Source organism: Momordica charantia (genome assembly GCF_013281855.1).
Source record: "Momordica charantia cultivar OHB3-1 chromosome 6 unlocalized genomic scaffold, Mcharantia_2.0 BLBB01000006.1, whole genome shotgun sequence".
In the NCBI taxonomy this organism is placed as follows: Eukaryota; Viridiplantae; Streptophyta; class Magnoliopsida; order Cucurbitales; family Cucurbitaceae; genus Momordica; species Momordica charantia.
Window position 1 is genome coordinate 13,301,851 of NW_028275164.1, and position 72,089 is coordinate 13,373,939.

The window sequence follows — 72,089 nt, forward strand, 5'->3', positions numbered from 1 at the left end:
CTTTTCCGCAGAGTCTGGTCCCAAAAATAGAAAATGCATGTCTCAACCCGATCCCCCATTCCATTTTTAAATAATTAATATATATTTATTACGTTTTTTTAAATCTAAAAATAATTAAAACAATTAATAAAACTAATAATTTTTCTCAAGAACATCTCTCAGATTGAAAAACGAGGTAGAGACGGGGATTAAAAATTTTCATGGGCACGAGAATGGAGGATAGCATCCTCACTCGCACCCACACCATTGTTATCTCTACTCTACATAGATTTTTCTTTCTTATTTTCAATTTTCTAACCTTTTAAAAACAAAAAACTAAAAAGATTATCAAAAAATTTTGGTTTTCTATTTTTCAAAAACAAAAAACAAAAAATGGCTACCAAACATATATGTTGGCCTCACGTGTGGAGCAAATATTTTTCTTTTTTGACACAGTTTCATTATTGTACAACTTATTTACTACCATTCAATGAGAGAGAAAGATGAGAGGGAAAATAGGTAAATATGAAACTATAATTAAGGTTAAAATACTATTTTGGATCCTTGTACTTTTAGACTTGTTTTTGTTCATTTAACTCTTTATACTTTATCAAAATGTTCGTTTTATTACCTGTACTTTTAAAAGTGACTATTTTAATCCTTTAAAATTTATTTTTATTTCATTTTTCTATCACAATTTCAACATGACACTACACTCGATATATTTTTTGAAATGTAACGATGACTCTATATTGAAAGATTTCTATTATGTGTATAATTTGTGTTAAAATTTCGAAAACAAAGATCAAAATGGTCTATTTTTAAATGTACACGGATCAAATCGAATATATTAAAAGAACAAAAACTAATGTAAACTAAAGTTTGAAAATACAGATACTAAAATGAACATTACAAAAGTATAGAAACAAAAATAAGCCAAAGCTCAAAATGAAAACTACAATAATATTTTAACCTAGAGTTAACTTAATCTCACATAACCTTCGTATTTAGACCCCTCTTCACCTGTCGGTCGTCGGCATTTGACCAAGAAAAGTAAAAAAAATGCGGCTTTCTATTGTGGGACCCATCCATGAGTCAAAAAACTCGACCGAGATTTCACCAACCCATTGAGATCATGGGTCATTCATTCCAAATCTTTTGAATGAGTTGAATATCATTTATTAAAGTATTATGAACACTTGTTAGGTCCATTTTCTTATCAGCATTCTCCATTTTGACCTTGAACAACAAATCCTTCGCATACTTCTTTTGGGAAATATTAATCCCAGTATCACTTTGCTTTACTTCGATACCAAGAAAGTAATGAAGCAAGCCCATATCAGTCATCTCAAATTCTTTCTTCATGCTCACTTTGAACTCTTCAAGCATCATTGTTGAAGTTCCTAAAAATATCAAATCATCAACTTATAGACAAATGATCAAGAAATTACCATTCTTGTCCTCTTTGGTGTAGAGAACATGTTCATATGGACATCTTTTGAAATCATTCTTCAGGAAGAAACTATCAATACGATTGTATTAGGCTCTTGGTGCTTGCTTTAACCCGTACAATGCTTTCTTCAATCGACATACCTTGTCCTCGTCTCCATTCTGTACAAAACCAGGAGGTTGCTCAATATATATCTCTTTCTCCAAGTACCTATTTAGAAAAGCTGACTTGACATCCATTTGATGTACTTTCCAGTCATTTTGTGCTGCAAGAGCTAGAATCAATCAAACAGTCTCCAAACGGGTCACAGGTGCAAAAATTTCTTCATAATCCACACCATACTTTTGCTTGTACCCTTTAATGACAAGTCTTGCCTTATATTTCTCAACTTCGCCATTTTGCTTCAGCTTCGTCCGGTAGACCCATTTGACTCCAAGAGCTTATCTATTTTCCTGTAGATTGACTAACTCCCATGTCTCATTTCTTCTTATTGCATCGATCTCTTGATCCATTGCAACCTTCCATTTTTCATCTTGAATTGCCTCCTCAAAGTATATAGGATCAACATCTGCAAATAAAGCAAAATCAACATGTTCATCTTCAGGTATTCTTCTTGAAGCATTATAGATCTCTTGAATATTTCTCATCTTCCTTGGTGGAGTTGATTCATCACTTGTGGAAGGTAGAGATGAAGATGAAGCTGCTGGTCGAGTCTCTTCAAGCTCCAAGTCTTGAGCATCTCCTTTGTCATTCATGTCAACAAGTAATGGATTATGGTTTCCATTTGTTGCATCTCATCTCCAAAATTCTGCTTCACTAAATTTTACATCTCGGCTGATAATGATTTTCTTGCTTATAGGATTGAATAATCTATAAGCATTGAAGTTCTCACTATACTCAACAAAAATGCATTTTTCTGATTTATCATCGAGCTTACCTCTTTTCTCATTTGAAATATGAGAATAAGCAATGCAGCCAAATACTCTTAGGTGACTAACAGTTGGCTTTAATCCACTCCATGTTTCTTGAGGAGTAAGGCCTTGAACACTTTTGGTTGAAGCACGATTCAAGAGACAAATAGCACATGTCACTACATCTCCCCAAAATTCATTTGGAAGATTCTTGGCCTTCAACATACTTCTTGCAAGCTCCATTATTGTTCTGTTTTTTCTCTCTACAACACCATTTTGTTGAGGAGTTCTTCGAACAGTCTTTTGATACTTTATTCCATTTTCCTTCAAAAAAATCTTCAAAAGTAATATATTATCCATAAACAATCAGAACGCAACATCTTCAATTTTAAGTTGCTTTCATTTTCCACCATTGCCTTGAATGTTTTACTCGAAAGTATAACTTTTTTCTTTTAACAGGTAAATCCATGTCTTCTGACTATAGTCATCAATAAATGTGAGAAAATAACGATTACCTCCAAGCGTAGTAGTTCGCATGGGTCCACATAAGTCTGTATGGACTAGCTCGAGAGGTTTTGATGCTCTTCAAGAACTTCCTGTCGAAAATGGATTTCGATGATGCTTTCCCAAAATACATGCTTCACAAAGTTGATCTTCCCTTTTAATATTTGGCATTCCTCTCACCATATGTTGTTGACACATGTTAGACAAAGTGTCAAAACTCAGGTGCCCATATCGATAATGCCAAAGCCATGAAGAGTCTTTTACTAAAGTCTCAAAACAAAGAAGCTTCTCATAAAACATTTTGATTGGAAACATTTTGTTGTGAGTCATGTGTACCTTTGTTATGAGACTTTCATTCTTAGCTCTAATCTCGCATATGCTATCTTTGAAGACAACATCATGTCCCTTCAATAGAAGTTGACCAACACTTAAAAGATTGTGTTTGAGTCCTGGAACGTAATACACATCAACGATTCTTTTTGCTCCATTCTTTGTCTTCACGATAATATCTCCTTTTCCATTGACTGTGAGTTTCTTGTTGTCACCTGTCTTCACTTCATTTTGAAGAGATTCACCCATAGTTACGAAAAGGTCATGTGGTTATTGCAACCACTATCAAGGTACCATATATCTTCGGTACTTGTTTCTTGGACATTAAATGTGAGGAAAAAAAAGGCTTTGATCATCATTTTGTTGTTCATGCATCAGAGTGGTCTCTGCCTTATTAGAATTGGTCTTTTTAGACTAATAGTCTGCTTGAAAGTGCCCGTAGCGTCTACAATTGAAGCATTGTATGTGAGAAAAATCTCCATGACCTCCACCTCTACTTCTTCCTCTACTGGAATTTCTTCTCTTTCCTCTATTTGAAGAAGTTTGATTATCTCTTCTCTCTGACTCAAAACTTTTGAAGTCATTAGACCTTCCATTTCCTCGACCACTGCGACCACCTCTTCTTTCATTAAATCTCCCTCTAGAAGAAGTTTGCATATGAAAAGCTTCTTCTGAAAGAGTAAAATCAAATTGCTTCAATCTAAGCTCATGAGATTGGAGAGATCCCATCAAGCTATATATGGAGAGTGTTGACAAATCTTTAGACTCTTCAATTGCTACTACAATGTGCTCATATCTTCTGGTCATGCTTCGAAGGATCTTTTCTACCACTCTTTGATCTCAATTGATTAATAATAGAGAGAACATGATTGAAAAATTCTTCAACAGTTTCAACTTCTTTCAAGTGCTTGCAATCTTACCATTTTTACCTTTTCCTCTCCTTTATATAAACTTTGCAATTCATCCCATGCTGCTTTAGCAGTTGAGACTCCTGAAATTCTTTCAAAGATATTTTATCTACAGCTTGGTAGATAAAAAACAACGCTTTTTTGTCTTTCTTTCTAGCATCTCTCAACTCGTTGAGTTGTTCTTGTGAAAGACCATCTTCACCTTCTGGCTCCGAATATCCTCTATCAACAATATCCCAAAGCTCTTGAGATCTATAAAGAACCTTCATTTGTTGACTCCACCATCTATAGTTCTTTCCTTCAAAATGAGAAAGTTGAGGCTGCAACATGTTGTTGGATGACATCTTTTGAACTTGGCTCTGATACCACTTTGTTGGAAACGTTGATAAGCCCTCACTAGAATTCACTCTAAAACTCACCAACTTTAAAGAGAAGAAATTTGTTCTCTTATTAAACTCAATAACATACAAGAGAAGAATATTGTTCTCTTTTCTTTCTTGATTGAAATGCTTCGATTAGCTTCTTTCTTGCTTGATTACAAATGAAGGAAATGATCCCTTTATGTAACATCCAAGAGACACATCTAAAAGACACAAAATAAATAGATACATGTATACATACTATTCATGTATCTTAATACATTATCTTACATAAACCTAACAATTCATGTATCTAGGAATTCATGTATGTATATAGAAATGAATCTAGCTTAAATTCTAACATATGGGTTTTTAAAATTTTTTCCAACATTTTCAACCCTTCATATTTGAAATAAAATTTGACATCATCGTTAATGTTTCTCTAGTGTTGTCTGTTGACTTAGCAATCTAATATCCTTGACCAGACGTCCAAAATAAGCGTATGATGATCCACCTGCGCTCACACTTCGCATTGCAAAATTAGCAATCTCAGCAGCAGACCTCACGAACTCCTCTCTTTTATTCACCATTAAATCATTCACCATCTTCGCCACAGTTGCTCTGTCGCACACATCCTTCATATCCAGACCAACCTTCCACACATTGCTCACAAATCTACTGTTCACGTGCTGGTCGAACACATTCGCCCAGCAAATCATGAGCTTCCCACTCATAAAAGACAGAAACCATAATAAGAAGCATCAGAACATACCAGGTGTAAAAAGATAAAGAGAAAGACCGTAAAAGATAAATCTACTAAGCAACGAAATAAGCTAGTTACCTTAAATGTTGTTGGGGTACATGAATACTCTGACCCTATCACCCTGTAGAGAAGTTACCAAAATGTAAAGAACCAAGATAGAGGGGTCTCCATTTACAACACATTAAATAGCTTTATTTTTCACCATAACATGGACTTTGGCGGTAGATTAGACATGAACTTCGCTCTAACAATGCCACTGTTACCGTGAGGCCCAGCGACCTTACCCCAAATGCAACGATAATGTGTCCCATTCTTCTTCACTTTAGCCTTGTAGATATAAGCCAATCGCTTTCCTTGGTACCAGGAAACCTCATCCTTGGAATTAACACCCTTGATCTGGAGTAATGAAGTGTTCGGGTACTGGTTGGATTTAGACCTAGCCACCACATCAATCATCATTAGATTTCAAACAAATGACAACAACTAAGAAAACAATATAGCGCAGTCCATAAACACAACAAACTCAAATGTTATGGCAAGAAAATGTGAACGAGGGAGTCGAAAGACAGTAATTAGTTACCTCTTGTAGCCGGGAATTGTTCCTCGGATGTAGAGTCTAATTCCAACAAAAAAGTGAAGCGAAAGAACAATAAAAACAAATTAGGTGAAGAACGACACAATAATAACTTAAAAATTTGATATTCCATAGGCTTAGATTATAGACCCGACTCTCTCTCCTTCCCTTCCTTTCACCATCTTCGGTGGCGTCTAGCTTCTCCTACAACTATAGAGTTTCAACGGCCGACGAACTTCGTTTTACTCTTCTCAAAAACCTAATTCTCGGGATTTATAAACACCGCGTTTGTGGGCTCATAAATGGGCTGGTTTATATATTCTTAGGCTGAATGCTTCTGACTCGGCCCCATCCTTGGCGAGCTTAGAGGATTGGCCCAACCCAATGTTTCATCTCGCCATCTTTAGGGAGATCTCTAATGGGAAAATGGCTCAAATAGCCTGCTGAAGAAAACTTTTTGCTTAGATAATCCACCCCTCAAAAAATGTTTTCAATGGCCCACTAATGACTTTTCTAACGTGTCAGTGAAGTAAATGTACCCAACTAACCCTCGCAAACAAAGTTAATTCTCGAGTGAGATCATAATTTTCTGGAGCGAATCATGAGAAAAATAACAAGATAATGACATTATGGGCGAGACGTCCACGAGAAATGGGCTAACGTACATTAATTTCCCAGCTGTGAAGCACAACTATCCCACTCGAGAAATGAAGTTATGTGGTTGAACTACATTAATTTCACGTCCGTGAAATGCCTCTGTCTCTCCCGTGAATTGAAGTTTTTCAATAAAGGAAACACCTAACTGAAAATATTCGCACGAACGACTTTACTTTTCATCAGTGCATCTTGTACTCAGCTCTCAGATAACAAAAAAGAATTACGTAACTGCAAATTACCTCGGACTTTTCCATCTGAAAGTGATATTTTTCTACATGAACGAGGTAGATGTTATTTATTTTGAATAACAAGTTTTGTTTTCATCTATGAACTCGCACATTTGCATCTCTAGCTTTTGTATAATTTTATTTTTTTAGCTTTCAACTTCTGTTGAAACGTAGTGTGGATATGGGTGAAACAATTTCTTTGTTCTGATTTTTCTAACTGTTTCTAGGCCATTTTTGAACCATTCTTGGGTGAAAATAATAGCATTCACGCAGGAGATGTATAAGCTTCACGGTCGAGAAGTTACTTGTTTTCGCCCGTGAATTCAGTAATTTCACCCTCAATTAACTTGTTCGTTCATAATGCAGGATGCCTCGTCTCTTTGTTGGTTATGGTGGTACGTGGAATGAGTCTCAATCTGTATACGAAGGTGGGATTATTGAAGGTTTAGATGTGGACAATAGTATAACGTACGATGAGCTCATAAGTGCCATGTTCATGCTTACCAGAATTGACCGAGACCAGTTCAACATCTTGATACGTTGTGTATACCTATTCAAGCCCCAGTATCAAGTCCCACAGTTTTATATATTCGATGATCATAGCCTCAGATTTTTTTTAAGAGGTCCTCCACCTCCCTCTCAAGTCTCACTCTACGTATCTGCCGTACCGAAGGAAAGACACGGTAGTGGAAGCACTTCACAGAATCGTATCGTTCTAAGGACTGAAGATTCCATTCAGTTCCGGACCAGGTAGGGCATTATGTGCCATCAGTTCATTTGAATTACACACTCCCTAATGCTGGTCCATCATGTAACCTAGATGATGATGAAACAAACTATTGCGGTCAGTGGGACGACAATGATGACAATCACATGGAGTATGAAGGTAGGGATGATGAGAACCACGATAATGAGTTCAAGAACGATGCTGATGTTGAGAACGAGCAAGTAGAGCCCGAGGATGTAGCCACTCCGTCTTTGGACCCCTTGACCGAAGTGCACACGGATAGTACGAATGCACTGTGTGCAACTAGTCAAACTTCTTGATCAAGGGTACTCACTCGGATAGGTGAGGGCAATGAAGTTGGTCTGTCAACTGAGGACATTACGGTAGGGAGTACCTCTCGATCGAAAGAAGAATTCCAGTTCAAACTATCTGTGTTTAAGATGAGATTGAATTTTGAATATCGCGTGAAGAAATCTAATAAGAGCTTGTATACTGTCACATGCTCGGAGGATAGATGCAAATGGAACCTGCGTGCAAGGAAGATTAAAGGTTCCGATACTTTTTTTATCTCTATGTTTCATGAGTTACATAGTTGCATACGTAAGGTGATGAAACATGACCACCGACAAGCTCGAAGTCATGTCTTGGGTCAACTCATAAAATCCAACCTCGAGGATGTAAGTCGTTGTTATCATCCAAAGGATATTGTTAATGACATGCGGAAAAATTATGGTGTAAACATCCGATATAAAAAGGCTTGGTGTGCAAGAGAAAAAGCGTTGGACATACTAATGGGATCGCCTAAGAAGTCCTATACACTCTTGCGTAAATATGGCGAGGCGTTGAAATCGGTGAACTCGAGCACAATTTTTTCCATGAAACTAGAAGCTGATAAATACTTTCAGTATGCATTCATGGCTCTGGGTTGCTCAATAAGAGGCTTTAGAAGTTGCATTTGATCTATGCTTGTCATTGATGGTGCACATCTGAAGGGAAAGTATAAAGGTGTGATATTTATAGCCTCCTCTGTCGATGGGAATAATCAGATATATCCACTAGCGTTTGGAATTGTGGACAAGGAAACAGACAGCTTATGGACTTAGTTTTTGGAGCATGTGAAGATTTGTATTGGAGACATTAATGGATTGGTTTTCGTGTCCGACCGGCACCAAACCATTAATCACTCTGTAGCTGCTGTCTTCTCGACGAGAAACACGTTACATGCATGCATCATGTAAAGATAAACTTGAACGATAAGTTCAAGTGTAGGACCGAGGATGTGGAGAGGTTGTACATTCAAGCAGCTAAGGCGTTCAAGAAGTCTACGTTCAAGTATTATTGGAACCAACTTGCAGGATTCCCAAAAGTGCATAAGTATCTAGAGGACATCCGGTTCGACAAATGGGCACGTGCATATCAACCTAGACTGGGGTACAACCAAATGACGACTAACATTGCGGAGTCCATGAATGATGTACTTGTGCATGAACGGGCATTGCCAGTCACCGCACTGTTAGAACATTGTAGGGCTCTTCTACAACGATGGTTTTACGAGCGACGGACATACGCATCCACAAGATCGACCATTCTGACTGACTATGCTGGAAATATTCTTAAGGAAGCTGTGGAGCAGGCCCAACGACATCTCATTAAACTTATTGACAATTTTGAATACGAGATACACGGCGCTAGTTGTAAAGTGCGTGTCAACCTGAACAGTAAGACTTGTACGTGCAAGCAGTTTCACTACTACTAGAATCTATTCTCACATGTCGTTGCTGCGGCCATGCATCGTAATGTCAATATATACACATTATGTTCGTCGAAGTATAAATTGGAGACCTTTATTACTGCTTATTCCGAGCCAATATTTCCCTTCGGTGATGAGGAGGATTGGGTTTTACCGGATGACTTTGTTGAATTCACCATCGATCCTCCAAAGTTCGTTACAAGAGTAGGGCGGAGACAAATTGTACGAATATGTTGGGATTTTCTCTACCTTTAAAAAGATTAGAGACTCGTGCAAGCGCACATAGTCACAAGTAATACTCGGAAGTAATCTAAAGTCGAATCCTCAGGGACTTGTTGCTTTTCAAAATCAAGTAATGCAGTGAAATTGTTCAAATATGCAATTGTGATTTAGGAAGAAAATAATGGTGAAATGTTGTTGTTTGGGGTTTTAACTGTAACGCCCCGCGTTACTCAGGTTAGCTTGTCCCGAGTTCCGGAAAATTTTCTAACAAAATGGATTTTTATTTATTGATTTATTGATTTATTTCATTGTTATTTTTAATTGATTCATCAGTGATCTTATTTAATTTAAGTGTGACATCTCGACTAGTGTGTATTGTTACAGTTTTAGTGGTGAGTTAGTAGCGTGTAGTTATTTCAAGTTACATTTAGTACGGATTTCCATTATGCGACACTTGTTTTGGATCATTGGGCCAATTACGAAACTCTATTATTGGTTTGTTTTAACAAGGAAGGGTTGGGTAAGTGGGCCTTAAACATAAGGAAAAGAACCCAAGCCCAAAGGAGTTAAAAGTTTGAAACAAGAAAAGGGAACCCTAGCCACTTGTTCTCATTCCTCTTCTCCTTTTCCCCTTTTCCTCTCTTGTTGAAGCCGTCGGCCACCCCCCTCCACCCGGACTCTCCCTCTCCGACACAGCAGCACCGACGGCAGCCATCTCCGGCGGACACAGCGGCAGCAGCGGCGGCGGCAGCAGGTGCAGCGTCGAACAGCAGCAGCGCGTGACGGGCGGCGGCGGCGTGCGGTGGGGAGTGATAAAGGGGGGTGTTGAGGAAGGTTTAGTACTATGAAACAAGGGCTAGCGAATCATGGGTTGTGGTATTGGTAGTTTCGACTCTTAGTTGTTGTATGTAAATGTCAAGTTATTTGTTCGCTATCTCTCTCTGCTTATTTGGTTGCCTTGCTCTTGTTTTGTTCTAAATGTCAAGTTAATTGTTCGCTATCTCTCACTGCTTATTTGATTCCCTCGCTATTGTTTTGTTCTTTATGTTGTGACTGTGAGCATAATTTTTTTTGTGCTAGTTAGGAAGTGCTACCTACGGAGTACCTTATGTACTCACCCCCCCTTTGTACCTTTATATGTTTCAGGTGTGAACGGGATCGACCGCGGTGATGATGTGGAGAGGGCTTGACCGAGGAAGGATCACTAGTTTAGTTAGTGAGGATAGAGGGAAAGGTAGTTGGGTACGAGTAGCCTTGAGACATATGTTATTGCTAGGTGTGAACCGCGGAGGAAATTTTGTATTATTTAGAACTACTTTAATTGTTATGGATGTTGTTGGTAAACGCGTCGTTGTTGTCATTGGAGTTTAGGTGCACGGTTGTTTTTACTTATTTAATAATTTTAGCCACTGAGGCGAATTTGAGATGTTGTTTTCTTTTAAATTGCCCACGGAGGGTGGAGTTCTGACATTTTATGACATTTATATTTCTGATAGAACGTATGGAAGTCGAAGCTTTATTTCATCTAAATTATTTTCCAGGAGGTTGCTTATCTCGTGTTTAGAGTTAAGGTTAGCCAGAAGAATTATTTAGCGTTGCCTAGGATGTTTATATGAAATCTTGGGGCGTTACATTAACTAACAAGCAATTTAATGGAACTCAACCTCCTTGTCTCTTACCTTAGTTTTGATGCAAAACATGGAAAACACACTATGTTGGGAAAATGCACCAGGCGCAATTCCTGACTTTTCTTGGGATTTGAGTTCTACTCTTTCACTACCGTTTTTGGTTGCTGCAGAGGCTAGGGTAACCTACAATCATATTCCTATGTGTGATTACAATCCTCGAGAATATCTACCAACTTATTTGCATTATGGGTCAGAGGGCCTATTCCTAGGACCATATTTTATGCGTTTATTCCTAAGTCACATCCCATATTGCTTTCCTATTATTTTACCTAACTCACATTTCCCAATGTTGGGCTTTAGTGTATAAATCAAGTTCCCACTAGCCAAATGGAAAAAAGAGGTAAAGAGAAGTTTTTAGAAACCAACCAAAAGAAGTGTCAGACGCAATCTGGCCAAAATCCCGAGCGTGTTGAAAATCAAATCATTTGACTAAGGCATTCCACAAGGAGGTTGATAACTAATTTAGAACATAATTAAATGAAAGTAAATGCACGAAAACATAAAGAAAGTATTTTTTATTGAATTTAAATGAATAAATAAGCCATACAAGGAGTTCTAGCTTAACCCTCTTCTCTCTCGAGCGTGAGGGGAGTTGAAACTCGCTAAAGAACTTTAAAAGAACAGAATGAACAAAGAACGGAACTAAGAACTCGAATTAAAAGCGTGAAAAAGGAAGAAATGAACAACTAAAACATGAACATAAACCCTAAAAACGTGTTCTACAACTAGAGAGCATCGAAAAGAAGATGAAATGAAGCTTGGAATGGATGATTTGCTGAGGGATGGATGACTTCTTTTATAGCACCATAGGTTGGTTGAAACTCCCCTCCAATTTGGGTGGAAAATGGTTGAGATTCACCTAACCACCTCACTTGGACTTGGACTCACGGTTTTGAACATATGGGAAATGTTCTCTTTGCCCTTCATTAATCAAAACGTGCGTTTTGACAAATTGCCCTCCAAAAAAGCGCCAGGCGCAATTCTGCAAAAGACAGAATTCTGTTATTTTCTTCCAACTTTGACCGCATTTATCTCATATTTTTCCTAAAGTATCATAGTTTGACTTTTATGCATAAATAAACTATGTATGTTCTACTTTAAGAATATGTGGTCCTTTTTGGCAAATAATAATGGGAAATAGGTCAAAAACGTGGTCAAACAGGGCTACCGACATGTTTCTGCAGTAAAAAGTCAACCCTAACACACCCCCAAACTTAGTCATTTGCTTGTCCTCAAGCAAAAACAACAACAACAAATCTAAAACAATCAATATGCTAGAAATATGAATGATCAACAATCCAAATGTTCTAAGTAAATGAATCATATAAGTCTCAGGAAAGGCTCCACAAGCTAAACGTCCTAACTTTACTCTCAAGCCAACAACCATAAACCATCCTTTGTTTTGAAAATAAAAACGATTCTAAATCTTCTTTTTTTCTAAAACACAAAACTCTTTTACAAAACCATGGAATATGCACACTTCCGTTTTGCTTCAAAAATTTTAACATCAAGTGGACCGGCTACTAGCCCCTGAGGTTTTCAACAACTAACATCGGTTTCAAACCACAACCACTCATAGAAACTTGTTAGGTATCAACCCGGCATAAAATGATGTCGACAATGGTTTCACGAAGTCACCTTAATATGTAGGCTACCACCCTCCAAGATGCTATAGTGGGACTCGTGAAAAAGTAAGTGCATTTTCTTTTCCTCTCATGTTTCTTACCACTCGTTTCTTACTATCACTTCTATTTTTCTTTCCCTCAATCTTATTTTCACTCATGACACTTTTTTTTTACTTGCTTTTCTTCTTTTGGACTCTTTTTCATACTCATTTTAAGAAAATGAACGTCTATAGTGGGACTCGTGAAAAAGTAAGTGCATTTTCTTTCCTCTCATGTTTCTTACCACTCGTTTCTTACTATCACTTCTATTTTTCTTTCCCTCAATCTTATTTTCACTCACGACACTTTTTTTTTTACTTGCTTTTCTTCTTTTGGACTCTTTTTCATACTATTTCTTTCGAAAAAAATTTTCTTGCATATGACTCTTTTATTGCTTGCATTTTCTTTCTTGACTCATTTTCCAAAACATAAAATGCATTTTCTTTCTTAAAACAAAAAGACACACACCGTTCCCTCTCCCCCCCTCCAAACTTAAGGGAAACAGTGTCCTCACTGGGGAAAGAAATTTTGAGAGATGCAAAATTTTGGCACAAAAAGGACAAGGACTTCCAAAGCAATGAAAAAGTTAAGGTTTCAAAACAAAAAGAAGCAGAACACAGTTTTATAATCAAAACAAAAATAATGAAAAATGACTCATGCCTTGATCATAAAACTAGGAAATATAACCTATTCATGCCCTTAAGAATCCTCACGACATGATACAAAAACAAAGAACAAAGAAAAGCATTTCATTAAAAAGAGGAACATGTTGATAGCTTAGAAAAGATGCATTACTATGAATGATCCACGGAGCTTCCACGGTACCTTCGTCTTGCGAGATCCTCGTCGGGGCTTTGGCGAATCTATTGGATGCGATAGCACATGAACCTCGTTCGCGTCCCAGTGTGACGTACCAGACATATCCGCAGCCGTCTATGATTTAACATCTTTCCCTTCTTCTATGTTGGAGCTAGAGAAATCGTCCGCACAATGTTCCTTGATCGTTATTGTTAGAATAATAAATATTTACTACCTAGAATGACGGTGAAAACCAGCTCAATACCTTGTCTGGGGATGAATCTGTCTGCTGCGAGCCAATCATAATATGCTCTACCGGTGTTGCATCCACCCCTTTTTGAAAGTTCTCTTTGGCAGCTTCGTTTAACGGCAAGCCCCTTGCATGTTGCTGCAAAAAAAATGTGACACATGAACCTTAGTTATCACTAATGTTGCTGAATACATATAATGACGTAACCCATACGTACTGATCGTTCAGGCGTTTGAAGTTCTACTATGTCGGGTTCAATGATGGACTGACCGCGATCACCATGAACCACTTCGTTGACAAGCACAACGACCTCGTCACCATGTTCCTGCATTACCAAATTATGAGCATCCAACGATAGTTCGTTTAATGATCCCATCACGAAGTATATCAAACGTACCTTCACAGGATCGACGTCCATCCCATCCACGACGTCGCCAACATCTACCTTCACAACATCTACCAGCTCTGTAACATTTACTGGTTCGGTAACAGCTCCCGTCCCAGCACAATCTCCAGCTGGGGTATTGCATCCTAGCTCACGACCCACTCCGCGATCGGTACCATATGCACCATAAACCTGCTCAACACCATCTATAGCCTTGGCACCATCTCCCGACCCTGCTACATCCCCAGGTCGGGCGCCATCCCCCGACCCGGCTCCATCCCCCAACCCGGCACCATCCCCCGGCTCAGTACCTTTTCATAGCTCATGTTTCTCACGTCAACAAGTAAACCCTACATATTTAGTGACAAATTAACAAATAAAACAAATAAAACAAAACAAATAAAAATCATAATTAACAAAATAACTGGTGTACCTTAGCAATTCGTCGAAGAAACTTTCTAATCGCTTTCAAATCAGCCTCTATGCCATCCCTACGCTCATGCATACGATGATCATCGTCCTCAAGCACTTCTCAACCTTCTTCAAGTGCTCACTACTGCTGCGAACTTTTTTCTTACCCTTGGATTCCTCATTGTCCAAATCAGGGTCTTTCCCAACCATCTCAACGTCCACACCATCCAATGGTCCCTCACGTACAGTCGATGGTCCAGCATCATCAGCTCGGCCCACATCCGGACCCTGTGCGCCCTCCCGTACAGCCGATGAGCCTGCATCAACATCCATGACGTCATCATCCTCTGTTCAGGTGTTTCGACGGTTCGCCTCATGAAGTTTTTCTCTGCATCAGTTGCCTCTAATCTTCGCGTTCTTCCCTAAGTCAATAGTAAGGTAGAGTCGAGATAAATATAAGAAATAATTTACGATGCGACAAACATTCAAATCAAACTTAAAGTTGTAGACCGAAATATCTTCCGATCGAGCATGCAGTTGAATGGCCGCACCTCCACTGGAGGATACGTGGCACTGCATCCTCGAGAACTTTATTTGCAACCCGACCAGATAGGGAATATATCATCTTGTACGCCCACACCTGTACGAATAAGCAATTCACATTAGTAACCATAATTGATAAGAATGACCCAGAATATCAAAAAAAATATATTTATGTCCATACCTGGAACACCCATGGGAAACCGTACAAGCTATATGATTTCCTCAACCCTCCGTCTTTTCTCATCTTGGTCGTGCCACGATGAAGACTACTTATCATCTTCTCGAACGACAGAGATGCCCAGTCATGGTTGCAACAAACCTCCTAATCATCCACTACTCCTAATAGTGTTTGGTCAAACTTCACTTATTCTCTCTCTCCCCAGCAATATCAATTCTACCATGTAAACAATCGATACCTTGACCGCATCGAAGTCATCCTCAAACTGGGTGGCTATGTACAGTTTTTCTAACTCACTCAAGACAATGTTCGTCCTATCGTTAAAGTACAAGGCCCTCAGTCTATGAGGATGTGTAACTTTCCTAACTGGGTTCGTGTCATAGTATAGGCCACTAATAAGGTCAAACTCCCTCCGTCCAGATGACACCTTCCTCCCAAAAAGGTTGAAACTAATCGTATTCGATGTACTATCCTCAACCTCCCTAAGTAAGATATTGTGTATCAACGGTCCGTTAAAAACGAGGTCCACTTCGAGTAGATGATCGAAAATAGTTTTCCTAAACATCGCTAGCTAGCTGTCTAGGGGTGAGTTTTTCATTAATATTAGTGCCTGTCTTCGCTAGGTGCGATAGACAGGTCACATTTGCAGAGGCAAAGATTGTAGGGTCAATTTTCGGTCTCATTTCCATACTTCAAACCTGAATACGAGTAAAAACATAATTGAATATGATAGTCATACAAACATAAGCAAGAAATAAAAAACAAAAACAAAAAACAAAAAGAAACCAGTGGTCAAGCAATGTTCTGTCTTAATTCTCGGGGGCATCTCACTCGAGATCGGGTTAACTACAATTTCTCTTACCGAAAAAAATACCCATAAATGAATATTCAATTTCTCGGGCCAATCCAGGGCGAGATACCCCCGAGAAATAACATATAAAACTTAGCGTGCGAGATAAAACGAGAAAGCATGCGACAGAAATATGCTTCTGTTAAATTTCTCGGGTTACCTTTGCCCGAGAATACCCCGAGAAATTTACCAGAAATAGTACACCACATCTGAATTTCCCGGGGTACCTCGAACGAGATGCTTTGATGTAGTTTGAGAAATCTCCACGAGAAATAAAACCCAGAAACCCGAATTAGCCCGTAAACTTGTCAAAACCAAATCAATTCACCCTAAATAATTTGAAAAACCTAATCAATCCGCCCTAAATCGCCTGAAACCCACATAAATGTTCAAACTTAGACCCTACACCCACAACGTCAAACAAGAACCCCACAATGAAATTAAACAAGAACACCACAGTGATTAAGTGTAAGTTTAGTGAAATCCTAACCTTCATTTCGCGGGCGAGGCGCAGGCGAAGGCGTTAGACAATCTGTGAAGAAGGCGTTGAATATCACGCACAATAAGAGAAAAAGAGGGAAACGAAGAGGAAGAAGCGCATGAACGTAAGCTTGAAGCGGCACAGACGAGAAAGATGAAGAGAGGAAGAAGGTGAAGAAGTTGAAACGCACGAGAAAGACGAAGAGAGGGAAACAAAAAAGCACAACCGTTGTTTTTTAATTGAGGGCATAAACGTAATTTCATCATTTTTTAAATTCATTAAAATAATATGGTGGGTCATTCAAAACAATTTTTTAGGGAGGGGTTATTTGAGCAAAAAGTTTCTTTAGGAGGGTCATTTATGTCATTTTCTCATCTCTAATTACCGGAAAACAATTTTTAAATGAGATAATATCTTCGGAGGGCTGTTTTAGAAACATATTTACATAAATGTTTAAATTTTTTAAATTTTACACTTTTAAATTTCTGGTGGTATGATTTTATTTTAAGTTCGAAGGTATGATTTTATTTTAAGTTCGAATTTACCCCTATTCATTGCATTTACATTTACTATGGTTATTTGTTTTTTTTTAAATATAAAATATTTAATTTCATAAATTAATATCACAATCCTTTAATTATTGTGGGCCCCACATTAATTTTCAATTCAAATTCCTTAATTCACTCCTTCAACCCCTTAAAAAAGATTTGATTTTCTTTATTTACCAATATTATTAATTAAAAAAATATCCAAATCTTAATTATTGTTGGCACAACGTCTTCTCATGATCCTCATTTCTACTGATTTCTGCTACTGCTCATTCATACATGTTCGTTCATACACTCCTTACTGCTACGGTTCTTCTTTATACCCATTCTTTGGGTTTTAGTTTTTTTTATCGCTTCAATATTTCAGGTTGGTACGGTTGCTTCAATACCCATATTGTTTGAATTTTTTCTATTGTAATTCACATTCTTTTATTGTCTTTTTGTTTTAATGAAATCAATTTTATGATTACAGTTTAGCTATTTCTTTTGTGTTCGAGATCCAAATGTCTAACTATTTTTTTTGTGTTATTTATCCTTTAATAGAAGATAATTAACGGGAAGCACATATTGATTGACATCAATATTGAAAGGAGAAGAAAATCATAGTTTATCTATACACTGAAGGAAATATGGGTACGAATGTGATGGATAATATACATACATGCGTAGCGGAAGTGAGCAACAATCGAAATAACAATCTAGATGCATAATACAACCTAGGATTAAACATGCATGATCATACATTATGATGCTTAGAGATAAGTAGAGAAAAATACAAACCTTTGTAGCTTTTCAAAAATCTTCAAATAGCTCCAATCAAGGACCACCAAGAGATCTTCCTAGCTATTCTCAAGGCTTGGAATAAAGTGGTGGGACTCTTTTTAGAGAAGGAAAAATTTAGAGAAAAGTGGAGCTAAAAAGAGTTATATAAGCTTTTTTTGAAAAAAATAGCCAAAGGTTCCAAGACCTTTTAATGTTTGAACAAAGGCCTTCTTAAATAAGCAAATTACATGCAACTCTTGCATGTCTAAGTTCACCAAAAGCTTACAACACACATTCTACTTATGCATGCATGGCTAAGTGTCAAAAAGTGGATTTTTGAGATTATTTAAATGTTCCAGTCAACAAGTTAGTAGAATTTTCCACCAACTTGGTTAAAAACATTATTTTAATCTACTTTAGTCAACCTTTGACTTTCTCTGGTCAAAGTCAACTATTTGACTTTTTCCAAAATCCGATGTTTGATGAAATCCATGCCTCCGATTATGAATCCACATTCATAATTTTAATATTTAAATCCTATTTAAATATTTTGTCCAAATTTCTCAAATTGATATCATATATCAATTACTTAATCATATCTCATATGATTAACCTAATTCGTACGATTCGAATTATTCCTTCAAATTATTCCAAGTTTATTCTTATATGAGCTAGCCAGGGGACCTTATGGACCTACAAATTACGAGCTCCAACGATCCGAGATTAACCGGTTAAACTCTTTAACCTAGTTAACCAACATTCGTTAACTACCGGGTCATTCCACTAAAGCCCGTAGCTGCACTCTCTTCACTGTAGATATATTATGTGCATTTGATATAACCATGATCGGTAAGTCGACCCTTCACAAGTTGTTCGTAATTACAGCTAGGTCAAAATACCGCTTTACCCCTGTAATTACCTCTTGTTCCTTAAGTCCCACTGATCCTCTAATGAACAATGATTTGTAGTCCAACTATCAAATCAAAAATCCTCTCAAACCTTTTGATGAGGGTGGCGCCTATTGTTCAAGACCTGGATTCAGCCCTTAAGAGAACAACCTTTCTACTATCCTAAAATTGGGTAGAAGTGAATTTCTTCTAGCACCCTATGTCCCTAGCTATCTATCGGGCCTTACCCCAGAAATGGGAGGCTTATTGAGCCAGCGCTGTTGAGCTGTTCTCACCCATGCAGATCTAAGGGTAATCCCGAGTAAACAGAAGTTCATAATTAGCTCAGGATTAAGATCGAGTTACCTAGGCCATCAAAGTCGAGATAGTCAGTTTCAAACAGTAAACGGTGTTATAAAGTAAAAGTGACTATCTCATGGTCCGGTCTTATGCAAACTCTTTGCACGGGACACCCCCACTCGCATGTCTTCACTTGAACGAATTAGGATCACATCGTTTGTACTAGCTACAAAGTGGGCCGCATCCATAGTGTCCCCAGAATAAGGCGTCCAACTTTCTTCCTATACTATAGACCATTTAGACTGTTAACTCAAACTTGATCTATATTTATGTCTCTTACATAGAGTTTGAGTCTCAGGTAACAGTCTAGGATCCTTTATTTTATTGGATTTAGATCTAGTAAGAACATTTTATTGGATCAATAACTACTTATTGATTAAAACCTTCAATAACAACTTTATTGAAAGATAAAAGTATATCTGGCATTTTCAAACTATGAGTTTCAGGACATAAAACCCAACAAACTCCCACTTGGACTAAAACTCCAATGGTACATTTTATTGAGTTTAAGTAAGAAAATACAAGAACATTGGGCATACATCAGATACACGCCGAATTATTCTCCCACTTGTCCTAGTTTACAAAACTCGTAGTCCTAGATTCTCTAGGTGACCCTTAAACATTTTAGCCGGGAAGGCCTTAGTAAATGGGTCAGCAAGATTCTCTTTCGAGGTTATCTGAGTGACGACCACGTCTCCCCGGTTTACTATCTCCCTTATGAGATGGTATTTTCGCTCAATATGCTTTGCGCGTTTATGGCTTCTAGGTTCCTTGAAATTTGCAACTGCTCCACTGTTATCACAAAAGAGAGTGATGGGCAGATGTATGTCTGGAACGACTTCCAGATCAGTCAAGAATTTCCTTAGCCACACTGCTTCCTTTGCTGCTTCACAAGCAGCTACGTATTCAGCTTCCATTGTGGAGTCTGCAATGCAAGTTTGCTTTACACTTCTCCACACTACTGCTCTTCCATTCAAAGTGAACACTGATCCCGATGTAGATTTTCTAGCATCTTTATCGTTCTGAAAATCAGAGTCAGTGTATCCAGTAAGGATCAGATCCTTAGCACCATACACGAGCATATAGTTCCTCGTTCTCCTAAGATACTTGAGGATATTTTTAACGGCAGTCCAATGATCATATCCTGGGTTGGACTGATATCTGCTGACTATCCCTACTGCATAGCATATGTCAGGTCTAGTACATAACATAGCATACATTAAGCTTCCAACAGCTGAAGCGTAGGGAATATGTCTCATCCCCTCAATTTCTTGAGGTGTCTTAGGACACTGTTCCTGAGAAAGGTGAATTCCATGTCTAAAAGGTAATAAACCTCTTTTGGAATTTTGCATCTTATATCTAGACAACATTTTGTCGATATAAGTTGCTTGAGACATGGCTAATGTCTTGTTCTTTCGATTCCGAACTATTTGGATCCCAAGAACATGTTGTGCATCTCCTAAATCTTTCATTTGGAATTGCTTAGCTACCCATTCTTTAACGTCATACAGAAAACCTATATCATTCTCATTGAGTAGGATGTCGTCAATGTACAAAAGTAAAAACGCTACAGTGGAATTGACGAATTTCTTGTATACACAAGATTCGTCAACATTTTGCTCAAAGCCATAAGATTTGATCGCAGTATCAAATCTTATATTCCAGGATCGAGATGCTTGTTTCAATCCATAAATAGATCTCTGAAGCTTACAAACCTTTTGTTCTTGGCCCTGTTCAATGAACCCCTCTGGTTGGACCATATAGATACTCTCTTTAAGACTTCCATTTAGGAATGCTGTCTTGACATCCATCTGCCAAATTTCATAATCATAAAAAGTGGCGATGGACAAGAGTATCCTAATCGACTTTAGCATGGCAACAGGAGAGAAAGTTTCCTCATAGTCAACTCCCTATCTCTGGTTGAAACCCTTTGCCACAAGTCGAGCCTTGAAAGTCTGTACTTTCCCGGTATGGTCTCGTTTTCTCTTGTAGATCCATTTACAACCAATTGGCTTTACGTCATTTGGCTAATCTAATACGATTTACTAGTTGTTGAAACATGTTTAGTGGAGTATGATACTTCCACTTTGGTACTTGATTCAGGAGCCACTAATCATATTTGTTTCTCATTTCAGGAAACTAGTTCCTGGAAGAAGCTGGAAGAAGGCGAGATAATTCTCAAAGTTGGAACTGAAGATGTTGTCTCAGCCAAAGCAGTGGGAGATTTAAAGTTGTTTTTTGACGATAGATACATTTTACTAGAAAATGTTTTGTATTTCCTCTTATGAAAAGGAACTTAATATCTATCTCATGTTTATTAGAACAAATGTATAGAATATCCTTTGAAATTAATGAAGCGTTCTTATTCAGAAAAGGTATTCAAATTTGTTATGCTATACTCGAAAACAACTTATACAAGTTAAGACCAACCAGAGCAAATTTTATCTTTATGACTGAGATGTTTAGAACTGTCGAAACTCAGAATAAAAGACAAAAGGTTTCTTCTAACGCTTTATTATGGCACTTCTTGGACATATAAATCTCAATACGATTGGGAGGCTAGTTAAGAGTGGACTTTTAAATAAGTTAGAAGATAAATCCTTACCACCATGTGAGTCCTGTCTTGACGGAAAAATGACTAAAAGATCTTTTACTGTAAAGGGTTTTAGAGCCACGATACCCTTAGAGCTCGCTCACTCAGACCTCTGTGGACCGATGAACATAAGAGCTCGAGGTGGGTATGAATATTTCATCAGCTTCATTGATGATTATTCTAGGTATGGTCATATTTACCTAATGCATCACAAGTCTGAAACCCTTGAAAAGTTCAAGGAATATAAGGCAGAAGTTGAAAACCAAGTAGGTAAATCAATAAAGACACTTCGATCAGATCAAGGTGGAGAGTACATGGACTTGAAATTCCAAGACTATTTGATAGAACATGGAATTCAGTCACAACTCTCTGCACCTAGTACGCCTCAACAGAACGGTGTATCTGAAAGAAGAAACCGAACCTTATTAGACATGGTTCGCTCTATGATGAGCTATGCTCAATTACCTGATTCCTTTTGGGGACATGCGTTAGAGACCGCTATCTACATTTTGAACAATGTTCCCTCTAAGAGTGTTTCTGATACACCTTATGAGCTATGGAAAGGGCGTAAAAGTAGTTTACGTCACTTTAGGATTTGGGGCTGCCCAGCACACTTGTTGGTGCAAAACCCTAAGAAATTGGAACGACGTTCAAAATTATGCCTATTTGTAGGTTACCCAAAAGAATCAAAAAGTGGTTTGTTTTATAATACTCAACAGAATAAAGTATTTGTGTCGACAAATGCCACATTCTTAGAGGAAGACCACATTAGGAGTCATCAACCTCACAGTAGGCTAGTATTGAATAAGATGTCCAAAAACACTGCAGAAAGAGCTAGTTCATCAACTAAAGTAATTGATGGAACTAACATTTATGGTCAGTCACATCCTTCTCAAGAGTTGAGAATGCCTCGACGTAGTGGGAGGGTTGTTCTTCAGCCTGACCGTTACTTGGGTTTAACTGAAACTCAAATCATCATACCAGATGACGGCATAGATGATCCATCAACCTATAAACAGGCGATGAATGATGTGGACCGAGACCAATGGATAAAAGCCATGGACGTTTAAATGGAATCAATGTATTCCAATTCGGTCTGGGTTCTTATAGATCAGCCAAATGACGTAAAGCCAATTGGTTGTAAATAGATCTACAAGAGAAAACGAGACCATACCAAGAAAGTACAGACTTTCAAGGCTCGACTTGTGGCAAAGGGTTTCAACTAGAGAGAGGGAGTTGACTATGAGGAAACTTTCTCTCCTGTTGTCATGCTAAAGTCGATCAGGATACTCTTATCCATCGCCACTTTTTATGATTATGAAATTTGGCAGATGGATGTCAAAACAGCATTCCTAAATAGAAGTCTTGAAGAGAGTATCTATATGGTCCAACCAGAGGGGTTCATTGAACAGGGCCAAGAACAAAAGCTTTGTAAGCTTCAGAGATCCATTTATGGATTGAAGCAAGCATCTTGGTCTTGGAATATAAGATTTGATACTGCGATCAAATCTTATGGCTTTGAGCAAAATGTTGACGAACCTTGTGTATACAAGAAAGTCGTCAATTCCACTGTAGCGTTTTTACTTTTGTACATTGACGACATCCTACTCATTGGGAATGATATAGGTTTTCTGTCTGACGTTAAAGAATGGCTAGCTAAGCAATTCCAAATGAAAGATTTAGGAGATGCAAGACATGTTCTTGGGATCCAAATAGTTCGAAATCGAAAGAACAAGACATTAGTCATGTCTCAAGCAACTTATATCGACAAAATGTTGTCTAGATATAAGATGCAAAATTCCAAAAGAGGTTTATTACCTTTTAGACATGGAATTCACCTTTCTCAGGAACAGTGTCCTAAGACACCTCAAGAAATTGAGGGGATGAGACATATTCCCTACGCTTCAGCTGTTGGAAGCTTAATGTATGTTATGTTATGTACTAGACCTGACATATGCTATGCAGTAGGGATAGTCAGCAGATATCAGTCCAACCCAGGATATGATCATTGGACTGCCGTTAAAAATATCCTCAAGTATCTTAGGAGAACGAGGAACTATATGCTCGTGTATGGTGCTAAGGATATGATCCTTACTGGATACACTGACTCTGATTTTCAGAACGATAAAGATGCTAGAAAATCTACATCGGGATCAGTGTTCACTTTGAATGGAAGAGCAGTAGTGTGGAGAAGTGTAAAGCAAACTTGCATTGCAGACTCCACAATGGAAGTTGAATACGTAGCTGCTTGTGAAGCAGCAAAGGAAGTAGTGTGGCTAAGGAAATTCTTGACTGATCTGGAAGTCGTTCCAGACATACATCTGACCATCACTCTCTTTTGTGATAACAGTGGAGCAGTTGCAAATTCCAAGGAACCTGGAAGCCATAAGCGCGCAAAGCATATTGAGCGAAAATACCATCTCATAAGGGAGATAATAAACCGGGGAAACGTGGTCGTCACTCAGATAACCTCGAAAGAGAATCTTGCTGGCCCATTTACTAAGGCCCTCTCGGCTAAAGTGTTTGAGGGTCACCTAGAGAATCTAGGACTACGAGTTTTGTAAACTAGGACAAGTGGGAGAATAATTCGGCGTGTATCTGATGTATGCCCAATGTTCTTGTATTTTCTTACTTAAACTCAATAAAATGTACCATTGGAGTTTTAGTCCAAGTGGGTGTTTGTTGGGTTATATGTCCTGAAACTCATAGTTTGAAAATGCCAGATATACTTTTATCTTTCAATAAAGTTGTTATTGAAGGTTTTAATCAATAAGTAGTTATTGATCCAAGAAAATGTTCTTACTAGATCTAAATCCAATAAAATAAAGGATCCTAGACTGTTACCTGAGACTCAAACTCTATGTAAGAGACATAAATATGGATCAAGTTTGAGTTAACAGTCTAAATGGTCTATAGAATAGGAATAAGGTTGAACGCCTTATTCTGGGGACACTATGGATGCGGCCCACTTTGTAGCTAGTACAAACGATGTGATCCTAATTCGTTCATGTGAAGACATGCGAGTGGGGGTGTCCCGTGCAAAGAGTTTGCATAAGACCAGACCATGAGATAGTCAGTTTTACTTTATAACATTGTTTACTGTTTGAAACTGACTATCTCGACTTTGATGGCCTAGGTAACTCGATCTTAATCCTGAGCTAATTATGAACTTCTGTTTACTCGGGATTACCCTTAGATCTGCATGGGTGAGAACAGCTCAACAGCGCTGGCTCAATAAGCCTCCCATTTCAGGGGTAAGGCCCGGTAGATAGCTAGGGACATAGGGTGCTAGAAGAAATTCACTTCTACCCAATTTTAGGATAGTAGAAAGGTTGTTCTCTTAAGGGCTGAATCCAGGTCTTGAACAATAGGCGCCACCCTCATCAAAAGGTTTGAGAGGATTTTTGATTTGATACTTGGACTACAAATCATTATTCATTAGAGGATCAGTGGGACTTAAGGAAGAAGAGGTAATTACAGGGGTAAAGCGGTATTTTTACCTAGCTGTACTTACGAACAACTTGTGAAGGGTCGACTTACCGATCATGGTTATATCAAATGCACATAATATATCTACAGTGAAGAGAGTGCAGCTCGGGCTTTAGTGGAATGACCCGGTAGTTAACGAATGTTGGTTAACTAGGTTAAAGAGTTTAACCGGTTAATCTCGGATCGTTGGAGCTCATAATCTGTAGGTCCATAAGATCCCCTGGCTAGCTCATATAGGAATAAACTTGGAATATTTTGAAGGAATAATTCGAATCGTACGAATTAGGTTAATCATATGAGATATGATTAAGTAATTAATATATGATATCAATTTGAGAAATTTGGACAAAATATTTAAATAGGATTTAAATATTAAAATTATGAATGTGGATTCATATTCGGAGGCATGGATTTCATCAAACATCGGATTTTGGAAAAAGTCAAATAGTTGACTTTAACCAGAGAAAGTCAAAGGTTGACTAAAGTAGATTAAAATAATGTTTTTAACCAAGTTGGTGGAAAATTCCACTAACTTGTGAGTGGAACATTTAAATAATCTCAAAAATCCACTTTTTGACACTTAGCCATGCATGCATAAGTGGAATGTGTGTTGTAAGCTTTTGGTGAACTTAGACATGCATTTTGACACTTAGTCATGTCATGCATGAGTGGAATGTGTGTTGTAAGCTTTTGTTGAACTTAGACATGCATTTTGACACTTATCCATGCCATGCATAAGTGGAATATGTGTTGTAAGCTTTTGGTGAACTTTGACATGCAAGAGTTGCATGTAATTTGCTTATTTAAGAAGGCACTAGAGAAATGTTGTCTCGCCTTCTTCCAGCTTCTTCCAGGAACTAGTTTCCTGAAATGAGAAACAAATATAGTTAGTGGCTCCTGAATCAAGTACCCAGGTGGAAGTATCATACTCCACTAAACATGTTTCAACAACTAGTAAATCGTATTTACCTGTCGTTGTTTTCTCTGCCTTCTTCTCGGCAAGATACTTCGGGCAATTTCTCTTCCAATGCTCGTCTTGGTTGCAATGGAAACAGATTCCCTTTGCAACATTCTTTCCCTTGTCAACCACGGGAGCCTTCCCCTTTTCCTTCTTCTTCTTTATTTGAACATTTCTGTTTTTTGAAGGTCCAGCTTTTGCTTTAGAGGTCGAACCTCTTGGTATTTTCTTTCTGGTGGCAACGTTTGCCTCCACTTCCTTCCCCTTAGCCTTAGTAAGGTTCTGGAAACGCTAGAGCTCGTTTAGAAGGGTTGTCAAGTTGAATTCTATTTTATTCAGAGCAGCATTGGTCTGAAAGGGTATGAAGCTCTTCGGAAGAGACTCCATAATAAAACTTACTTGACTTGCCTCATCAATGGTGGCCCCGTTCACTTCAGCAGTATTGAAGTGGACCATCATGTCCAGGACATGTTCTGTAACAGAGGTCCCCTCCTTCATATGCTTGTTGTAAACGTATTTAAGTGCCTCTGTCTCAAAGTCGACGAAGGTTGCCCGAACATTGCCTTTAATGAATCCAAGATTTCCTTTGCAGTCGTCAAGGGTTCATGTTTCTTTGCCAATACATCAGTCATGCTGGCAAGAATGTAGACACGGGCCTTATCGTTGGCTTTGACCCATCGATCAAATGCTTCCCGAACATTTCAGTTGGAATGTACGGCAGGGGTTTGTGGACATTCCTCAGTTAAAACGAATTGTAGGTCATCGACAACTAGTATTGTATTCAGATTGTTTTTCCACGTTGAATAATTATCTCCGTTTAGTGTTTCCGAAGCTAAGAGTTGAACTATTGAGCTATTCATGCTGAAAAACAAACATACTTTATATAAGTTCTAAATCCAATTTTAATTTTAGCAAATTCTAATAAAGTACCCAATTTTTATTTATATTTGCAACGATACTTCAATGGTTTAGAACAGCCTCCACCGAGAGGCAGTCAACCATTCCTCCATTGAATTAAGACAATCTTGACTAAATGCTAATACCAATAACTGTTATTCCTATAGCCTTTAGTTATCATTTGGTTTGGTCAAGAATATACTAACTCTTAGTAATTCTTGTAAGTGTGACCTGCCACTTTCAGACTTCTAAGATTAGGATCAATATGCTCCCGAAATTGGAAAGTCAAGATTGAAAACGAATCTAAGAAATCCTATCCTTTTAGGAGTTCGCGGTGTTCCGAATCCTATAATACCACCCTCCGATTGGTAAGGTCGCTCCAGGGCAGACATGCAGGCGCATTATAGGACTCTCACGGTGCGACCTAATGGAAGAGACCGTAAGATTTTGTTGACACTAATCCTTCACCCACTTACTATGAACTACTTCCCCTATTCACCCTGTTCATAACCCATGCAAACACTCTCCGAAGGGAGGCCGCTCCCAGGGCGACACGAAGCCAAGCATGGATCTCACGTTGTGAACTCTTAGGGACGCTAGAGCTAATAGTATGTTACTAATCTCCAGCTGAAGTGTTCTTGACGGTTTAGGGTATACTTTCACTTAGACATATATTTAGGCTAAATAAACATATCCTAAGTTTAGATGATTGATCCAAATATAACTTTTATATTGGATTTAAACCTACGATGTCTAGGTGATAAACCAGTTTTATTACCGCACACCACTCACGCATGCTCATGAAATTGGTTAACACAACTCAAGAACCGACTCAATCTCCAGGTAGGGGGTGTTCCGTAAACCGTCAACTTAAATACCCCCAGCCTTAGACAAGATTTTATCGGGTGAGTGTTCGTGTTTTACCAATTTATGAGTTAACGACCTAGTTTTTGCCTATGAAAACTTTGCATTGGCCATTTAACCCTAAGTGAGCATGCATATTATCTTTGTTATGGATTTTAATGTCTATTTCTTTTATAACACTTATAAACTATAGGCATGCTCCATAACCATACATTCAAATCAAAATTTGAACTTATCATGCATACTATACATTATAACTACTTACAAGATACCTTATGCATGATACATGCTTAATCCTATGGTGGGATTTTAAATCTAAATGGCATACATTATGCACATTCAATATAAAACATTTAATTCATACATTCATAATGCATAATGCATAATTAAATCAACAATTAAATTGGACCGTTTTTGGCATCCTTACAACTAAATTAAACTAAATTATTACAAAACAGTTTTGCAAAAGCTTGAACCGGCCTTGAACCCCTTCAAACCGAACCTCCATGAACCCAAACCGGCTTGAAACAGCACGAACCAGACCACAAGGGAGGAAAATCGAACTGGGTCGAAATATTTGTTGCAGGCCAGTCTGAAGCTAAATTTCAGCCTTTTTCTCTTTGAATTTGACCAAATTACAACCTAATTTCAACTCTAATGACTCCGGAAGAAAAAACAAAATACAAATAAAAGGACATAAATACAGGCCAAAATTAAGAGGATTGCCAAAACCGTAATATATCCAACTTAATTCAACCACAACATTCATCAAATGAATTTGTACCCACCATATGCAAATGAATGTTATTCTAGATGCTCTGATACCACATGATGGATAATATACATACATGCGCAGCGGAAGTCAGCAAGAATCGAAATAACAATCTAGATGTATAATACAATCTAGGATTAAACATGCATGATCATACATTATGATGCTTAGAGATAAGTAGAAAAAAATACAAACCTTTGTAGCTTTTCAAAAATCTTCAAATAGCTCCAATGAAGGACCACCAAGAGATCTTCCTAGCTATTCTCAAGGTTTGGAATAGAGTAGTGGGACTCTTTTTAGAGAAGGAACAATTTAGAGCAAAGTGGAGCTAAAAAGAGTTATGTAAGCTTTTTTTGAAAAAAATAGCCAAAGGTTCCAAGACCTTTTAATGTTTGAACAAATGCCTTCTTAAATAAGCAAATTACATGCAACTCTTGCATGTCAAAGTTCACCAAAAGCTTACAACACACATTCCACTCATGCATGGCATGACTAAGTGTCAAAATGCATGTCTAAGTTCACCAAAAGCTTACAACACACATTCCACTTATGCATGCATGGCTAAGTGTCAAAAAGTGGATTTTTGAGATTATTTAAATGTTCCACTCACAAGTTAGTGGAATTTTTCACCAACTTGGTTAAAAACATTATTTTAATCTACTTTAGTCAACCTTTGACTTTCTCTGGTCAAAGTCAACTATTTGACTTTTTCCAAAATCCGATGTCTGATGAAATCCATGCCTCCGATTATGAATCCACATTCATAATTTTAATATTTAAGTCCTATTTAAATATTTTGTCCAAATTTCTCAAATTGATATCATATATCAATTACTTAATCATATCTCATATGATTAACCTAATTCGTACGATTCGAATTATTCCTTCAAAATATTCCAAGTTTATTCCTATATGAGCTAGCCAGGGGACCTTATGGAACTACAGATTAGGAGCTCCAACGATCCGAGATTAACCGGTTAAACTCTTTAACCTAATTAACCAACATTCGTTAACTACCGGGTCACTCCACTAAAGCCCGTAGCTGCACTCTCTTCACTGTAGATATATTATGTGCATTTGATATAACCATGATCGGTAAGTCGACCCTTCACAAGTTGTTCGTAAGTACAGCTAGGTCAAAATACCGCTTTACCCCTGTAATTACCTCTTGTTCCTTAAGTCTCACTGATCCTCTAATGAACAATGATTTGTAGTCCAACTATCAAATCAAAAATCCTCTCAAACCTTTTGATGAGGGTGGCGCCTATTGTTCAAGACCTGGATTCAGCCCTTAAGAGAACAACCTTTTCTACTATCCTAAAATTGGGTAGAAGTGAATTCCTTCTAGCACCCTATGTCCCTAGCTATCTACCGGGCCTTACCCCTAAAATGGGAGGCTTATTGAGCCAGCGCTGTTGAGCTGTTCTCATCCATGCAGATCTAAGGGTAATCCCGAGTAAACAGAAGTTCATAATTAGCTCAGGATTAAGATCGAGTTACCTAGGCCATCAAAGTCAAGATAGTCAGTTTCAAACAGTAAACGGTGTTATAAAGTAAAAGTGACTATCTCATGGTCCAGTCTTATGCAAACTCTTTGCACGGGACACCCTCACTCGCATGTCTTCACATGAACGAATTAGGATCACATCGTTTGTACTAGCTACAAAGTGGGCCGCATCCATAGTGTCCCCAGAATAAGGCGTCCAACTTTCTTCCTATACTATAGACCATTTAGACTGTTAACTCAAACTTGGTCTATATTTATGTCTCTTACATAGAGTTTGAGTCTCAGGTAACAGTCTAGGATCCTTTATTTTATTGGATTTAGATCTAGTAAGAACATTTTATTGGATCAATAACTACTTATTGATTAAAACCTTCAATAACAACTTTATTGAAAGATAGAAGTATATCTGGCATTTTCAAACTCTGAGTTTCAGGACATAAAACCCAACAGAATGAATGTTATTTTCTTGTTTTAAAGTACAGTTTAGCTATTTCTATATATGGGTATAAATTATGTTCATGTTTTTTCGTTATTATAAAATATAATCTACTTGTACATTGAAATCTACTATTAACATTATGTATAAATGCATTTTAAGTAAAATATAATTTATACCAAGATGGAATTATATTCATGAAATTCTATAAGACATGGTATTAAGTATAACATATTGAATATACATATTAGGTATAACATAGACTAAACTTTCTGAGGTATAAAATTTTTCCAGATGTATTGATTTACATCAGAAAACCAAGATGTATATCATTAACGGTATATATCCACCAGATTCTTAATTTTAAATCACCATCAGTATATATCCAGTTACATAAAACTTGAGATATAATATATATCCTACTCTAAACACTATACTATATATCCCCACATATACATTATTTAAAACAAACGAAATCAGAAATATATACTAGCCAACTAATCTTTGGCGGCAGCAAGAATAGATTCATATATTTTTTTTCAAAATAAACAAAAAATAAAAACTACCGGATAATCCAAAATGAAGGAATGAAATGCTCATGCAATCGGAGGTTTCAGAGGAAATTGGAGTCGTCGGAGTCGAAATGAAATGCTTGAGATGAAATGTTCTGCGACAAAGAAAATTGGAGCCGCCGGAGACAAAGGAAGACAGCGACGATGTCGGAGAAGATGAACGGAGGTTTCAGAGGAAGAAGAATCCCAAGAGTCGGAGGAATGAAAGAAAATCGAGGGAGAAGAACGGAGGTTACAGAAATTTGGGGGTTATGGGATTTTTCAGTTTTGGAAAGTGTAATTAGCACAATTTGAGGGATTTTCTCCCAATTTACCAAATTTATATTTTAATAATGATTTAATATTGAGAAGGATCTTATGGATATATTAGTAAATGGGTACCATCTAATTAGGGATTTTTTTTATGACAAAAGTGTAAATTATATACTTTTCCATCCTTTTACGTAATTAGGATTCCTAAATAGACTATCTATATACTAATCCTTTTTTAAATCAAAAAGTTCAATACTATAATCTTATATTATTTGGTTAATTATATATTTTTTATCTAAAATTTTTTAGGGTTATCCCTTTAGAGTGTATTTGGGAGTGATTTTGACATGACAAAATCTCTTTTGTCATTGCCAAAATCACTTCCATTTCAATTGATCATGTTTGGCAAATTAAAAAATTGATTTTTAAAAAACATAAAATCACTTAAAATTTATTTTTTAAGGTATCTATTAGATATCCAATATATGAATTAAATTTACCCAATCCATCTAAGCTTTTGGGTTGGGTGGTAGTTTATTCATCCATAACATGGTAAGATCTGTGTTCGAACCGCTACATTATTGTTTCCTCCCCATTTATTATAATTTCCACTTGCAACAGTATCACCAATAAATAAGAAATTTGGGTATTGATCGATAACAGTATCACAAATCTGCATTTCGAGCGTTTGAGACCCGACGATTTCATAATTATCTCTCAAGTCTAGCCGTTCAAATTGAAGATATCCTAAGGAGAGAAGGATTCATCTATAAAGAGGAAAAAAATGCTTCATAATAAAGGTACACAGAAAAATCCTACTTTTATTAGCAATTTTAACTTAAGCATTAGGGCATCTGATGCTAGTACCAGACCGGTGTACTATTCCTTCTTGTTTCACAGGTTATGTCGATTCCCTTTTATACGAATATGGTAATTCTTCCAAACCATATTTACACATCAACAACAGCAACATTTTAGATGTACGAAGATAGCAAAAAAGTATAAATCAATCCAAACTCACATAAGACTAAAATCTAAATGTAATTTATTCTCAACAAAATCTGTCTAAATAGTGATCGTACTAGTTCAAATAAAAGTCATTTTAAACTCACTTTTGAAACAAACGTAATTTTATGCCCTTTTTCTTAAAACAATTTTGAACCATTGAGAACTCTTGTAATCTATCGATTCATCTCTCATTTTGAGCCATCATAGATCTTTTATGATTGAGCTTTTGGACCAAGATGGAAAAAAATGGACCTTTCTTTTCTTTAAGATGGTAACCTCCCAACTCAATCAACAAATTTCATTTACTTATATAAATGTCAACATATTGAAACATCTCCGGTATGTTCTAATTCAATACCAATTTTAGATTGTCAACCCCAAATCATAAAGGACAAACTTGAATCAAGGAATAATAATATTATAGATGTAGCTATTGAATCGCCCATTACAAATAGAATTCAAAACAAAGTGCAAGTAGCAAGAAATTGGTAGTGCTGAGATCAAGGAACCAGTTATTTGCAATTGAAATTAAATTAGGTCTCCCATCCACAAAATATGAAAGGAACAAGTATGATGCAGTTCACGTATTGTTTCAACGCATGTGATCCACTCTTTATAGGCCCAACTTTGGTCGTTGCATTTAGAAATTGAACTCTCTTTATTTTTTCTTATTCCTTTGTTTTGGAAACATTACTTTCAAACATAATAATTTATTTTCCTTAATCGATGAGCGAGAGATGCATTCCTCTTTTTAAATTGTCTATTATGTTTTTATGCTCGGGATATCTCGAATAGATGACCACTAATAGAACAAGAGTCGAGGACTTTTTTCTACAAAGAGAAGGGTGATTATTGTAACTCCTAGACCAAAATAGTAAAAATAAAGGCTCTTTTTTTTCGACGGTGACAAATAAAGGCTAATTGAGAATACATTCAGATCACTAATTCATTAAACTCCAATGAATTTATTAGAATGAATAACATACACCCGTTTTAATTTGTCTTCAAAGTAACTCTAAATCAAAAAGCAGTAATATTATCTTAGACCCTTTACTTTGAGAAGGATTCATTGAATTGCTTAAATCTAAAAGAATGTCACTCTTAAAAGAGCGATTCCTTATAAATCATATACATATGTATGTTGACTTTCTTGTATACTCAAGGATGATATTCAAATCAGCGAGGATTGGATTGAGTTAGAAATTTTTCAGTTTGAGTTGAGTTAATTTTTTACCAAATTAAAAGTCAATTTGATTCACGAGTTAGAAAAAACCCCTACATATAATAGTAAACAAAATGCCTTTAAGGATCTTTCTCCACTTGCTCCATCCCCCTTTCTCTCTGTTCTCATGTGGATGCTCCAGTTTTTTATCCTTGAACCGAGGAGGAAAAAGATTGTGATTGATTTTAGAAAAAATGGCAGAACTCAACCAACCCTTTCCTGCTTGCCTTCAGACCCAACCATTCCAACTAAAAAATATAAAGGATTGGAAACCTCATTCGGATTCAACCCAAGGAATGGTTCAAAGCTTGCCCACACCCGATAACCTGAAGACCCAACTAAAAAATATATGGGCTGCATTAGGTTGGACACTTCATACAGATTTTTCGAAACCCAAATTTTCAAATTAGTTCAAAATATTTCCAATGTTAGCCTCTAATTTGCCAAGTAAATGCACAAAATCTCAATGTTGGTCAACAAACATGAAGCTTTATACTTCATAGTATTGAAATCAAAAGCAATAACGAGTTTGTAACATAGTGAACAAAATTTGGAGACTTGATAGTTCAAGAATGCTCGATGGAAGCCACAAGTTATAAATCACGAGTCAGCAACCAACCCAAATAACCTTTGAGACCAATCCACTGTAAAATAATCAACCAATAAAGAAAACCTAGATGACGTCTACCTATCTATTTTTTTTGCCTTCAGATCATCAAGTAATAAGGTAGTGAAAAGAAAAAAAAAAGTCAATAAGAACTAGAATAACACAAGTACATAGGATTTGTAAACGAGAAAACCACTTGATAAGAACTGCAACCACATCGCTTAACACATGAAAATGCTCAAGACAAATGGTTGTAAAATTCTGTTCAACTACTTGAGAGTGAAACATCCACTAAACGCCAAAAATTACTCAGTTCCGAAAACAGTAAATGCTTCTATCTTAGCTCACAAAATATAATAAAAATAAAAGTCCCTTCCAGTAGTTACATCTAGGTTCTCCATCGCTGCAAAAACACATTAAGCACGTATTAGGAAATAACAAATAAACAGATGCTCAGCACCATTAAACAAGAAATAGGAAAATATAAAACTAGCTTTTCCCGGTATGGTTCACAGGTGAGATACAGTGAACGGTAAACTTCAACACCATTCACTTCACTTTACGCACATGTACATATGAAAAAAACAAATAGAATTCAGAAAAGAGCCATGAAAACAGGCACAAAATGCTTCAGAAGAGAAAATGATACAATGAAAATTCAAACCTCATGCATGATGCTCATATCAATTAATTACAAATCAGGATAACACAATGCAGGCATTATTTCCACTATTTTCAATTCGCCCACAGAATCTTGAAGCAAAAGCAGACAATTAATTAAATCTAACATTATCATTATACAACAAAAAAAACAAGGAATCAGAGGTGTATTTAGCCCCTAATTTAAGCCAGGTCTAATAAATAAGTAGATCTTTCGACAAACAGGGGCAACTACAACAAAAATAATTAAATAAAGTGATGAGCACATTTACATTAATATACCATGTACAAAATCAAATAGGTAAAACTTATCATCCCAAAATTCAATCATTGCCCATGGCAATACAAAAACAAATAATTACAGATAACAACCTAGCGACCGTGGAAACAAAATATTTTAGGATTGATTGACAAAAAATAACCATTTATCACTATACGGATACCATGCCCCAAACGAGCTGTCAATTCATATAAATCCTAATTCCAAACACCATTCAACAAAATGAATACAACTCCACAAAACTGTCTTCCCGTTTCTTAAATACCCAATCGTCCGTCCTTCAACCTTTATATACCGAGTTACAAATACACCTCGCCAAACAACATTTTGTAGTTAGAAAAAAGATACACCATAAAGATGACAGCAAAAAGTTATGAACTTGATTAATACTTGGATAATCGGAGGGTCTACTTCATTGAAAATCCTATTATTATAATCCAAACATGTCTTCCAAAAAAGCACAGAAAGGGAAGCTTGTAATTGAGATTTTAGCTATATCATATTAACATCGCAAAACATATACGGATGCAAGGATTTTGGAAAAGCCACAGCCATTCCCACATTAGTGAACAAATAAAGTTGCTAAGTGCAAACACGTGACTTCAACACCAAAGACAGACTATAATCAGAAGCATCAAAACATACAAAAGATAAAGAGAAAGTTACCTCAAATGTTGCTGGGGTACATGAATACCCTGACCCTGTCACCCTGCATAGAGGTTTAAAAATATTGTTAATAAACAATATAGAGAGGTCTCCAACACATTAGACAGCTTTATTTTTCACCATACCATGGACTTTGGTGGCAGATTAGACTTGAACTTCGCTCTAACAATGCCACTGTTACCATGAGGCCTAGCGACCTTGCCCCAAATGCAACGATAATGTGTCCCATTCTTCTTCACTTTAGCCTTGTAGATATAAGCCAATCGCTTTCCTTGGTACCAGGAAACCTCGTCCTTGGAATTAACACCCTCGATCTGGAGTAATGAAGTGTTCGGGTACTGATTGGATTTAGACCTAGACAAATGACAACCACCAAGAAAATAATATAACGCAGTCCAGAAACATAAAAACTCAAATGTTAATGTTACTTCGTCGGTTTTACATGGGGTAAGAAAATGTGAAGGAGGGAGTTGATAGACAGTGATTAGTTACCTCTTGTAGCCGAGAACTGTTCCGCGGATGTAGAGTCTAATTCCAACGTGAAAGAGAAGTGAAAGAACAACAAAAACAAATTAGTTGAAGAACGACACAAGAATAACTTGAAAATTTGATCTTCTAAAGGCGCTTATATTACAGACCTGACTCTCTCTCCTTCCCTTCCTTTCACCATCTTCGGCGGCGTCTGCTTCTCCTTCTGCTACAGAGTTTCGGCGGCGTCTGCTTCGTATCACTCTCCTCCTAAACCTAATTCTCAGCATTTATAGACCCGCCCACAAACGAGCCGGATTTATATACTTGGGCTGTATTTTTCTGCCTCGGCCCTATCGTTGGCGGGCCAATCAACCCAACGTTTCATCTTGGAGATCTCTAATTACCAGACAACCATTTATTTCTAAATCCAAAAGTTCAATAATATAATATTATATTATTTGGTTAATTATAATTTTTTTATCTAAAATTTTTTAGGGTTATCCATTTAGAATGTATTTGAGAATGATTTTGACATGACAAAATCATTTTGTCATTATCAAAATTTAAAAAATTGATTTTAGGATTACATAAATCACTTAAAATTTACTTGTCATTTGTAAGGTATCATTTGGGTTGTGATTTTGGAAAATCAATTATTCTTAAATATTTTTTTTCAAAATCACTCTGCCCACCATAGTCTTCAAACTTTAAAAATTAAATTTTTAATTAATATGTTTAGTTAGTTTATTGTTTAAAGTTTTTTTAATAAAGAAAAATTATCTAAATTTAAATGAAAATTTAATTTTTTTTAACTATATATCCAAATTTTTTATGTTATATTTATTATGTATTTTAAAGTCAATAATGATAAAATAAGATTTTTATTTATACTTTTGAAAAACTATAAATAGAAACAATAAATAAGAAATTTGGGTATTGATAATTAACAATTTTGTTTTTTGTTTTCTATTTTCAAAAGTCAAGGTTATAAATACTACCTTCACCTATATACTCATTTGTTTTGCTATCTACTTTTTTTTAGAAACTTTTTTTTTTTTTGAAATCTAAACCAAAATTAAAAGATAAAAAAAAAGTTTTCAAAAACTTGTTTTTATTTCTAATTCAAATGTGTTATTAAGAAACGTAAAAACATGCCAAACAAATTGTGAGTAAACATGCATAATTTTATAAAATAAAAAACTAAAAAGGAAATCGTTTTTTGCTTTAATTTTCTTGTTTCTAAAATTTCTACACAATTTTGGAAATGTTACAAACAATAAACAAAAATAGTTAACGAATGCTTATATGTTTAAAAATTGAAAACAATAAATAATAAATAGGGAATGTTATCAAATGAGCCTTCCGATACTCCATTCTAGTCTCTAAAACCTTGAAAAAAAATATTATAGTTCTTAAATTAAAAGAATGAATATATTAATACGTACATTTTCAAAATATTTATTTTAGTCTTTAAACCATTAAAAAAATTAACCATTTTATAAATTTGGTCACCTAACATCTCTATCTTCACTACCTACCTTAGATGGATGAAACTATTTAGAATCTTTTTTTAAAACATGTTCTAAAAATCTTTTCAAAATTCAAAAACAAATTGACAATGAACGAATTTGAGAAATCAATATCAAAATTTGTTTAAAGCAAATGGAATAAAATAGGATTTAAACCTAATTCATAGTTAAATCTAAGAACTTGCAATGTTTTTAAGATTTTTAAATACTAATGAAAAAAGTATTATTTTTGTATTATTATGCTTAATCCAAACTATATTTTATTATCAAAATAAATAATAATAATAAAGGAAAAGGCAAGTAATCCATAACTCGTGAATATAAAATATATTACATTCATGTGGTCACCCAACTTGATATTACATAACTCAAGCATGTTTAACTACAAAGTCTTAACTATATCTAACGTCTAATATCACCGCAACCAGACATTGGCGGTGTCAAAAATCCCATCAAAATCAAAATGAGCCAACAAATGAAGCTGAAATTTTATTTTCAATACTCCACCCTTTTATCATCACAAAGTTAAAAAAGAGGGGAGCAAAGTGTAATGTAAGCTAGGCCATACTATACTATTATTACCTGGCAAAAAAGCTCACAAGACTAAGAAGAGAGAGCAGCATATCCATGAAGAAAACTGAGAGATTTCAGAAGCTGAAAAAGAAAAAAATGGAACTTGATCAAAGATCAGCAAATAAATTGTAGGTTTTGGAGTCTACTGCTATGAGCCTTAAAGCTGAAACTGCTGCTGCCAAAGACATTCAGCCAAAGAAACAAACATTAGCCCAATGCCATAGCTGCTGGGAAGAACTGAGTTTGCTCCTCTTTGCCACAAGGTACATATGGTTTGCTAGGATAAATGTTAGAGGGAATGTGCTGACTGCTCCTGTAAGGCTCATGAAGTCCCCAAGGAAAGGCAGCATAGCTGAGACCAGTGTGGTTATGGCCAGGTACCCTCCTCTCACACCTATTCTGAAAGACAGGTTTTTTATGTTCAGCGCCCTTCCTTTGATCCCGAACCTCGTGTCCAAATACTCGTACATCGGGCTTGCAAATATCTGAATGCGAATCGATGAAGACAGTTTAGTTAAATGAAACAAGGTGATAAGAGTAGTGAAGAGTGAAGATTGAAGACAATTACGTGCAGGGCGATGACTGTTTGAAGGAATGTGGATATGTTTGCCATTGCCTTCACCCAAACTGGTCCGGATACGCTGTTGAGTAAATAAGTTGAGGTGGAAGATCTGTATGCCCAGTATCCGGCGAAAGTAACAGCATACATGGGCAAAACTCCAGCGGTGAACTGGAAGTACAGAGCCTTTAGCATGTTCTTGACGACGGGCTGCCTCACGGTCGCCTGTAACAACAAATTTTTTTTTGCAATGGAGGTCCGAAAGAGAGAAATTTGAAAGTATATATGCGTAAGTATAAACATAGATGGAATTCAAGTTACAAGACAGATATGAAGAAAGCAATTTGGGAGCTTACCTATATTCGTTCTACTAGGCCTATCAAGAATGAATTAGTATATACTATACAGCTTAGCAGAGGGCAAAAGGGGATACAAATTTTAAATCTTGGGTTTAGTTAAATTTATTTGAACCTCGCAATATGGCGTTGAACTGATGAATGCACCAAGTTTACAGGCTCAAATTCTGGTTACAATCATACTCACTGAGCAACAGAAGGGTAATCTAGAAAACAAGGGATGTAAGTAGGTCATACCTGAATCTCTGGAAGCATTCCAATATTGAAGGCAAAAACCAGATTAGCAGATGCTCTTATCGTCGTAAAGATTTTGCTAGTCGCCGTTCCTGGAATACTATAATTCCTGGCAGGTGCTTTGACCCCTAAAAGAGCAGAAATCATCCATGAGAATTTTAAACCAAGGAATCTTTACTTCCAGTACTTGAAAGTTATACCAGAAGACACATTATCATTGTGTAAGTTCAAAATCAATTTCATTGAAAATACTTCAATTGAATAAAACTCGGAATGAAAAAGAATTTCATGAGTTTTATTGTTTAGAAGCTTTTATTCAAATATTTTAGCAAGAAACTTTTAGGTTTTGCCCTAAATAGCTTAAACCTCTCATAGAGAAGGATTTTTTCCTTGCCTAGGAGAAAAGGTCCTCTAAGAGAGAGAGAGAATGTGAGGAAAAGCACAAAGAACATGATGAAGTGAGGAGAAGATATGGATGAGAGAAACAAGAAAGTAATTTAACTAGAGGTGGGGAATTTTTTTACAGAGAATGAAATATCTCATGGAAATCGAATTTCTTAATCCAAATAATATTACTCATTGAGAAATGAAGTTTAACTTCAGTTTCTTAGGTTTGAAATGGATACATTGAACTTTGCAACAAGCCAATTGCCAAGATTGGCACGACATCAGACAATGGAAACTTACCATCTTGAATTGACAGAACAAATGCAACAACAATGTATACCAAGCTGAAGATAGTTGAGAATCCTAGCCAAAATCTTAGAGCTGATAAATGTGGTATTGATATTGCAAACAAGGCACAGGCAAAACCAGCAATGGCAATTAAATAGGGAAGCTTCATCACATGGTCATCCTTGAAAAGGACATAAACAGCCTGCAGCATGGACAAGGAATCTCATGGGTTACAGTAGAATAAGAGTTCGACATTTAACAAACTATTAGTTCCACTTTCATTGCTTCTCTAATAAGAGGACACAATATACAGACAAAATCGATTGTTGTGATCTTCAAGCAAACTTGGTTTTGACAAAAGTGACCCATTTTGTTTGTTAATCAGAACAACTGATTTTTTTGTTTTCGTGCGTTACTTTCTTTCTTTAATTGTCAGCAAAATGGTTTTTAAATGGAGTTATAACAGTTCCATAAAAATTAAACGCTCCTACACTTACCAAACTTTTCTCTAGGTATTGTCCTTCTTTTCCTTTTCTCTTCAATTTTAGGTACTATAGTGGACATCTAGGTACATTTCAACACGTGACTGAGAAAAGATGAACCATCTTCGAACCCGTGTTAAACAAAGGAAAAAAAAAGGGGAAGTTAAATCTCTCTCGATAAACCAAAATAGGCCCTGATTTTCTTAATCCCTTTTCCTCTAAAATTTTGGTCCATCACAGCAACAAGATTATTGACATTTCCTTATATATATTGGCACTGTTATTACTTATTAGACTAGAATTCAATTGGTCAAAAGTCTGGGTCTAACTTAATACATGTCGGCACCAAGACTTTTTCATAGGAAACAAACAAATATTAAGTTATAATATTGAGGAGGAGATAAGTGTGTTCTGAGAGTAAAAGTGTCAAAAACAATTTTCTCGACTTTCATGCAGTCAAATTAAAGGAAAGATGTTAAACATGGAGCACAGGAAGAATCATGGTCAAAGCAAGGTTACTGACCCCAATACTTTGCTCATACTATTCGAGCTATTTGACTAGTTCATTAGATTACAATGAATGATCAATTTCATTAGTTTAAAAGCATGATCAGTGTACTTCTTTTGATCTCACCTTCAGGCCTGGCCGGCTAAGATAATGTATCCCACATTAATCATGAAAAGATTGACATACTGTAATCCCCATGTAAGAGAATAAGCTTTTCTACCTGCAAGAAGAAAGCCATCAGGAAGAAATAAAGAAAAATCAGCCAAAATATTCACCCCCTTAGTTTGGATCTCTTCTCATACCGTATACAAAGCCTGCAAGATCTCTGTATCTGATATGTCTCTTCCCACCCAATTCATGGAGCTTGGCAATAAGAGTGTTTGCATATAATGAAATGGCCGTGGCTGCAATTAATCCGACGACACCAGATATCCAACCAAGAGGAACCATTATAGTTCCCGCAGTGTGATACCGGTGGTGAGGACAAACCCCACTTGAAACCATGAATCTAAGTATTCAAAAACAAAAACAAAAAAATCGAGTTAGCTTTAAGAAGAAAGATGGGATTCTTTTAATTTATTAATGATTGAGAGGGCGGCAACCCACAGTCAAAAGCAGACGAATAAAAAATTGAACGGTATCCTCTTGGAAATGAACATGAACTTCGTTTGTTTACTTGATTCGAGGAGGAAAGAAGAGAATCACATCCCAACATTTGGTGATTAATCATTGTCATGCTCTAATTTCACAAAGTAAAAGGAGAAAAAAGGTATCCTCAAGCATACTATTCAGAAATACACAACAAAAAGCAGCCAATTGAATCAGGTTTCAGAAAAAAGAGAGAGACCTACATCAGAAAAGTAAAAAGGAAGAACAACGGACCGCTGCTAATCTGATGGGCAGTTTCGGGGACCTCCAATTTCTCCACATCGGCGTCATTGATCGATGCCATAGGTGGGTTTCGTTTCTCCGCCGTGGGCCGTTCAGTCAAGAGCGAGTTGGGTTTGATATGTGAAGACGCAACAAATTCGTTGCGCAACACAAGAACGAAGAATCTCTCTCTCTCTCTCTCTCTCTCTCTCTCTCTCTCTCTCTCTCTCTCTCTCTCTCTCTCTCTCTCTGACCACATAATTTCTCCGTGTGGAAATGGAAATTGAAACAGAAATTGAAGGGGCAGGGGCACACCTTTCAAATCTTCAACTTCCTTTTAACGAGAGCCATTTCCCATTTTCATTGAAAATATACTCTATTTATTTATTATTATTCTTTTTTTTTTGAAGAACTCTATTTTTTTTCTCTCTTTTTCTCTACAATTATTCTAATTATACGTTTTGTTTGACATTTTATACGTAAATTACGTATTCTTTTTAAAATATTGGAGATATTTAAGCAAATGGTGGGTCAAAGACATAAAGTATTTGAAAAAATTATGATGATAATGATAATAATACTAAAGATTTTTTTTTTTTGGTATTGTATTTTCATGTTTGTGAAGAGCATGTGGGCCATTTAATTCTCAATCATCTAATTATATTATAACGGTCTAATTGATTATTTGTTTGTATTTTGAATGTTTTTTTTGTAACTTTCAAATGAATTTTAAAGGATATTTCAAAGTTCGAAATATAGATGTCGATAGAAAAGTCCCGATTTTACGGATACAGATATTTTAGAAAAAATCACGAAAATTATAAATATTGATACAAAGTCTTTTTAATTGCTGTTAGTTAGCCCTAAATATATAAATAATATACTTATGGAAATGTCGTTGAATATAATAATGATTTATGTTGCTTTTATTATATATTAATAAAAAATAAAAAATCAAGAAAATGTTGGTTTCGTGGACCCCAATGGAGATTTCTGTGGCTTCTTTCTATTTTTTTTTTATTTTAGTTTTTAAATATTAATTTATCCTACTTTATTTTGACTGGATTACGCTATTGACTCGTATCTTTCAAACTCTGGACGATTCGGTCATTTGAACAGCTAAGAAGATCCCGCTAGTCTTTCAGTTTCTTCTTTAAATATATAATATTTTGTCTTTTAACCAATATATTATTTTTTTATTTTAATTTTGTTGTTTTACCCTCTCCTTTATTTAAGGGATTTTTTTGTCTTTTAAATACATTATTTAAGTTTAAATGAACTAGAAAAAGATGGTGAAAAGTTTGAATAAAATTGTTTTTTTAAATAGAATAAAATTGTTGTAAATTTGTACTTAAAAATTAATTCTAAAATTAATAACTTTATCTTTAATTATTTAATTAATAATAGAATTTAAAAAATTATAGTCTTGTAACGGTTAAATAATGTTAAAAAAAATAAAAGCCTAAAAATATATTGAAATGAATAATTAGATGCATTCATCCATTAAAATGACAAAAATGTGAAAGTTCTAACATAAAAGTATTAAAAGAAAACACATAAATAAATACAAATTTAATCTACACTCTTGTGAAATGTACCAAAGCTAGCTCAGCGGTAATTGGCATATACCTCAGTTACATCATAGCACGACAAAATGAAGGCAATTATTGATATAAATTTTGTACCACAACATGCTTTTTATTTAATTAACTGTATTAGTTACTGTTATGAGAGTCTCTCAATTTATCGCTTAAATTTTTGGATTGAATGGTAGTTTATTGATCTTTTAATAATTAATTCACCGCATTAAACTAAGTTAGTACTAAGTACAAAATAGAAGAAAATATGTAAGTTTTTCGAGATTTGTGAGATTTAATTTATATTTATTTCAAAATGGTACAAATGCGAAATGAGCAAAAAAAATGGTTACCTAGTGGTTGTTGGCTGTGTTTTGCTGACTTAGCTAGCAGTTTAAGGCGTTGAATCAACCGGTCAAAATTGACATCCGACAACCCACCTGGGCTCACACTTTGCATTGCCAAATCAGCAATTTTAGCCGCGGATCTCACCAACTCCTCTCTCCTATTCACCATTAGATCATTCACCATTTTGGCCACATTTTCTCTATCGCATGTGTCCTTCGTATCCAGACCCACCTTCCACACATGACTCACAAATCTACTGTTCACGTGCTGGTCGAACGCATTCGCCAACAAATTATGGGCTTCCCACTCACCATACTCTCCAACGTCGAGTTCCAATCGCTGTGCGTCAAGAACCCGCCAACTGCTGCGTGGGAAAGCACTTTCTCTTGTGGGGCCCGCCCACAATGCACCCTCTCTTTCTCGTGCCCTCCTCCAACTCCGTTGGAATATCTAATTCACACTCTCCATTTTAAGCTGGTCCGGGCGTAGGACCCACAGGAAATTTCTGCTGCTGTTCACCAGCCCGTGCCAGAACTCCATCAGCTCGTGGCATCCCATGACCGTGATGCTTCCGAAGCTGACGTAGATGACGGATTTCAACGGCTGGGCGTCCAGCCAGGCCAAGCAGCTCCGGTCGACTTGTGGGAGATTGTTGAAAGACTCGGATTCTTGGTCGGAGAGGGAGAGCTTTGTTTTGAGGAGGGCGTGGAGGGGTCCGATGGGGTAGACGTTGGGGTAGAAATTTCGGGTCTTTGAGAGAATGGGTGCCTCCAATTCTTCGAATGTGTTCAATATGAGGGCGTCGAATCTTGCGCTCCGGATTGACTGTTTCACGATAAATTGGAGAATTGGATCGTTCGGGTCTGTCGCTCGACAGAAGCCGGGAAGATCTCTGCATCTAAGAATATTTTCCATACCTGTAAGCCCCAAAGAAAAAAGAGGAAGGAACAACAAAAAAAAAATGATAAGTTAAATATGCTCTTAAATATTTGACGAAAAAGAGAAATGCAAAAATAGAGAATTTTTTAAAAAAATACTATCAATTTTTCAACCGTTCTTCACAAACTAGGACTAGCTATTTTTCTTTGATGAATTTAGTCGGCTCTCACTTTGTCGGTAAACATTTAAAATGAGTTGGTGAAAAAATTTATATGACATTGTTTGAGCCCGAAATTGACCGAGCTCGAATACGATTTAGATCAGAATACTCAGGACGAACTATGGCCAGCGGTCCCACCCCTTCTCTGAACCCTTCTTGAGACCTGCAAAACAAAGTTAGCACTCCGACGAGCAAGTTAATCCTAGTCCGAGCTAACCTGCCGAGTCTACTTAGGATTGCGTACCATGCATTTAAGGCAAGGGTTTCTATTTATAGAAACTGGGCCCGACAGGGATTCTGACACACCCTAAAATCGCGGCGTGTTGTCGGGTACGGAAGAGACATTGTTACGGACTCCGTCTCACCTCGGCTCGACACTATAGGTCCTACCCTATCCTCCGACCTGAGTACTTCGGAGTCAATTTCCATGTTTCGTCTGCGCGTTCATCCAATTCACCTTTTCAATCATGACACGTGGCAGGCTAGGATTCGCCTCCAACATTGGCCCCCACTTCGGCGGGGCGACAGTCGGCTCGGCGGTCGGCTCGGCGAAGTCCTCCGAGCTAACTAAAGATGGGTCGAATCCAAGCGTTTGTGCGTGACGTCATGGATACGTCAGCCCTAGCTTCTGCTTCGAGAACCCAAACGTCATCATGGGGATTGTCTGGCGTGGACAAATCCTGTCCGTTGATCCTTCCTTGATCGGATGGCTCTCGCGCTTCCGGGTTGTCCTATAAAAGGCGGGGTTCTTTGATTTCACTTTTTACTTTTCACTTTTTCACTCTCGAGTTTTCGTGTACCTCAGCCGTTGCCAAAGTCAGGTATTCTCTCCTTCTTCTTTTAGGTAGTTCTTTAAACTTCTCCCTTAGTAGAGCTTCACTGTTGGCTTGCTCGTCGAAATTCTCAACTCGGGGTGTTGGCATGCCAACTTCCGCAGGGACAACAGCCTCGGACCCGAAGGCCAGGCCGTATGGCGTCTCACCAGTAGATCGGCGGGGTGTAGTTCGGTAAGACCACAATACCTCCGACAGCTCTTCTGCCCACCGACCTTTCAGAGATTCCAGCCTCGTCTTCAGACCACACTTGATGATCTTGTTGATGGCTTCAACTTGTCCGTTAGACTGCAGATGGGCAGGCGACGAGCTGAGGTGTCGTACACCGAGCTGTTGGCAGAACTGATTAAACCGGGCACCGTCAAACTGCCTTCCATTGTCGGTAATGATGGCGTTCGGTATACCGAACCGACATATTATGCTCTTCCATACAAAGCTGACGACCTTTGCCTCGGTAATAAACGCCAGAGGTTCCGCTTCTACCCATTTGGTGAAGTAATCCACAGCTACTATGGCGAACTTCGACTGCCCCTTCCCCATCGGTAGCGGGCCGATCAGATCTATCCCCCACTGAGCAAAAGGCCAAGGGCTTGAGATCGGCGTCAGCATCTCCGGGGGTTGCCTCAGAATGCTCGCGAAGCGTTGACATTTGTCGCATGTTTTGGCGAACTCCCTGGTGTCGCGCTCAATCGTCGGCCAGTAGTAGCCCTAGCGGACGACCTTCGCGGCCATGGACTGAGCTCCTCCATGGTTTCCCCAAACCCCTTCATGAATCTCGCGTATGACATACCTCGCCTCTTCTGGGTCGAGGCACCGCAGTAATGGTAGGGAATACCCCATCTTGAAGAGCTTGCCTTCTTGCATCAAGTAGTAAGCAGCTTGACGTCGGAGCTTTCTGGCCTGGCTCGGATCGGCGGGGACAGAGCCATTGACCAGGAAGTCTTTAATTGGGTCCATCCATGTAGGCTGAGCTGACTGGATCTCCATTACCTCAGGCTGGTCGATGGACGACTCGGCGAGTATTTCAACTGGAACCGTTCTTGGTAGGTCGGTCTCGTATGCCGAGGCTAAGCGAGCCAGTGCGTCGGCGTTGGAGTTTTCGGACCTCGGCACCTGTCGAATTACATAGTCCTCGAACTGGGCAGGGAGTCCTCGGGTTTTGGCCAGATACCTCTCCATACGGGCGTTCTTCACTTGGTACTCCTTGGTGACTTGATTGACGATCAGCTGGGAATCGCTGAGAATCAAGAGTCGCTTTACGCCCATCCCCCTGGCGACCTTCAGTCCATTTATCAGTGCCTCATACTCGGCTTCGTTGTTGGAAGCTCGGAAGCTAAACCGGAGTGCGTACTCAAACTGAAGGCCACCGGGGCCGAGGAGCAGCATGCCTGCGCCACAACCTCTCTCATTAGACGAACCATCCACATAGAGTGTCCACTGGTCACGGACATCGCCCCTGGCCTGGGTGGGGTCAGATCGGCAACAAAGTCTGCGGCTGCCTTGATGGAAAAAATACATACATGCGCAGCGGAAGTGAGCAAGAATCGAAATAACAATCTAGATGCATAATACAACCTAGGATTAAACATGCATGGTCATACATTATGATGCTTAGAGATAAGTAGAGAAAAATAAAAACCTTTGTAGCTTTTCAAAAATCTTCAAATAGCTCCAATGAAGGACCACCAAGAGATCTTCCTAGCTATTCTCAAGGCTTGGAATAGAGTGGTGGGATTCTTTTTAGAGAAGGAAAAAATTAGAGAAAAGTGGAGCTAAAAGGAGTTATGTAAGCTTTTTGAAAACACATCAAATGGCCAAAGGTTCCAAGAGTTTTTGATGTTTGAACAAAAGCCTTCTTAAATAGGCAAATTACATGCAACTCTTGCATGTCAAAGTTCACCAAAAGCTTACAACACATATTCCACTCATGCATGGCATGACTAAGTGCAAAATGCATGTCTAAGTTCATCAAAAGCTTACAACACACATTCCACTCATGCATGGCATGGCTAAGTGTCAAAAAGTGGATTTTTGAGATTATTTAAATGTTCCACTCAACAAGTTAGTAGAATTTTCCACCAACTTGGTTAAAAACATTATTTTAATCTACTTTAGTCAACCTTTGACTTTCTCTGGTCAAAGTCAACTATTTGACTTTTTCCAAAATCCGATGTTTGATGAAATCCATGCCTCCGATTATGAATCCGCATTCATAATTTTAATATTTAAATCCTATTTAAATATTTTGTCCAAATTTCTCAAATTGATATCATATATCAATTACTTAATCATATCTTATATGATTAACCTAATTCGTATGATTTGAATTATTCCTTCAAATTATTCCAAGTTTATTCCTATATGAGCTAACCAGGGGACCTTATGGACCTACAGATCATGAGCTCCAACGATCTGAGATTAACCGGTTAAACTCTTTAACCTAGTTAACCAACAATCGTTAACTACGCGGTCACTCCACTAAAGCCCGTAGCTGCACTCTCCTCACTGTAGATATATTATGTCCATTTGATATAACCATGATCGGTAAGTCGACCCTTCACAGGTTGTTCGTAATTACAGCTGGGTCAAAATACCGCTTTACCCCTGTAATTACCTCTTGTTCCTTAAGTCCCACTAATCCTCTAATGAACAATGATTTGTAGTCCAACTATCAAATCAAAAAATCCTCTCAAATCTTTTGATGAGGGTGGCGCCAATTGTTCAAGACCTGGATTCAGCCCTTAAGAGAACAACCTCTCTACTATCCCAAAATTGGGTAGAAGTGAATTCCTTCTTGCACCCTATGTCCCCAGCTATCTACCGGGTCTTACCCTTGAAATGGGAGGCTTATTGAGCCAGCGCTGTTGAGCTGCTCTCACCCATGCAGATCTAAGGATAATCCCGAGTAAATAGAAGTTCATAGTTAGCTCAGAATTAAGATCGAGTTACCTAGGCCATCAAAGTTGAGATAGTCAGTTTCAAACAGTAAACGGTGTTATAAAGTAAAAGTGACTATCTCATGGTCCGGTCTTATGCAAACTCTTTGCACGGGACACCCCCACTCGCATGTCTTCACATGAACGAATTAGGATCACATCGTTTGTACTAGCTACAAAGTGGGCCGCATCCATAGTGTCCCCAGAATAAGGCGCCCAACCTTATTCCTATACTATAAAACATTTAGACTGTTAACTCAAACTTGATCCATATTTATATCTCTTACATAGAGTTTGAGTCTCAGGTAACAGTCTAGGATCCTTTATTTTATTGGATTTAGATATAGTAAGAACATTTTGTTGGATCAATAACTACTTATTGATTAAAACCTTCAATAACAACTTTATTGAATGATAAAAGTATATCTGTCATTTTCAAACTATGAGTTTTAGGACATAAAACCCAACAAACTCCCACTTGGACTAAAACTCCAATGGTATTTTATTGAGTTTAAGTGAGAAAATACAAGAAGATTGGGCATACATCAGATACACGCCGAATTATTCTCCCACTTATCCTAGTTTACAAAACTCTTAGTCCTAGACTCTCTAGGTGACCCTCAAACACTTTAGCCGAGAGGGCCTTAGTAAATGGATCAGCAAGATTCTCTTCCGAGGCTATCTGAGTGACGACCACGTCTCTCCGGTTTACTATCTCCCTTATGAGATGGTATTTCCGCTCAATATGCTTTGCGCGCTTATGGCTTCTAGGTTCCTTGGAATTTGCAACTGCTCCACTGTTATCACAAAAGAGAGTGATGGGCAGATGTATGTCTGGAACGACTTCCAGATCAGTCAAGAATTTCCTTAGCCACACTGCTTCCTTTGCTGCTTCACAAGCAGCTACGTATTCAGCTTCCATTATGGAGTCTGCAATGCAAGTTTGCTTTACACTTCTCCACACCACTGCTCCTCCATTCAAAGTGAACACTGATCCCAATGTAGATTTTCTAGCATCTTTATCGGTCTGAAAATCAAAGTCAGTGTATCCAGTAAGGATCAGATCCTTAGCACCATACACGAGCATATAGTTCCTCGTTCTCCTAAGATACTTGCGGATATTTTTAACGGCAGTCCAATGATCATATCTTGGATTAGACTGATACCTGCTGACTATCCCTACTGCATAGCATATGTCAGGTCTAGTACATAACATGGCATACATTAAGCTTCCAACAGCTAAAGCGTAGGGAATATGTCTCATCCCCTCAATTTCTTGAGGTGTCTTAGGACACTGTTCCTGAGACAGGTGAATTCCATGTCTAAAAGGTAATAAACCTCTTTCGGAATTCTGCATCTTATATCTAGACAATATTTTGTCGATATAAGTTGCTTGAGACATGGCTAGTGTCTTGTTCTTTCGGTTCCAAACTATTTGGATCCCTAGAACATGTTGTGCATCTCCCAAATCTTTCATTTGGAATTGCTTAGCTAGCCATTTTTTAACGTCAGACAGAAAACCTACATCATTCCCAATGAGTAGGATGTCGTCAACGTACAAAACTAGAAACGCTACAGTGGAATTGACGATTTTCTTATATACACAAGGTTCGTCAACATTTTGCTCAAAGCCATAAGATTTGATCGCAATATCAAATCTTATATTCCAGGACCGAGATGCTTGCTTCAATCCATAAATGGATCTCTGAAGCTTACAAACCTTTTGTTCTTGGCCCTGTTCAATGAACCCCTCTGGTTGGACCATATAGATACTCTCTTTAAGACTTCCATTTAGGAATGCTGTCTTGACATCCATCTGCCAAATTTCATAATCATAAAAAGTGGCTATGGATAAGAGTATCCTAATAGACTTTAGCATGGCAACAGGAGAGAAAGTTTCCTCATAGTCAACTCCCTCTCTCTGGTTGAAACCCTTTGCCACAAGTCGAGCCTTGAAAGTCTGTACTTTCCCGGTATGGTCTCGTTTTCTCTTGTAGATCCATTTACAACCAATTGGCTTTACGTCATTTGGCTGATCTACAAGAACCCAGACCGAATTGGAATACATTGATTCCATTTCAAGGTCCATGGCTTTTATCCATTGGTCTCGGTCCACATCATTCATCGCCTGTTTATAGGTTGATGGATCATCTATGGCGTCATCTGGTATGACGATTTGAGTTTCAATTAAACCCAAGTAACGGTCAGGATGAAGAACATCCCTCCCACTACGTCGTGGCATTCTCAACTCTTGAGAAGGATGTGACAGACCATAAATGTTAGTTCCATCAACTACTTTAGTTGATGAACTAGCTCTTTCTGCAGTGTTTTTGGACATCTCATTCAATACTAGCCTACTGCGAGGTTGATGACTCCTAATGTGGTCTTCCTCTAAGAATGTGGCATTTGTCGACACAAATACTTTACTCTCACGAAGTGGTGTGAGAAGGTCAGTGGGTGGTCTGGGGGAAGGCCGTCGGTGATAGTCCGGAAATGGAACCCTGTGAACCGCGAGAAGCGAGCCACGACGTTGGAGTGGTGGGTGAGCTGGTGGTGGGCGTGGTCGGTGGGGGGGAACGTGACTCGGATGCCGGCGACGGCGAGAAGCTCCGCTAGCTTGACGTTGATGTGGCCTTGGGCTGGTGCCGGGAGGATCAGAACATAAGGACTCGGCGGCTGCGGCGTTTGTGGCTCCATGGGCGCAAAAGTGGTTCGATTAATTTGGGAAAGGAAAATACTTGGCTCCTCGCTAGTAAGGAATATTGTCCACACCACCATTAAATATTTGAAGTCAAATATTTTCCTTACTGGTGAGGAGCCAAGTATTTTCCTTTGGAGAATGGGTTCCTGCTCAATAAATAATGTTAGAAAACAACAATAATGATCTTAAAGAAAAATACTTAGCTAGGACGAATTTTATTCTTTATCATTGTTGAAAAAATGACAAAATTTCTAGTCCTCCCATTGTGTAGAAATTTCTAATCATGTGTGTAGGGTAGCAAAGTATCTCTTTCGAGATTTTTCTATCTAACTTGTAGTTGGTGGTGAGGACAAGATTGAATTCGTAGCAATAAACCAAGTATTTTCTGATGTCAAAATATTTGCTTGTCGACCACCTTTGAATGTTTTAGGTGCTATCTAACCTACTAAAACTTTGACGAACACTTACTCCCACAATTGGTACCACACCTGCCATAAACTACTCCCACAATTGGTGTATTCGGTTAGTAGTGAGAGTAAATTTCACGTTGTAATGTTAAGGATCCCATATTAATAAGATAATGAATCGTATAAAAATTTATAATAATGTCTTTTATCTTATCGATGTGGAATCTTTGACAACTAGAAAAGAAAGAAAATCTAGAATACATAGGTGATAAGACAATTTATGAAGTTTTTTTTTTGATGAAATTAAAAGTAATTAAGGGGACCCGTTATCATTTTCTTTCCTTCTTCGCTCTGATAATAAAAGCATAATTTACAATATAAGTAATAATGATCTCATATCTGTCTATCTTTTGAGAAACCAAAAGAGTATATGATACGCTTCCTTTATTTTGTGGGCCTCACTTTGTCTGGCTTGTTATGTAGTATTTGGTAATTCAAAATTAATTGGGATGTACACTAGAGAGTGAAAAAAAATAATATTTATGTTTTTGTAAGCAGTTATCTCCAACCATAAAAATTGATAGCGTAGAGAGATGAATTGTAAAATAAATGAAAGAGAAAGAAAGCATGTTTATTTGATTTTTATAAAAAAATAAAATAACTTTTAATTTCTTAAAAGTTAACAAGTAGTCTCGTAGGTAGGCTCCCAGTTGATCGAGACATTTTCTCTCTCATTTTTTTTTCTCTTCCCTTCTTATTTTCTCCTCTCTTTTCGTCTTCCTTCATGCATCCAATGACGTTGTGATTGACAAGAAGAAAGAGAAGTTGGGGAAAAAGAGGACAGAGATGGCCATGGCTGCCACGAAGAGGAAGATGTGATTATTTTTGTTCAAGATGAAAAAGATTGGCATCTAATCGGTAAGTACGCCAAAGTATTATTCCTTTAACATAGCTTAAATGGTCAAACATTAGTGAGATCCCTTTGTGCATTAAAGATTGAAATCTTCACCCTCTTATTTCTAACGTACTCGATCTAGAAAAAAACCGAGCACTTTAAATGTATGCCAAGAACATTTTGGGTGTCCAAAAATGAAAGGTGACAATCTATTATCAACATTATCACTTAAGAATCTGATTTCAAATGATCATTAAGAAAAGAAAAAAGTATCTTCAGTTAGGAAACCAAAAAGTCTCTTCAATTAGGAAACCATCTCGCATGGATTGGGTTTGCATTAAATTTATTGTTTCATCCAAGTTCAAAGAGTCCATCATTGAGAGCATCTGTCATCCAGTTATACCTCACATCAATATGTTTCGTTCTCGAATGAAATGTTGAATTATTACCAAGATGAATACCACTTTGATTGTCGCAGAATATCACATACTGTTGTTGCTTGAAGTCGAGCTCCTGTATAAATCGCTTCATCCACAACATCTCCTTACATGCTATTCTGCATCAGTCGTAGAAAGTGTAACTGTAACGCCCCAGGATTTTCAACATTCAAACAGGGAACATTACTAAAAGCCACTTAAAAAGTATCACTCGTACTAGAGAATCAAACCACTAGAAATACAAACTTTGACAAATTCTCACCACGCTTTTGCTACGCTACTCTAATTAATAACACTTACATAAGCTGGCACTAAATAAAACAAACAATGCTAAAGTTCTAACGAACTCAAATTCTGCTAAAGTTCTAACGAACTCAAATTCTTCTCAGTTAATAATCTAGTAACAATCCAACATCATAGAAACTTTTTACCGAAATCTTCACTAATCATAACTATCCGCTACACAAAACTAACTTTCTCGAATAGCAGCGAAGAGAAGGCTAATTCAAGTTCAGCTTGAACAAATGTATCATCCTGATAAATATCCTCAATCGATCACATCATCAAAGTTCAAGTAGCTAAACAAAATGTATGTTCTCAAAAGAATAGTGCACTGTCGGCCCTAACATATCCTTTGAAAAATGGAACTTAGCAACCCAATTTAATAATCTAAAAACATACCCAATTACAAGTAAAAAACTATAACTATCCTATCCAAAATGAAACTTAACGACGCAGCATGAAATGGTCTCCCTAATCAAGTCTCCTCCTCGCCATCACCATTACAAGAGCTAGCTTGATACCTGCAAAACTGGAGGGGGAATGAAGATGGATGAGTACACCCACAATACTCAGTAAGCAGCCCTTATCTGAAGGGTCACGCACAAACAACATGCTTATCGAGGAAACAACATGTCATGCTTATCAAATAATCAACATATCAAGCTTATCATTAATCTCGAGCCTGGAATGAAAAGAAACATATCACAAGGAGCATTTTATGCACAAGTTTAACTAAACATGTACCATACATGTCAAACTCATCTTACATATTAACTCACTAGTTCTCTTTCCTGATCCCTCCAAGACTTACTCCTTCAAGTAGTACCGACCCCTGACCTCGCGTAGCCAAAGCATCGACACTTCTCTACGGTGCTCGGTGTTGAACCTGGACATTTAATCTCAAGACCTCAACTACTACTCAGCGTATTGGTCCTTGGTCTCCAAGCAACTTCTAACCAAACTCATTATGTTAACCCTCCAAGAATAACTCCTCGAATCATATCGGTCCTTGTCATTTATCCCCAAAGCCCGACACTCATCTACAGAGGCTTGGCGTTCGACCTTGCCATTTATCCCCAAGGCCTTAAACTATGCATCGATCTTTGACATTTATCTCCAAGGTATCGACGACTACTCAACGTATTGGTCCTCGGCCTCCAAGCAACTTCTAACCAAACTCATTATGTTACCCTCCAAGACTAACTCCTCGAATCGTATCGGCCCTTGCCATTTATCCCCAAAGCCCGACACTCATCTACAGAGGCTTGGCGTTCGACCTTGCCATTTATCCCCAAGGCCTTGAAATGTGCGTCGATCCTTGACATTTATCCCCAAGGTATCGACGACTACTCAACGTATTGGTCCTTGACCGCCACCACATCAAGACCCAATACTAATTCAACAAATTAGAATTCACCGTGCCGACCCCCGACCCTTTGTACCCGGAACCATGGCACTCATCTCTACCAAGTTGGGGTATCGATCCCCGACCTTTTGCACCTGGAGCTTCGATACCCAACTAGTGACGTACCAGCCTCTTTTTTTTTTTTTTTTGGTCTTGTTAGTTCTCCATTTACTTTATGACATCCTATAACTCTCACCAGAGACCTACATGCTTTTCAGCCATGACCCATGCTGAAATGAACTCACAACAATGGAACATGCGTTATACACAAAACCTATGTCCTTATCATCCAGACATGGCCATTCAACATCACGAGGACACCCTTCTCTCAACACTCAGCATGCTTTACACATCACAGCGCAAATAATTCACAAAAGAGACGTAGCCAACATATATCCATAAACGCATCCAACACTCTAAAAGTTCATAGTAATCAGAACACAACATAACCCATCCGCTTCATTAAGGACCAAACTCTCACCAGAGTCCTACTACATACTTTTTAGACCATGACCCATGCAGCACTCAACTCACAATAAAACCAGCATGCTTCCAGAACCAAAAACAGTAAGTTAAAAATGAAATGACATGTCCAACATGCATGGGCAACACAATAGATTTCTCCCACATTATTTCAGTATGCTTTTATGAACACCACCATACAATGATAAAACCATTCATAATCCATAATGCTTTCATAAATACCACTAAGCATCAAATTCAACAACGCAAAGCAAATCAGTTATAAACAACCAGAACCAACATGATTTCATTCAAACTACTTATACTCATTAGCCAATATTCACAAGACACAATTAACTTACATATTAATAAATAATAAACACGCCGAAAGCACCACACAATTCATACATATTCAATCAACAAACATCCCCCAAGTAAGAACTACTTACACAAGGGTCTTAACACGTTACTAGGCTCGCCGAAGGATTGCCTACGTCAAAAGCAACCAAACTCGGGTTAGAATTCATCTAAAAACACGTAATTTGAATCAAAAAAGGTTTAGGTGAGTTATTACCTCACTCTAAGACCTCTTGTGTTAGGAGTGGGTCGATGCCGAGGAGGTCCGAGCTTCTAAATCTAAGTTTGAAGGACTTTGCGCTTGTTGTTTCGATGTCAAAAAGCGATGGGTAACGCTGGTTTGGCTCCGATTAGGGGTTGGTCAACGCCGAACCCACGCCGGAGGGGACGAGTAACGAAAAACGAGCTTCGAACGGGTGTGGGTCAACTCCAAACGGGTCGGAAAGCTACTGCTAGCGTCGGGGAGGGCTGGACGCACCATATCTAGACTAATCGAGGAGTTGTGTCACCATTTCAACCGCTGAAGGACGTCGGGATGCCATGAACTGAGGCAAAAATCGTCGGAACGCCATGACCCGCCGCTGCAACACCATCCAGTGCTCGGGCTGCCTCAAAACTGACGCAAAACACCGGAAATGAGATGACCGCAAGGATGTGCCACCGTAGGAAGTCATCGAGCGTCGGGTCAGTTACCGGAGAAACGTCGAGGGGACGATCGTGTTCGGATTCGTGGGTTGCCGCCGAATAGTCGTGCCGTCGCGGAATGAATCGCCGTCAAGGGTGCCGTCGGTCGCCGTTGAGCTGCTCCATAACCATGGAAAACGCATCGGTTCCGTGGGTCTCCTTTTAAGCTGCCGCCGCCGCTGCTATTATTGCCAACACCGAAAAGTGGGCGGAGGAGAAAAGAAGAAGAGGGTGGGGTGGGTGTGACGGCTAGGGCAAGAGGAAGGGAAAGAGATGGAAAAATAAACACTTGGGTTTCCTAGTTTACACTTTTGTTTTGTTTTCTTTCATTTTCCTTTTCTTTTAACAAACCTTTTTCACTTATTTGATTTGAAAACAAGAAAGCCCAATAACCCAAAATCTAAAAGAAGCCCAAAATTACACTTTAGTAACCAGCTAAAATTGACAACAACCCATAACAAAATAATTAACTTAACCACTAAAATCCAAGAGTTCAATCCAACAATTATAAATTAAATTTCAAAAAACTATGGATTTAAGATTTAATTAAAAATCTCTTCCAAAGTTCGAAAACTTAATTTATCTTAGTCCAACGAAACTAAACTTAAATTCTAATTTAAATTCTAACTAATCAACAATTAGAACTCTAAATTTAGAAAATCAAGAAATTAAATTATTAGCCTAGGTGAAAAATTCAAAGTCACAATTTAAATCTTAACATAAACTAGCTAGAGAACATGGGGCGTTACAGCAACACACTTTTGTAGTCTTGACTGCCATGACACTGCACCACCTGCAAATGTCATCAAATATCCGGAAGTAGACTTTCGATTATCTAAATCTCCTGCCATATTTGAATTAGTGTAACCGACAAGTACTGGATTTCCACTTCCAAAAGTGAGCTTCAAACTGGAAGTACCCCGTAAATATCTCATAATCCATTTTACTGCCTCCCAATGCTGTTTTCGCAAATTGGAAATAAACCGACTAACAACACCAACAGCATAGAAAATATTCGGTCTATTGCACACCATGGTGTACATCAAACTTCCAACTGCTGAAGCATATGGAACTCTGCTCATCTCTTCCTTCTCTTTATCTGTAGAAGGACTCTGCTTGCTGTTCAGTTTGAAGTGATTGGATAGAGGAGAACATACTGCTTTAGCCTTGCTCATGTTGAATCTTTCAAGCAGCTTGTAATGCTCTTAAGACATATGCAATTTCTTGGATGCTCTGTCTCGTGCTATACGAATACCAAGAATCTTCTTCGCTGGCCTCAATTCTTTCATGGCAAAGGATTTGCTCAACTGTTTCTTCAACGTGTCAATTCTTGAAATATTCCTGCCAACAATCAAAATTTCGTCAACATAAAGCAACAGTATAGTAAAGTCATTATCAGAAAACTTCTGCACAAATACGCAATGATCAGAAGTAGTCTTCTTGAAGCCTTGCTCCCCCATAGCTGACTCAAATTTATTGTAGCACTGCCTCGGTACCTGTTTCAACCTATAAAGAATTTTATTCAACTTGCACACAAGATTCCCCTTACCTTTCTCTTCAAAACCCTCTGGCTGTTCCATATAAATCTCTTTATCTAAATCACCATGCAAAAATGCAGTTTTGACGTCCATCTACTCAACCTCCAAGTCAAGGGTCGCTGCCAATTCCATAACTACACGTATAGAATACATCTTCACATCAGGAGCAAAAATTTCATCAAAGTCAACACCTTTCTTCTGACTGAACCGTTTGACAACTAGTCTCGCTTTTTAACGCGGTCGTGAGGTATGTTCTTCTTGTTTCACTCAATAAACCCACTTATTTTTCAGTGCAGTTTTTTCTTTAGGCAACTTAACAAGGTCGAAAGTGTGGTTTTCATGCAATGATTTCATTTCATCTTTCATTGCATCAATCCACTATCTTTTGTGTTAATCTTCCAAGGACTCCTTAAAACTCTTATGCTCTCCTCCATCAGTCAATAATGCATACTCATCAACTCGATATCGTGTGGAAGAACTTCGATTTCTGGTAGATCTCCTAAGTGAAATTTCTGTAGGAACCTCTGCAGGAACTTCTGTTTCTACTGGCTATTCATAAACATCATCATCTACCTCAACTTGTTCTGGGCTCTCTACTGTACCATGAAACTGATCATTCCGAACCTCATTCTCAGTTTGCGTAGAAGGTTGTGTCAAAGGAACTGAATCCAAGTCAATCAAATCATCACTGTGCTGAAACTCTGTTTTATCTGTCTTCTCAATATCTTCTACGGTTTTGTCTTAAACAAATACAAGATCTCGACTTCTCATGAGCTTCTTCTGTACTGGATCATAAAGTTTATAACCGAACTCATCTTGGCCATAGCCAAGGAACACACATGGTCTTGTCTTTGCATCAAGCTTCGATCTCTCATCTTTAGGAACATGTAAGAAAGCTTTACATCCAAAGACACGCAGGTGATTATAGGATATCTCCTTATCTGACCAAATTCTGTCCGGGACTTCAAAATTCAAAGGAACACATTGCATGAGATTCAAAACATGCGCAACTGTGCTTAATGCTTCACCCCAAAATGATCTTGGCAACTGTGACTGTGAAAGCAAACATCTCACTCGCTCAACTAGTGTTCTATTCATCCTCTCAGCTAGCCCATTCAATTAAGGAGTCTTCGGAGTTGTCTTTTGATGTCGAATACCATGACTTCTGCAATATTCATCAAAAGGTCCACAATACTCGTCTCCATAATCGGTCCTGATGCACTTCAACTTCTTACCAGTTTCTCTTTCAACAAGGGTATGAAACTGTTTAAACACTTACAACACTTGATCTTTAGTCTTCAACATATATACCCAAGTTTTCCTCGAATGATCGTCTATAAATGTCACAAAACATGAGGAACCTCCAAGTGTTTTTGTCTTCATAGGAACGGATACATCAAAATATACTAAGTCAAGTATATTTCGCTTCCTCAAGTGTTGAGACACCTTAAAGGAAACTCTAGTTTGTTCCCAGCTAAGCAATGAGCACATCTTTTCAGAGGTGCATTCTTTATACCTGAAAGATGATTCTTCTTGGCCAAAATCATCAATCCCTTCTCACTAATGTGACTGAGTCTCTTATGCCATAATTCAACACTCTTTTCATCATCCACTGTATTTATTATAGAATCAATAATCTTTGATTGCATCAAATACAGTGAGGTACACTTCTCTCCCTTAGCTACAATCATTGAGCCTCTAGTAAGCTTCCATTTGTCATTGTAGAATGTATTGCAGAAACCTTTGTCATCAAGCTTACCTGTGGAAATTAAATTCATGTGAATATTAGGGATATGTTTCACATTCTCAGCGTAGTACCATTCTTGGTCTCCAAGTGCACATCACCAATACCAATGGCTTTTGCTGATCCATCATTACCCATCCTAACGCAGCCGAAATCACCAGATGTGTAGGATGCAAAGAAATCCCTCATGGATGTAGCATGAATTGACGCGCCACTATCAGTCACTCAATTGCTCTGTTGTGTAGCTAGATTAATAACATCACCATCAAATAAGATAAGGAAATCCTTAGTAGTTGCAGCAACTCTATCTGCGTCATTACCATCATCATTTTTTCTTTTCCTTACCTTTATCATTTTTATTTTCTCTCATCAGTTGTTGACAATACTTTCTTATATGCTCTTTCATGCCACAATGATAACACTCAACATTGGATAACCGACCGCTCTTACTTTTGCTTCTATCTCTACCCCTCGGACATTTACTCTTACTCCTCCCCCTTCTTTCAGTAACAAGAACCTCTGACTGTGATGAAGAGCCCTGTGATTTTCTTCTGATCATCTCTTCATTTAAAACACTGCTTTTCACTATGTCCATACTTATTACTCCATTTGGGGCTGAGTTCGATAACGAAGTTCTGAAAGTCTCCCACGAGTCCGGCAATGTACCAAGAAGCCATAACCCTTGTATCTCATCTTCAAACTTGATTTTCATTCCAGAAAGCTGATTAATGATACATTGAAATGTATTCAAGTGATCTGACATAGGTGTTTCATCTTGATACTTCAAAGCCATCATTTGCTTCACCAGAAACAATTTATTATTACCAGTTTTCGGGGCATATAACGACTCAAGCTTGTTCCACATAGTCCGTGCATTTCTTCTCCAATATGATTGAGAATATTTTCTTCTACCCAATGTCTAATAAAGTCACAAACTTTTCTATGACATATTTTCCCTTCTAAATCAGTTTTATCTTCAGGCTTCTCAAGTGAAAAAATAGGAAGATAAAAATCCTTCACATATAAAACATCTTCCATCTTCCTTTTCCAAACTTGATAATTTGAGCCATTCAAAGTCACCATTCTACTTGTACTAGTTTCCATTGTTCAACACAATGCCTAATTAATTTTTAACCACGCTCTGATACCACTTTGTTAGGATAAACACTTATTTTTACGGACCAATTATCCCCTCTTGTGTGAACCTAATAGGAAATAGCAAGTAAAAATAATAATCCAAATAAGCACAGGACAAAAGCAATTTTAACGTGGAAAAACCCCCTCAATGTGAGGAGTAAAAAACCATGGACCGAAGTCAAAATCTCCACTATAATCAATAATGGGTACACCAAGTTCTCCCTAGCAACAACTAGAGGCATACAATAATAATATCTCGAGACAATAAATCTCGGCAAACAAAGGGAATAAACCGGGGAACAAAATTAGAAAGATCTCACTTAGAAAGTGGCACCAACTATCCACTGTATCTGACTGTAGGCAGCTCCAAAAGAAATCTCCACCGTTCAGATTGAAGATCCTCGTGTTACGAACACGCTGTCAAAATTTCATCTCGATCGGACCACGGATCAACCTCCGATCGTGCAAAAAACGTTACTGTACGGAATGAATTTCTTTTCCCTTTTCTTTTCTGTTTTTTCTCCTTGATTTATGTGCATAGACATTTCCCTCTCTCTCCTCATTGTAGTTTTTCGGCTGTACCTTAATATATATATATATATATATATATATATATATATATATATATATATAACCCTAAAACATTAATGGCCCATGTGGGCCTTAAAGTTGTTGGCCTTTCACACATGTGAAAAATACCCAACATTATATTGATCACTTTTTGTATTGAATTTGAAATTAATTAACATACAATCAACCTGATGTAATTTACCTACTTTTTTTTTTATATACACACACTGTATTTTTTGAAAAATTACTTACCGAGAAACTTTTCTCCTCCCACGGTTCTTTAGTGAAAACTAAATTAACCACACAATAAGAGAAATATAGGGAAATTTCTAGCGTAACAAATGGCAACCAATTTATATTGGTTTATCTAACTATAGACTATGTCCAATCTTCCGCGACAAAGAGTTCTACTATGGTTTTGAGATAAATACAATGGAGAATACAACTCTCTCAAATCTAGATACCTCAGCAGAAGCCATGTAGGGAACTAGAATAATAGAATCCTAAGAATACATGAATGAAAAACCTCACCAAATATTCATGAGAACTGGTTGTTGACGATGCATTACAACCCGGGATCTCGCCTCTGAACTACTACCAACACTGCCTCTGATTTTGTGCACCAACACAGCCTTTGGCCGCCACTCAAATTGTGCAACTACACAACTTAAATTAAACTTAAAACGAAGAAGCAGATTTTATAAAACGTCGTAGCGTTGAGACGTTGAGTGTAGCGTCTCAATGCTACGGACGTAACAACGACCCAACAAAAAGTCCTCGTGCCTTCTTTTATTTCTACCTATTGTCGACCAGTGTCTCAACGTTGCAAACACCACTACGTCAAAGCATGCCCACGCTTTTTTTTCTCTAAGATTTCGTGACGACGCCCGTAGCGCACTGCACCCTCTGCCCGATGGCTTTCTGCATCACCTGATCCCCTTTTTCATTTCTTTTCATTTCTTACCTCGTCCCTAGTCGTTTCGACGTCGATTTGACTCCACTAGTCCCAACACGTATGTGTTGTCAAATTTACCCATCGACTTCATTTCGTAAAAGTATATTTTAATACATCTATATATATCAATAACTTCTTACATATAGAGGTCAAATGTTAGTAAGGTTCTCTTTTGCCTCATTGGTTTGATTTGTATATAAGTTTATCTATATGTTTTCAAGAATCCTATTTTATTATTTAAAAGGTACTATTTGTGAGAGAGCGTAAAGTTTAAATCACATTTTGCATCATTTTTCTGTAAAGTATTCATGTTCATGTTCTGTAAATTGAGAAAGGTAGGGAGGGAGAAAGAGACATATTGATGATTTGTTATGTGCAAGGCCAAATTTATAGTAAAGAGAGAGTGGCAGGATTTAGAGCCTTATGCTTAAAATGTCGATGCCAACCAGACATAACTGATCAACAGGTTAATATTTATATTTCTGAAAGATCGTGAGTTCTAATTTCGTCCAAAAGATCATGAATTCAAATCTCAAACTTCAAGGTTCACATTATGAGAGGAAAAAATCTTTCTTCGTAGATGCCCATCAACAATAGTAGCTAAAAATCAGATAGTTACTAGTTAAACATTTACTTTCACATGAACTCATCTTGAAGCATTTTAGATACATTTGGTATGACTTTCTACATAGAAGTACTTTAGGATTACTTCTAATATAATGCATGCCACAGTTAGCTTCAGATAAAATTGGGCATGCCCCTTGGAGAACCCAAAATCTATTATGTTTTAGTAGCCAATTCAAGAGAAAATCTTGAAGAAGAAGTTGACTAGCTTTAATGAGGTGGTAGATTAACATTTTGCAATGTGGTTCTTGCTAATATTCCAATATATTACATGTCTTTATTCCAAGCGCCTTTCATCAGTTTGTAAGGAATTAGAGCTCTCTCTTTGCGGAATTTTTTCTTGAAAGTTAAAACATCTAGTGCATTGGGATGTGACATTCCTGTTGGGATAAACACTTAATTTTATATATCAATTATCTCCTCTTGTGTGAAACTAATAGGAAATATCAAGTAAAAATGATAAGTCAAACAAGCACGGGACACAAGCAATTCCAACGTAGAAAAACCCCCTCAATGTGAGGAGTAAAAAACCACGAACTGAAGTCAAAATCTCTACTATAATCAATAATGGGCTACACCAAGTTCTCCCTAGCAACAACTAGAGGCATACAATAATAATATCTTGAGACAATAAATATGGCAAACAAGGGAATAAACCGGAGAAGAAAATTAGAAAGATCTCACTTAGAAAGTGGTACCAACTACCTACTCTATCTGACTGTAGGCACCTCCAAAAGAAATCTCCAGTGTCCAGATTGAAGACCATCGTGTTGTGAACACGCTGTCAAAATTTCACCTCGATTGGACCACAGATCGACCTCCGATCGTGCAAAAAACACTACTGTACGGATGGTTTTTCTTTTCTCTTTTTCTTTTATGTTGTCTCTCCTCGATCTGCGTGCAAACCTTTTCCCTCTGTCTATATGTGTTAGGTGGCTGCACCATAATAATATATATATATAAAAACCCTAAAACACTAATGGCCCATGTGGGCCTTAAAGTTGGGCTTTCACACATGTGAAAATACCCAACAAATCTCCTCATTTTCACTGTGTGAAGGAAATTGGCATCCCGGCAATGGAACGACTGTTTGGGATTTTGGATTCAAAATAAATGAGAGCGCAAGTGTACACCCGTCATAAGTAGTAAAACGAAATGAGTATTCCGAGTATCGATCCTCAGGGACAAATGAAGTCTTTTTGTAAGAAATGTTAATGATCGGTGACTTTGTAATTAAATTTGGGGTAACAAATGATAAGGATAATGTTGGTTTTGGTATTTAAAAACTCAATGCAATAAACCTAGCCCAGTTACTTCAAATTAGCTAAAAATACGCAAACTTTTTCCAACTAGGCGCCAAACGCCTCTCATAAATTTTCCTCGGTTTTACTTCGCCATCTTCTTATGTCTAAGTGATTTTGTAGGTTTAAGTCCATTCCTAGTATTTCTATTAGAAAAAAGAACTTAATTTAGTAAAAATCAACCGTAACCTTAGGTCGAGGTCCTATGTCTAGGCCACCCGAGCAAAATCTTTATGTCTAAAGTATTTCTCTCTAAAGTTAAATCAGTAAAGTTGTGAAAACGTATCAACCCTTTCAGTATTGATGCTTGGTTAAAACATTCATTGACCAAATCAAGTTTTAACTTATAGAAACAACTTTAAGTGATAAAAGAGGAGAAAACGCCTTTTACCTTGTTAGATTTTAAAATTTTTAACTAACTATCCATAACCGGGCTTGGGAAAAAGAAATTTTGCTCATGATGATAAAGGAAAAACATAATTTAATGTTGATGGAAGTAGACTACATGATTAAAAGATTAAAACAAGCTAAAAATGGTGGAGTCAACCCGAATGACCCTAACCCGTTCTCTTTCAAGATTGGGGAGCAATACTCGGTCGATTCCTCAAGGTTGAGTGATTACAACTTCGTAATGAGAAAGAGAGTGATAAGAGTAACAAAGAACTTGCTAGAATTTTAATTAAACAAGATTAAAGCTTACAATTCAAGACTAACAAGCTGGAAATAAAGGGTGAACTAGAAATAAGTAAGGTTTAAAACAATAACAACTCAAACACTTAAAAAGGAAACTTAAATAAGCTGAGAGTAAATGTTAAAGCTGAAATGATCATTCCGTGGATGATGAATGAAGAGAATGAGCTGCTGAATTTATAGGGACTTCAAGGTGGTTAGGAGGTTGAGAGCTTTGTGGAGAACCATCCATTTCAAACACCTTTTGGTTGGTTAATTGTTAAATTGGCAACCTTTAATGCATCGAAGACACGTGGCAGAGCTTGGGAAGGCTTCAAATCACACCAAAACGTGCGTTTTGCATTAAGGGCAATCTCGAGATTGGGGAAGGCGCGAAGTGCCTATCTCAGAATTTTTCTGCACAAAAGTGTAATTTCCGTTAGAAATCAACTCTAAATGATGTAAAAACGTCCTATGTGCATGTATAACCTAAGATAACTTAAAATGAAGGGTTTTGAACACTAAACCAAGCTTAAATCACGGTTTCCGAGTTTAAAACGTTAGAAAACAGCACCCATTTAGCTTCTTTTTACCCTTATGAACAAGGGAAATCAACGACAAAACTCGAGCTTTTCTCTTGGTAGATTCTTTGTCAACATATCGGATCCATTACGATCAGTATGTATCGTCTCAAGTTCAAACAGTCCATCATTGAGAGCATTTTTCATCTAGTGATACCTCACATCAATATGTTTCGTTCTTAAATGAAATGTTGTATTCTTACCAAGTTGAATAACACTCTGATTATCGCAGAATATCACACACTGTTGTTGCTTGAAGTCGAGCTCCTGTATAAATCGCTTCATCCACAACATCTCCTTGCACGCCTCTGCTGCTGCAATATATTATGCATCAGTCCTAGAAAGTGCAACACACCTTTGTAATCTTGATTGCCATGACACTGCACCACCTGCAAATATCATTAAATAGCCTGAAGTAGACTTTTGGTTATCTAAATCTCATGCCATATCTGAATCAGTGTAACCAGCAAGCATTGGCTTTCCACTTCCAAAAGTGAGCTTCAAACTGGAAATACCCCGCAAATATCTCATGATCCACTTTACTGCCTCTCAATGTTGTTTTCCCGGATTGGACATAAACCGACTAACAACACCAACAAAATAGGCAATACCTGGTCTAGTAAATACCATGACATACATCAAACTCCCAACTGCTGAAGCATATGAAACTCTACTCATCTCTTCCTTTTCTTTATTTGTAGAAGGACTCTGCTTACTACTCAGTTTAAAGTGATTGGATAGAGGAGAACTTACTGTTTTAGCCTTCCTCATGTTGAATTTTTCAAGTAACTTCTCTACGTAATGGTCCTGAGACATATACAATTTCTTGGATGCTCTGTCTCATGCTATACGAATTCCAAGAATCTTCTTCGCCGGCCCCAAATCCTTCATGGCAAAGGATTTGCTCAACTATTTCTTCAACGTGTCAATTCTTGAAACATTCCTGCCAGCAATCAAGATATCATCAACATAAAGCAACAGTATAATAAAGTCATTATCAGAAAACTTCTGCACAAATACGCAATGATCGGAAGTAGTCTTTTTGATGCCTTGCTCCCCCATAACTGACTCAAACTTCTTGTACCACTGCCTCAGTGCCTGTTTCAACCCATAAAAACTTTTATTCAATATGCACACAAGATTCTCCTTGCCCGCTTTGTAACACGGTCGTAAGATGTGTTCTTCTTGTTTCACTTTTAAACCCACTTATTTTTCAGTGCGACTTTCCTTTAGGCAACTTGAAAAGGTCAAAAGTGTGGTTTTCATGCAATGATTTCATTTCATCTTTCATTGCATCAATCCACTCTCTTTGGTGCTCATATTCCATGACCTTCTCATAACTCTCAGGCTCTACCCATCAGTCAGTAACTCGTACTCATCAATAGGATATTGATAACTCTCCATAAGAGCGTGTTTTGTGGTATAAATTAGATAATTTTGGTGTGTAAATGTGAGAGTCCTTATCAAGAGACCATGGAAAATAGAAGAATCATTTAGTTAGGTCCCTGAGCTGTTATAATTCTCAAATCCCTCGTTTTGAATGAATTATGCTTAATTATGGATGTTTTGTATAGGAATTTGAGAATTTGTTGAGGGCAAGCCAAGTGCTTCCAAGGTTGTGAAAGCGTTGCTGGAGCATGACAGGAAGATGCATTTATGCTGTTGCCTGAAGCTGCTCAGGATGCTCTAGAGCATGTGACTGTGCAGTAATTGATTTGCACCAGTTTTACCGTGTCCGTACAGCCTCCTGGTTGTGCCGTAATTTTTAAGGACGCGATACAAATAGAAGAACAGTGCCTAGCAGCTAAAGAGAGCCCTAGAACAGAAAATCAATTTGGGCATCGAAATTAGAGAGCATTCCTCACCCATTTCGAGGAGAAGCCGACGAAAAAAAAGCCGAACCTTGCGTCTTCACCGAGCTGGAGGAATCTTTGCTGCTGCTCAAGCTTCCTTACTCAATGGGCTACATTCCTTCTCTATCCACTCTTTTATTTTCTTTTAGCATGAACTAAACCCCACCTTCGGAGGGGGGGAAGATGAACTCGCTATAGCTCTCGTTTATTTATGTTTTAGTAACTCATATATATTTTTACTGATTTAATAGAGATGTTTCTATTCTTTCATCTTAATAATTTTGCTTGGCTAACATTATTAGTTTGCTATGCTCACTTGAGGCTTGGGAAAGTCATTGTGTTGCGAGTTTGCTTCTATTTGCGTTAGATTTCTCTCTTTGAAGTAGAATGGTGAGTACTCAGGGATGAGACTCACCCTTTCGTGCCGATAAACTGTATATATTGCTTGTTTAGTCTACAACGGGAGTTGGGGTTAAACATGTTTGGGTATCTCGAAAGAGAGCCATGTTTATTTGGGCATTCAACATTTTGAGTTTACTAGAGCATAGATAGACATGAGTGAGAGCATTAGAGTGATTCCCCCTCAATTTACCCTCATTTCGCATTAGATTTCATATTTCAATTTGTTTTCCATTTTCGGATGCTTAAGAGCAGAATCGCAGAATATTTATGTTCTTGCTCATTTACTGTTTTTGTTGATTTCCTTTACAACATCCACACAAATTTAATATTTTATTTTTAATTTTGCTTTTTGGTATTCTAATTTACTATTTCAAGTAAAACTGTAATCCATGTGGAGACGACCTTGTTTTTATACTACAACGAATTATTTGGTGTATACTTACTTGCACCAATTTTCCTTTAGTTGTGAGGAATCCGAATAGATATCGCGTGGAAGAATGCTGATTTCTGGTAGATATTTTAAGTAAAACCTCTACAGGAACCTTTGTAGGAACCTCTGTTTCCGACGGCTGTTCATTAACATCATCATCTACCTCAACCTGTTCTGGACCCTGTACCTCATCTCTACCATCAAACTGATCATTTCTATAAGATTTAGTTTTTTTTTCAACGTATGTTTGTTAAGATTATTTTAGTTATTTTTTTCATTTCTTTCTTTTTAATTTTAAAAAATTGTATTATTAGCCATTTCTTATTTTCTCCTTCTAAATATTTATCCATTTTACATCCCATCTATCACCTTCATCCGTTAATTTTTTTTTTTGGGCAAATTGCATATATAAATCACCCCTAAAGTATGATGATTGTGACAATTACACCCCTAAACTTTCAATTGTAAAAGTTAAACCCTTAAATTTTTACAAGTGAAAAAATTGCACGCCTAAAGTATTATTATTGTTACAATTACACCTTCAAACTTTCAATTGTAAAGATTAAACCATCAAACTTTCATAAATTGAAAATTTTGCAACTTTAAACTTTTTATTTTTTTAAAAAGTAAACTAAAAAATTAAATTTATTTTGACTCCCTATCTTTTTTTACTCTCTCTCTCCTCCCGGTTATCCGTCTCTCTAGAAGCTCGTATTCTGTGTATTGAAGTTTTCTCTTCGAAAAAAATGGAACTCGCTAGAGGTAAAGGAGTGAAGACGAAAAGTGGGGACTCAGCTAATGATTCTTGAAGATTTTCGTGAGCGCCCCTCACCCTCTTCTCGACTGTTGGGTTTTTTAATTTTGCTTCAACCATTTTTGAAGGGGGAACATTAGAGGAGGAACTGTGAAAGAAAGCCCAAAAAGTGTTCAGGAGAAAAAGTAGATAGACAAATTCAAAATCTTGTTGGCAGAACAGAAAATTGGCTAGAAATTTGAGCATCGGAGGACTGTGTTTCGATGATTCTTGTCAAACGCTTGGAGATTGTTTGTCGTGTTGTCAGCGTTCCAGTCGGCGGCTGAATTCGACGTTGTTTGGTGAAGAAAACTACACCCACACCTCTGACATTTCCGACGAGTCCCCATTTTGTTCGAAGAGAGAAAATTTCAGTCCACAAAATACTGCCTTCTAGAGAGTGAAAGTAGGGAGAGAACAAAGAGGGAGGAAGTAAAAAGAAAGGAGAAGGAGTAAAAATAAATTTAATTCTTTTATTTATCATAATTTAAGACTTCAATTTTTTAAAAATTAAGGTGTAATTTTTTGACCTTGTGAATGTTTGAGGGTTTAATTTTTTCAATTAAAAGTTTGAGGGTGTAATGGAAACATTTATCAATTTTTGGGGTGCAACTTTTTCACTTGTAAAAGTTAAAGGGTTTAATATTTACAATTGAAAGTTTGGGGGTGTAATTGTTGCAATTATCATACTTTAGGGGTAGTTTGTGCAATTTGCCCATCTTTTTTTTTCCTCATCACGATCTTGATCATATTTTTTTTTCGTCATTTACTCTGGCAAAGTTTCAATGAGTAACTTTTGTTTATGTATAGAATCGCACAACGTCAAACCTTGGTCGAGCTCGAACTTGGTCCAATCTCCGACTTATAACACAGAGGGAAAACCTCCACAAGAGGGCAAAATCTCCGACGCTCAAGTCAGTAAACAGCTCGGACTCAATATTAAGCTCGAGGTGAAATTCCATACCTGATGGTGAAATGAGGTCTCCTATTTATAGATTTAGGTCCCGACAGGGGTTGCGACAGGTGGATACCTTGGTCAGAGTTGAGGTCGGAGCTGTTGGGTTTAGCAAATCAAACCTAGATGGTTTATTTTTAAACATTGACGGTTTGATAAAAAATAATGTCGAAGTTACCCACCTCGGAAGGTTCTGAGGTGGAACTGCACAAAGGTTTAATTGGGGAACGCTCTCTTCAACGAATCGCTGTCTTCCACATGGCACTCTGGTTTCCTTCCCCCGAACATTGGCCCCCTCTCTACCTGGATCGAGCTCGATCTAGCAGAGAAGTTATCCTCTTGGAACCCAATCCACATGGCGACTTCCGGGCTCGTGGTGCGAAATATTATCATTAAAAGACCTCGAAAATGGAATCGTCAACCGACACTTACTCGAGTATCTCCGTCGTTCAGACTCCTGCACGATCTGGGTCGTCCTTTTTCGGACATGTATATGGACGAGATTAAATTTCGAAGTGCTATAAATAGTTCCATATCTCAGATCCGTTTTCTATGCTTCCTGAAATCTTCGAGTTCGACCTGAGCAGCTCGGAACTTACTCTAAGTTAGAATCATTCTTCTATTTTTACTTCATACTTTCGATTTTTCAGTCATGTCTAATTCTGCCTATTCTTCTAGTAGTGGTTCATCTGTCAGCGTAGATCGGAGCCGAAGCCCTTCACCTAAGAAGTCCAACTATGTAGAGGACTTTTCCAGTAGGTTAGATTCCGTGCTAGAAGAAGAAATAGATAACTTTAGTTTTTTCGAGGACGATGGGGATGATAGTGACACCTCCACCTCGGGTCAGGGTTTGGAGTTCCCTTCTCAAATGCCGGAGAAGTATCATGGCCTTCTCCGTATGAGATATAGCATTCTGAACAACATGATGCTCAGGCTTCCCAAGGAAGGGGAACGTGCTGATAATCCCATAGAAGGGTGCGTAATTCTGTACTTGAAGATGTTCGAGTACGGCTTTTGCCTGCCCGTTCATCATCTAGTGAAAGAGTTCCTGGCTCGAACTGGGCTGGCTCCTGCTCAGGTGGCTTCCAATGGATGGGTTGTTGTCTTTAGATTGACCGTGCTGTTTAGGCTGAGGTGCCGCGAGGTAGATGAGCTAGAACTCCTTAGGACCGACAAGGTCTTAGCCTGTTTCAAGCCCTGTCTCTTCAATGATAGTAAGGATCTCTGAGATGGGAATGGTTGTTGGGGTGTATCTTTCGTAAGGTCGTCATCGGCTAGAGTCCGAATCCGATCTTCTATAATCAGGTCGCCCTGAGAGGGCTGAGAAGATGATCCTTTGTCCTTAGACTTAGAATCAGTCTTCCCTTTGTCCTGATAGTTGGGATTCTTCTGGTCAGACTTCTTTTCTGTCCGACCCAGCTTCGTTCTCGCAGCTCTTACTTGTCAATAACCATTTTGGTCTTCTGTAAGACCTCCGCAAAGGTAGACGACACCTCCTCTCCCAACTTGACCGTCAAGGTCTCATCGACCAGGCCGGTGAAGAAGTAGCACATGGCCGAGTCGTTTGAGCAGTGCGCGTCCTTGAGCTACTCCTTTTGGAAGCGAGTCACATACTCCCTAAGCGTCTCGCGCTTCTTTTGTCGAATGGTAGCGAGATGGTGGTTGTCTTTCTATCATAATGTCGAGAAGAGAATTGGCTGATAACTCCTTCCTCAGCTGGCTGTAGGTCGAGATCCACCTTGCTGGCAGCCTTCTATACCAGAGTCGAGCACTCTCTGTCAAAGCGATCTGGAATGCTGGACATTTAATGGTGTCAGATGCCGCATGAAAATTCATGTGGCCCTCGAAGACCTCGACATAGTTCTTTTGGTCCTTAGACCCATCATAGGGCTTCATAGCGAACGTTTT

At 37.7% G+C, this 72,089-nt stretch overlaps 2 protein-coding genes, 1 long non-coding RNA gene and 5 pseudogenes across 5 annotated transcripts; 1 reads left to right on the forward strand and 7 right to left on the reverse strand.

The window, feature by feature from the left end:
- Positions 1-4,872: 4,872 nt before the first annotated feature.
- Positions 4,873-45,046, reverse strand: LOC111025330 (7-deoxyloganetic acid glucosyltransferase pseudogene; annotated as a pseudogene).
- Positions 23,643-24,643, forward strand: LOC148210712 (secreted RxLR effector protein 161 pseudogene; annotated as a pseudogene).
- On the reverse strand, positions 25,586-29,110 carry LOC111010217 (uncharacterized; annotated as a pseudogene). Its single transcript, XR_015791836.1, has 4 exons — positions 28,935-29,110; positions 26,606-27,067; positions 26,218-26,488; positions 25,586-26,113 (listed from the first exon to the last, which is right to left on the reverse strand). The product of XR_015791836.1 is annotated as an uncharacterized LOC111010217 (transcript).
- Positions 34,515-36,738, reverse strand: LOC111010174 (large ribosomal subunit protein eL33w). The gene is made up of 5 exons (XM_022283513.2): positions 36,588-36,738; positions 36,442-36,477; positions 36,075-36,303; positions 35,950-35,992; positions 34,515-34,746 (listed from the first exon to the last, which is right to left on the reverse strand). Exons 1-4 carry the CDS (start codon positions 36,617-36,619, stop codon positions 35,951-35,953), a joined length of 339 nt encoding a protein of 112 aa, XP_022139205.1. The 5' UTR covers positions 36,620-36,738; the 3' UTR covers positions 34,515-34,746; position 35,950.
- LOC148210713 (proline transporter 2-like) lies at positions 38,258-42,514 on the reverse strand (annotated as a pseudogene). The gene is made up of 7 exons (XR_015791837.1): positions 42,219-42,514; positions 41,639-41,844; positions 41,469-41,556; positions 40,359-40,555; positions 39,675-39,799; positions 39,091-39,306; positions 38,258-39,007 (listed from the first exon to the last, which is right to left on the reverse strand). The product of XR_015791837.1 is annotated as a proline transporter 2-like (transcript).
- A 1,725-nt stretch (positions 45,047-46,771) lies between the features above and the next one.
- Positions 46,772-47,581, reverse strand: LOC148210714 (uncharacterized). Its single transcript, XM_088125160.1, has one exon. The coding sequence runs from the start codon at positions 47,579-47,581 to the stop codon at positions 46,772-46,774; it is 810 nt and encodes a 269-aa protein (XP_087981286.1).
- Positions 47,582-49,582: 2,001 nt separating this feature from the next.
- LOC148210715 (secreted RxLR effector protein 161 pseudogene) lies at positions 49,583-50,263 on the reverse strand (annotated as a pseudogene).
- A 3,686-nt stretch (positions 50,264-53,949) lies between these two features.
- On the reverse strand, positions 53,950-56,928 carry LOC148210716 (uncharacterized). The gene is made up of 3 exons (XR_015791838.1): positions 56,163-56,928; positions 56,038-56,078; positions 53,950-54,250 (listed from the first exon to the last, which is right to left on the reverse strand). It is a non-coding gene; the product is annotated as an uncharacterized LOC148210716 (long non-coding RNA).
- Positions 56,929-72,089: the final 15,161 nt, after the last annotated feature.

Excerpts from the sequence above, each read along its gene's own strand:
- LOC111010174 (XM_022283513.2), bottom strand. The coding sequence starts at position 36,619 with ATGGTGAAAGGAAGGGAAGGAGAGAGAGTCAG. Across the intron at positions 36,478-36,587 it reads AGGGAAGGAGAGAGAGTCAG|ACTCTACATCCGCGGAACAG; the intron begins GTCTGTAATATA and ends CGTTGGAATTAG. Across the intron at positions 35,993-36,074 it reads ATCTGCCACCAAAGTCCATG|GGTGACAGGGTCAGGGTATT; the intron begins GTATGGTGAAAA and ends ACCTCTATGCAG.
- LOC148210714 (XM_088125160.1), bottom strand. The coding sequence starts at position 47,581 with ATGTATTTTTTCCATCAAGGCAGCCGCAGACTTTGTTGCCGATCTGAC.